A 65,853-nucleotide genomic window follows, 5' to 3' on the forward strand; every position below is an offset into this window, starting at 1 on the left:
TGACTTACATTGTATGAGAAAACAAGTGAGTGTATTCACCTAATAATGATAATAGTAATAATAATAATAATAATAATAATAATAATAATAATAATAATATACTTTTATAAATTTCATACACATCACACGCAACGACATATACACAAATAAATGAGGGTTATTCAATATAAAAACCACACTCCCCCATAGGTTTTTCAAATGTACTGTACTTCATAAAAGAAAAGGAAGTTGGGGGAAGTAGGGAAGTGAAGTTCAATTAAAAAAATGTGCCATTGGATGGCCTCCTTTACAACCAATAAAACGCTTTAAAGTCGGTTGTGAAAGTGGAGGTGCGTGTGAGGATTTGAGTGCTGGAGGGGTGAGATTTAGTCTGGCTGCTGAGGGTTTGCAAGGACACAGCTAGCCCCGCCCTCCCCCAAAGCCCCCACGCCCCTCCCCAACCTCTCCCCCCTCCAGCCAACAGGGAAGGGCCTCAGTCTCTTTACATAAAAGTGCTGGTCATCTTAATAACATCTGGCACTGATAAAACCGTTGTCTCTGTTGTATTTCTGAGAAAAGGGACACTTTCGAAATGTTTTTGAGATGTGATTTTGCACTTTGCTGTGAGTCTAAAGTCTCATCTACACACACGCTTGGTTGCCACGGCACGTAAAACAGCACAGCGAGTTTACCTCACATCTTTTCTCTACATGGTTTTCCAATAGGCTGCATTTGTTATTCAGATGTGCTTTGATTTAGTCATGATTAAGACATAATGTGCATACATGCATTCTGAAACAAGATTAAAAATCTTTACCTATGTTTTTCTTTCGCCTCCCCCTGTTGCTCATTTTTAATTATCCTGGACAATGGTGCACAGCTGTATCTCTCTCCCCTCTCCCAGATACGTTAGCTCTCATGGTACTGGAGAATCATCAGTCTCCTCCATGCCTTGTAAGTGTTTCTGTTGCGTATTAAAATATCCCTCAACCTGAACTTATCAGTGCTTCAGGACAAAGATTCGTGCCTTTAATCAGAATTCTATGAAAAAAGAACATAAGCTTGGCCAGACACATATATCACACACACTCAACAGAATGCATCTGTCTGAATATGTATTTCAATCATAATTCATGGGAACTACTGACATGTCAAACTAGTGCTTGTGACAGCTTGTGAAGTTGAAAGTAAACAGCTCATTTGAGCAAATCTTAGCCACTGGAAACTCTCACTGGAGAGTTAAAATACACTAAACGATCAAAGTCTGAACAGGAAAACCAATTTGATTTTCAAAAAAGGCAGCATTTTGTCTTGAACAGGTAAACTGGCCCAGTAACTTCCCGAACTTTGGACAGCCAAAGTTCATTCACAAAATCAGTGCATCATCACCAGCAATCAGCATCTGTTGTGTTATTGCAGTGTACTCTATTTTATGTTGTCCAAAATCACCTTTTCAAACACTTAAAAAAGGAAAACGTTTGTGAAACCAGACAGGCTGGGAATTGCCTTTTAAAATTTACGATTATGCCATCTGTATTTCCAAATTATACCACCTGTATTTCCAGATTACACCACCTGTGTTTGCAGCTGATAATTTGTATTTTTTTCAAAATTCAAATAAAAAGGCTCATCCTTCTGGATGTTAGCGGCTTATTATAATATCTGCTGGTCTCCACTGCCACAGTAGGGGAACAGCCCACTGAGCAGGGGACGTCCAGCGACGCCCCAAGGAGGAGCAGATTAAGTTGTAATGGGATTGTTGTTCTTGGAAGAGCTTTATTAATCATTATTTATAAAATACAATACATTTAAATACATTTTACGTTCTTGGCTGTCCTGTCAATGTTCAGTGGACATCCGCATTAGGTGGTATATCTCCTGAAATTGACTGAGAGCATAGCTGAACTTTAAAATGTTGTTACATGTCCAACAAAGACTTCTAACTCTACAGTAAATCACAATGAAGAGTGAGCTGTACGAACATACGGAGGTGGCAATTGGGAGCGTGTTTCATTCTGGCTGCTCAAGGCATGTCCCACAGACAACACGACGCGATTCTGCTCAGTGGGAAGAGGTTCGACTGCAGTAGTAAAATGATGGATTTTATATCATATCATAAAAATCCAGCATTTCAGAGCAATTTTATGAATGAAAATATGGCACAGATGTACTGCAAAGCTATGCTGCAAAATGTCTGCACCTGATGTACACCACGTTCACTTCTGGTCTACAGCACCTCATCTACTGCCATTACCTTTGGTATGCTTCACTGATGGATGTAGTGTGTGCAGCATTGCACCTGACAAGAAGTTCAGTTCAGTCCTAATATGAATTTTTGATCAATGGGGAGATTTGTAAATGAATCATGGCTGGTGAAGTCTGCCTGTATTCAGTAGAAAGAGACAGATCATTGGCATAGTACAGCCTGTTGAAAGAGATGGGTCATGTTTGGTATAGTACAGTCTGTTGAAAGAGATGAGTCATGTTTGGTATAGTACAGTCTGTTGAAAGAGATGGGTCATGGTTTGTACAGTACAGCTTGTTGAAAGAGATGGGTCATGGTTGGTAAAGTCCAGTATGTACAAAAGATATATCATGGTTGGTATAATACAATTTGTAAAAGAGATCGATCATGTTTGGTATAGTACAGCCTGTAGAACGAGATGGATCATGGTTGGTATAGTACAGCCAGTAGAACAAAATGAATTACATTTGGTATAGTACAGCCTATAGAATGAGATTAATTATATTTGGTATAGTACAGCCTATAGAATGAGATTAATTATATTTGGTATAGTACAGCCAGTAGAACGAGATTAATTATATTTTGTATAGTACAGTCTCTGGAAAGAGGTGGACCATGGTTGGTAAAGTACAACCTGTAGAACAAGATTAATTATATTTGATATAGTACAGCCTGTAGAACGAGATGGATTATGGTTGGTATCGTGCTGTCTGTAGAAAGCAGAAGCAGGTGCATTAGTAGGTGGATCGGTGACTGATCTTTAGATTTTATTCAGGGTATCATAAATGGGCATTACACCAGCACCAGTGCATCAAAGCAACTTAGTGCATTACACCAGCACCAGTGCATTAAAGAAGCTCAGTGCATTACACCAGCACCAGTGCATTAAAGCAGTTCAGTGCATTACACCAGGACGAGTGCATTAAAGAAGCTCAGTTCATTACACCAGCACAAGTGCATTAAAGAAGCTCAGTGCATTATACCAGCACCAGTGCATTAAAGAAGCTCAGTTCATTACACCAGCACAAGTGCATTGAAGAAGCTCAGTGCATTACACCAGCACCAGTGCATTAAAGCAGTTCAGTGCATTACACCAGCACCAGTGCATTAAAGAAGCTCAGTGCATTATACCAGCACCAGTGCATTAAAGAAGCTCAGTTCATTACACCAGCACAAGTGCATTGAAGAAGCTCAGTGCATTACACCAGCATCAGTGCATTAAAGCAGTTCAGTGCATTACACCAGCACAAGTGCATTGAAGAAGCTCAGTGCATTACACCAGCATCAGTGCATTAAAGCAGTTCAGTGCATTACACCAGCACCAGTGCATTAAAGAAGCTCAGTGCATTACACCAGCACCAGTGCATTAAAGCAGTTCAGTGCATTACACCAGCACCAGTGCATTAAAGAAGCTCAGTGCATTACACCAGCACCAGTGCATTAAAGAAGCTCAGTGCATTACACCAGCACAAGTGCATTGAAGCAGTTCAGTGCATTACACCAGCACCAGTGCATTAAAGAAGCTCAGTGCATTACACCAGCACCAGTGCATTAAAGAAGCTCAGTGCATTACACCAGCACAAGTGCATTGAAGCAGTTCAGTGCATTACACCAGCACCAGTGCATTAAAGAAGCTCAGTGCATTACACCAGCACCAGTGCATTAACGCAGTTCAGTGCATTGCACCAGCACCAGTGCATTAAAGAAGCTCAGTGCATTACACCAGCACCAGTGCATTAAAGAAGCTCAGTGCATTACACCAGCACCAGTGCATTAAAGAAGCTCAGTGCATTACACCAGCACAAGTGCATTGAAGCAGTTCAGTGCATTACACCAGCACCAGTGCATTAAAGAAGCTCAGTGCATTACACCAGCACCAGTGCATTAAAGCAGTTCAGTGCATTACACCAGCACCAGTGCATTAAAGAAGCTCAGTGCATTACACCAGCACCAGTGCATTAAAGAAGCTCAGTGCATTACACCAGCACCAGTGCATTAAAGAAGCTCAGTGCATTACACCAGCACCAGTGCATTAAAGCAGTTCAGTGCATTGCATCAGCACCAGTGCATTAAAGAAGCTCAGTGCATTACACCAGCACCAGTGCATTAAAGAAGCTCAGTGCATTACACCAGCACCAGTGCATTAAAGAAGCTCAGTGCATTACACCAGCACAAGTGCATTGAAGCAGTTCAGTGCATTACACCAGCACCAGTGCATTAAAGAAGCTCAGTGCATTGCACCAGCACCAGTGCATTAAAGCAGTTCAGTGCATTACACCAGCACCAGTGCATTAAAGAAGCTCAGTGCATTACACCAGCACCAGTGCATTAAAGAAGCTCAGTGCATTACACCAGCACCAGTGCATTAAAGAAGCTCAGTGCATTACACCAGCACCAGTGCATTAAAGAAGCTCAGTGCATTACACCAGCACCAGTGCATTAAGAGCTCAGTGCATTACACCAGCACCAGTGCATTAAAGAAGCTCAGTGCATTACACCAGCACAAGTGCATTGAAGCAGTTCAGTGCATTACACCAGCACCAGTGCATTAAGCAGTTCAGTGCATTACACCAGCACCAGTGCATTAAAGAAGCTCAGTGCATTACACCAGCACCAGTGCATTAAAGAAGCTCAGTGCATTACACCAGCACCAGTGCATTAAAGAAGCTCAGTGCATTACACCAGCACAAGTGCATTGAAGCAGTTCAGTGCATTACACCAGCACCAGTGCATTAAAGAAGCTCAGTGCATTACACCAGCACAAGTGCATTGAAGCAGTTCAGTGCATTACACCAGCACCAGTGCATTAAAGAAGCTCAGTGCATTACACCAGCACCAGTGCATTAAAGAAGCTCAGTGCATTACACCAGCACCAGTGCATTAAAGAAGCTCAGTGCATTACACCAGCACCAGTGCATTAAAGAAGCTCAGTGCATTACACCAGCACCAGTGCATTAAAGAAGCTCAGTGCATTACACCAGCACAAGTGCATTGAAGCAGTTCAGTGCATTACACCAGCACCAGTGCATTAAAGCAGTTCAGTGCATTACACCAGCACCAGTGCATTAAAGAAGCTCAGTGCATTACACCAGCACCAGTGCATTAAATAAGCTCAGTGCATTACACTAGCACCAGTGCATTAAAGAAGTTCAGTGCATTACACCAGCACCAATGCATTAAAGAAGCTCAGTGCATTACACCAGCACCAGTGCATTAAATAAGCTCAGTGCATTACACAAGCACCAGTGCATTAAATAAGCTCAGTGCATTACACCAGCACCAGTGCATTAAATAAGCTCAGGGCATTACACCAGCACCAGTGCATTAAAGAAGCTCAGTGCATTACACCAGCACCAGTGCATTAAATGAGCTCAGTGTATTACACCAGCACAAGTGCATTGAAGAAGCTTAGTGCATTACACCAGCACCAGAGCATTAAAGCAGCTCAGGACATTGTTTGAAGGCATTAATGCTTTGGAGAAATGGCTGTCTCTTATTGTGCAACATAGCAAAAGTCTGACTGACCTCATCCAATTGTGTGGAAGGCAGAGTTCACAAAACCAACAATAAATCTCAGCAGCCCATGAATGCATCTCGAACAATGGCACAACAGGGCCACAAAGGAGACACAGCAGCAAAACCGTTAACATATCAAAACATTCAACAAAGCAGTAGAAAAGCACACTTAATATTATTTATATCACAAATCAGCAGATTAAGGAAAACTCCCACATGCCTTTGAATCAATTCTGGAATGCAGCTGACAAAATATTTGCCCGTTTAACCTGGAAAGCCAAATGCTACTTTGCGTCACAATCTCTGAAAAGTTTGCCTTCTTTCTGCCAGGTTGTCACACAATAACCAATCCCTGAAAGAACTGACTGACAGTGATTACATTTAACTCCAAAAAGTCAAAGTCAAACTTTCTCGTGATATTCACACGCCCATGTTTACTTTTTCTTTGAGATCCATTTTTTTTTTCAAGTTTTTATGGTGATTACGGGCAGAATAAAATTTCATCTTATTCCCATTGTGGAATTGGAATTGAAAAATAAAAAATGGCAGATCAGATTTCTACACAGATGTACTATACATCATTGTTTGGTGAATGCAAACTCTGTAAACAGACCTAAAAATTATCAAATTGCAGTCATTTTGTTGGAGGATGTCTTTAACTGATAGAATTGTTTATTCTATGCACCTGCTTTAAAAGCAGTGAGAACAGAGGAGGAGAGAAAACATGAATGGAGAGATGTAGGTCTTATCAGAGGTTTTGTAGTCAACCGTGCTCATTGCTGACAATGTAGAGGGGAGCCCCCGTTTGACAGCTAACAATAATACTATCAGCAAAAATCTATTTACAACATGCTACTGGGCAAGTAGAATCAGAAGGCCAATTGATGCAGCACTGTGTCAGAGTTTAATCTCTCTGCCAAGTTAGGTAAGCTTTTAATTAACTACATTGATTTCATAGCTATGTTGATTACAAAAACAATTCTTACCATAGGGTGCCTATGCACCTATGGTTCTTGGCCCCTAATAATAACCACCATCATCTTGATAGATGTATTTTCAGTCCCATCATTGCTATATGCAGCGTACATTACGATGCATATACACAATGATTAAGTCATATCCCTCAACAGGCCTCCATGATCAAAAAGCTGTGCACAGCAGCGTTGAGATAAGTCCGGCCCAAAGCCAATCAGCCGCCAGCGCAGTCTCTCTCCCGGAGGAGACCCCACCTCTCTTTTAAAGGGGGAGGGAAGATGGGCTGTGGCTCACAAAGAGACTCTGCCTCAGGATGGCGACCACTACCGCAGACTCAGGGAACTAGCCGCACCTCTCCACGCCGCCTGCACACTGAACCGGTCGGCTCTGCCTAACACTGCCTGTGCACTGAACTGCACTGGACTGCAACTGCAACTGCAACTGCACACTGAACTGCACCCAGCACAGAGCCGGCTGAGCCCCCAGTCTGCAAATTCAGGACTTTTCCCAGGTAAGAGTGGCGTGTGCTCATTCTTTTACAGCCCAACCAGCTCCTGTTAAAGAATCTAACCTAGTCTGATAAATTACTGCACTAAAATGTATGAGAAGTGCATCTTCTGAACTTCTCAGATACATCCTCAGATGCACAGGATCTGTTGAACTTTTTCTTTTCTTTATCACACCTCTGATCTGCTGTTAAAGTTTAAAGCAAATAGCAAATCTGGATTCCCGTACAATGTAGTAATGTGTTTCAGAGATGTGCTGTCCTGAATTATGCTCTGGTGCATGTGTCTTAACCCTTTGAAGAGTAGGTCTTTTGGAATGTATTTTCAAAAAATTTGAAGTCAGTGTTCTAGAACTTCATTGCTTTCAGCTGCCAGTAGTGATTGTTACAGCAGCATTAGAATGTTCAGTTAAGAACATCCCAGTCACATGTTTGTGATCTCATGCCTTAAGGTGTTAAATGTATGTTCTCCTGCAGAAGTCAAAGGCACGTTTCCACAGTGGACAGCAGGATGTAATCTGATCTAATCTTATCCCTTGTGCATATGATTAGTTTTTAGTGTGCAACCCGCAATAGTATTTAGACTGACAGTGGCCCTCAACGTGCTGTTTTGAAATTTAACTTCTGTAACTTTTGATTTGCACAAGTTTAAGTTGACAAAAAAAAAATACAATTGAGTGAATGGGAAGGTTTGTTTGCACAAATTTATCAGTTTGGCAAAAAAAAAAAAACTGAAGTGCAGATTGATTTGTGGTGTTAGTGGCAATGACCCTTTTGTGAGACTGTGACTGTGAGTACTGCAGATCTTATTTTGCTTTGTTGCTGGTGCATCTCTCACTCGTAGGGTTGATCGTCCGCGCCGGAGTGTCTGCATAGCTGGGGCAGCGATGTTCCCCCCTGTGATCGGGCTCCTGCTTCTGCTGCGGCTGCAGAGCGTCTACACTCAGGACCTGTACGAGGACAGGACAGCGGGGCGGGGCAAGGGCAAGCTGCTCACCACCAACATTATACAGACTCAGAATGGACAAGGTAAGAGATCCCATTATTTACACACAGAACGGACAAGGTAAGAGATCCCATTATACAGACTCAGAACGGACAAGGTAAGAGATCCCATTATTTACACACAGAACAGACAAGGTAAGAGATCCCATTATAAGCACACAGAACGGACAAGGTAAGAGATCCCATTATTTACACACAGAACAGACAAGGTAAGAGATCCCATTACTTTGTCTGAGAAGAAAACTCTGTCTACTCGCGGTTTTATGTGGATGAGACTTGTGAAGCGCTTGTTTAAATTCTATTAACTATCACTTTTAATCAATGGAAAATATACGGGACTCAAAAGCTTTTCTTTACATGCATGAGTAGTCAATTACATCCACAAAAAACTTTTCCAGCCAGTCAGCCTAGAGACATCTATGTGCATCTGCTTGGTATTGTTGGTGTATTCTTTTAATGTACGGCTTGGCAGATGCTGTTCTCCAGCATGACCTATACAGCTTTCTTTTATAAGTGCCGCTATGTACACATCTGGATATTTCGCAATAGCATTTTGGGCTCAGTGCCTCACTCAAGGATACTATGGCAGGGCCTCATTAATCAAACAACTTAATCAAAAAAGCTTATAAACCCCGAAGTTCATGAAGTTGCTGTCAGTAAGACGATCTGCTAAATGTCTAAATGAAGATATTAAATAAATGTAAATATAGATATAGATGTACATGTAGACATAAAATTAATGTAGATGTAGATTTAAATGAAGATGTAAATTTATATGCAAGTATATGTAAATGTGGACATAGATTTAAATGGTAACGTAAACGTAAAGGTTTGATGTAAAAGTGGATGCCAATGTAAATGTAGACACATTTAGCTGTACATGCAAATGTAAATGTAGATGTAAATGACGATTTAAAAATGCATATAAATGCAAATTTGGATTTACAGTGAGCTCCATAATGTTTGGGACAGACATATTTTTCTTGATTTGTCTCTGTACTCCACAATTTTAGATCGAACAATTAACACGTGGCTGAAATTCAGATTCTCTGCTTTCATTAAAGTGTGTTTCTATGCAATTTGGTTTCACCACGTAGAATTACAGCACTTTTCATACAAGAATTTTCCAGGGTCAACGTCTTGCTGTAGGATGAAGCAACATCCAATGAGTTTGGAGGAATTTTCTTGAACTTTACCAGATTCACTTCAGAATTAATTCCGCTGCTGATATCAGCAGCTACATCATCACTGAACACAAGTGAGCCAGTACCTGTGGCAGCCACACAGTACATGTCCAAACCATAGCACCCCCACCACTGTGTTTCACAGATGGGGGTGGGCTCATTTGGATCTTTGGCAGTTCCTTTTCGCCTCCACACTTTGCTCAAGCCATCACTCTGATGCAAGTGAGTCTTGGTCTCATCTACCCACAGTGCCTTTTTCCAGAACTCTGCAGGCTCATTTAGGTACTTCTTAGCAAACTATAACCCGCCCAGCCTGTTTTTGCATCTAACTAGTAGCTCGCATCTTACAGTGTAGCCTCTGTCTGTGACGTTTTCTGTGAACAGTGGTCACTGACGCATTCTCGCCTGCCTCCTGAAGAGTGTTTCTGATGTCAGACAGGTATTTGGGAGTTTTCTCTTTTTTCCATTGTGGTGAGAATTCTCTCTTACACCTGCACTAAGGAAGCACTTAATTTGCACTTTGCCCACACAAATTGTTTGATTACAAAGCTAAAACTGTGGAGTACAAGGCCAAATCAAGAAAAAAAAAATTATCCCAAACATTAGGGAGCTCACTGTACATGTGAATGCATATGTAAATTTACCTGTAAATAAAAATAGATGTAATTAAAAATGCATATGTAATTAATATAAAATGAACTACAAATAAATATGAATACATATAGATGTAAATATAAATGTCGATTTAAGACACTGTGTCACAGCATTACGACAGCTTACACTATTCTTTAGCTACTTCCTATCAGACCTGGGTCAAATATGTATTTGTTTTGGATTCAAATACTTTTCTGTGCTGATCTTCCCTGGGGCAATTGAGCCTGCCAATAGGACCAGAACAGGACCAGGTGGGTTTGCACTTTTTGAGAACATTTCATAAGTTCCAGCACACCAGACAAGAACAGTAACACATAGAAAAGTATTTGAACCCAAAACAAATGTATTTGACCCAGGTCTGCTTCCTATGTAGCATTTCCATAGACACAAACATAATTTATCATGATCTATATCTCAGTGTGTTCTTTTCTCTCTCAAGGGTAAGAGAGAGTATCTGCCTCTTAGTGAGTATATCTGAGACTGCAGGGAGCATGGGAAGGTTAGGAATTTAGAATGTGGTCTTTATGCCACTGCAGATTTGCAGTTACAATTACCAGCTAACAAACTCAAGAAAAGACAGGTGAATCCTTATCAGAAACAGTTCAGCAGCAGACATTTCCCCTGTGTCCCTGACCTTGTGCCAATCTCAGATGAAGACTGCAGCCTGGAGCTGGCGTTCCTGGTGGACAGCTCGGAGAGCGCCAAGGACAACCACGCGCAGGAGAAGCAGTTCGCCATGGACATGGTGGACCGGCTGCAGGCCATCCAGCTGAAGACGCGGCGAAGGCTGAGCTGGCGGGCAGCGCTGCTGCAGTACAGCAGTCACGTGATCATCGAGCAGACCTTCAAGCAGTGGCGGGGCAGCGAGCATTTCAAGTCCAACCTGGCGCCCATCGCCTACATTGGCCACGGGACCTACACCACCTACGCCATCACCAACCTGACCCAGATCTACCTGGACGAATCCAAAGCGGGCAGCATCAAGGTGGCCGTGCTCATGACCGACGGCCTGTCCCACCCCAGGAACCCTGACATATTTTCGGCCACCGCCGACGCCAAAAATCAGGGGGTGAGGTTCTTCACCGTGGGAATCACCCCCACGGCAAACGAGCCGGCGAACGTGGCCCAGATGCGTCTGTTGGCAAGCTCCCCGGCGACCCGGTACGTCCACAACCTGCAGGACAAGGGCATCGTGGACACCCTCATCAAGGAGATTGTGAGTAAAACCGGATTAAACTGGCACGTTTAAATTTGTCATCGATATAATGGGTAGTACACCTGCTGTATATGTCTCAAAACCAGTAGCAGCTGTATTTTATCGCATGACCTTTGGGGGAACGGTAGTACAGTAGCTACCCATTTCAAAGCTAAAATGTCTCACACAGTAAGATTAACCACATTTCTCAACTTGTTGATCACTGTTTAGATTTGATCTAACAAGACAAATTAGTGGCAACTCATTTATCGTGTACGAGTTTATCAAATAGAAACCACAAATGGCCATTGTTTAATAGGCGTGTTGGTCTGAATACTGGATCAGATAAGTGTGAAAAATTTCATTTTGGCATTTTGAAACGATTTTCTTTTAAAGCTCTTCCAATAGCTGTAAAATGTGAGACATGTTTTAACTGCTACTGTTCTGTACTTTGATTCACTGCACAAAAGCTGGAAGCTGGCTTTGGTTGAGACAATGTTGCAAGTGTTTTACAAATTACTGAATCCTTTTGGATGTAACTTGGCTCCTTTTTGAGAATTTAACGGTCTACACCTCTTGAGGAGTGCCATGTGAATCTGGCTGGCATTCTGTTCTGAATACAGTGCCCTTAGTTACAAGCGAGACTGAATTTTTATTCACTTATAGATCATTCAGGAGCTTAGCCTCTTCAAAGATGAAAATGGTATTTCTTGTGCATCTAATTATTTACCCTGCAAAGCCTCATATCCTGAAGCTCAAACTTTACATTCTATTGGCAAAGTCCTAGTCTGTTCCCCTGTGATGGTATATTTCCCATGGCAGACTAATTTCATTGATTTGTGTATCCTATACAAGATTGAAATCCAAATTAGACCAGTATCTTTCCAGTATCCAGTTGCCTCCTATATACTCCTGGCACAACATTACATTTCTTCTCTTCCAACACGTCTGTTATTTTCAAAAAGACCCATCGCTTGCTGTGCCCTGCATATTTCCCTCAAGTGACGTTTGTTAGTCACTGCAGTGACCACTTCTATTTTCACAGGGAGACACAAACTAACAACGCTGTGCATGAACTGTTAAGTTCCTCCAGATTTAAGCTATACATTTAGTTCATAGGTTTATTGGACTTAGTGACAGTGAAAAGGCCTTGAGTTAATGTTTTGATTAACTTTTTATTTTAGGAAAGTGAAAGTCTGCTTTTATGTGGGCCCCTGTGTGTCACCTTCTAAAATAGGAACACACAACATCTAATAAAGATATTTATATAAATACACATACATCAGTATTTTTGCTCACAAAAATATATTTTATTTTATTTTTAATATCACCAGTTTTTGCATATATATTCCTTCATCTATTTTTCTATTTTCCAATTCTGTGTAGTATTTTTCTATTCTATTTTCTTCCTCCAACATATTTGAGTGTGTAGCACACTTGGAGCACAGTATTATAATGAGCAGGGCGTGGCTAAGGAGGCTAGGTGGGTCGGACTACAGGCTCTGACATGCCGTTGGCTAATCATGCTAGTTGCTGAGGGTTTGACTAGACATGTCTTCCGCCTCCTTCAAACCAGCATAATGGGCTTATGCAGAAGTGGATGTAATTTTCTTTAGTGGATGAAATAGAACTTATTGCTCTTATCGACATTTTGCGCGGGGTCAAACATACTTCAGAAATTCGCCAGGTGTCAGCATCAAACAACACTTACATCGATACAACGGCAACTTGCAAAAATCCTTGGCTCGATCAGGGACGAATACCATCCGCCATGTTCTTTCAGTTACAGGTCTGGTGAGGTAGGGTTTTGAGGTGAAACAGGACATTTGAAAAAAATAGCTCCTACATCTGTGACTTGTCAATCCAGGGGTGCGCAGCATAACTCCGTTTTTAGGTGGTTTTCTGTCGCATTTCGGCTCCCAGTATCACCCCAGAAAACCATTGAAGTGCCATCTGTATGTCATAAATACATCTAAGCGCAGGGGCTTACGAAGCTGCTTGATGTATCCCATGAGATTGTCTTGATCGCTGGAATTCAGCCTCTGCGTTGAGTCAAAGAGCCTTTACCATGACACATGGTTTGCATTTGTACTAGGGGTACTACAATGGAATTTTAAGCAGTCCTTCACTTACAGTTTTCTTTCATGTAGAAATGCTATAGCGTTTTTTTTTTTGAAGAGAAACAGGGCTGTGGCATGAAGCAAGACTTTCGCCATGGCAGAATTATTTGACATGAGATAACAAGACCAGAAGATCTCAGGTCAAATGAAGTCCCGGAGAGTTTACAGAAGGACCTAAACTGGCGGAATGCGTATATACCGTAGCACAGCCCAGCTCAGCTCAGCTCAAACCAACCACAGTAGCTGTCTGTCATTGGTAAAGATAACAGTTGTAACTGTGATGGATTCCCTTTCAGAAATAATCTGAAATCCTCTTGGGAAAAAAAAAAAAAAAACCTAAATATGTTTGCTTTTTGTTTTTGCAGGCAGAAATCGTGGATGAAGGGGTAAGCCCACCACTGCTATCGTTCCACAATTTGATGAAAATCTATTCTACACTGAAATGAAGGCCGACGATGCGAGTGAAGGTGTGGGTCTGTGTTCCAGTGTCCTCTGGCCCAGAGATGTGCGTGCGAGAAGGGGGAGCGAGGACACATAGGCGCAGCTGTAAGTACTTCCACACCTCCCGCATCCACATGACCAACCTGTGGAGTTTCCTTTATAACTGAGCTCTCTAAACTTCACACAGTGGAGCAGGCTTTCTTTAGACTAGAGTTTACCTTGTGAGTGAGCTCTCTAAACTTCACACAGTGGAGGAGGCTTTCTTTAGACTAGAGTTTACCTTGTGAGTGAGCTCTCTAAACTTCACATAGTGGAGCAGGCTTTCTTTAGACTAGAGTTTCCCTTGTAAGTGAGCTCTCTAAACTTCACATAGTGGAGCAGGCTTTCTTTAGACTAGAGTTTCCCTTGTGAGTGAGCTCTCTAAACTTCACATAGAGGAGCAGGCTTTCTTTAGACTAGAGTTTCCCTTGTGAGTGAGCTCTCTAAACTTCACATAATGGAGCAGGCTTTCTTTAGACTAGAGTTTCCCTTGTAAGTAAGCTCTCTAAACTTCACATAGTGGAGCAGGCTTTCTTTAGACTAGAGTTTCCCTTGTAAGTAAGCTCTCTAAACTTCACATAATGGAGCAGGCTTTCTTTAGACTAGAGTTTCCCTTGTGAGTGAGCTCTCTAAACTTCACATAATGGAGCAGGCTTTCTTTAGACTAGAGTTTCCCTTGTGAGTGAGCTCTCTAAACTTCACATAATGGAGCAGGCTTTCTTTAGACTAGAGTTTCCCTTGTAAGTAAGCTCTCTAAACTTCACATAGTGGAGCAGGCTTTCTTTAGACTAGAGTTTCCCTTGTGAGTGAGCTCTCTAAACTTCACTTAGAGGAGCAGGTTTTCTTTAGACTAGAGTTTCCCTTGTAAGTAAGCTCTCTAAACTTCACATAATGGAGCAGGCTTTCTTTAGACTAGAGTTTTTCTTGTGAGTGAGCTCTCTAAACTTCACTTAGAGGAGCAGGTTTTCTTTAGACTAGAGTTTCCCTTGTAAGTAAGCTCTCTAAACTTCACATAATGGAGCAGGCTTTCTTTAGACTAGAGTTTTTCTTGTGAGTGAGCTCTCTAAACTTCACATAGTGGAGCAGGCTTTTTTTAGACTAGAGTTTCCCTTGTGAGTGAGCTCTCTAAACTTCACTTAGAGGAGGAGGTGTTATTCAGACTAGAGTTTCACTTATAAGTGAGCTCTGTATAGCCCAGACAGAGGAGCAGGTTTTCTTCAGACTGGAGTTTATTGCTTGGCTTGAGGCTGTTTTTGTTAATGCGCATTCTGTTGCAGTCCAATGCTCTCCCATAGCCGCATAGCATCGAGAGATTTATTAGATTCTTCTGGGGATCCCCATTGGCAGGCCTAAGCAGATAGAGACATTGCGAACGTTACTTGTTGTTTTTTTTTATTGAATGTTTAAAATAACCCGGCTCCCAGCCCTTTTGTCTGTCTCCGTGAGTTAATGCATAGTTGCGCTCCCCCATGGAGACCGTCGGGGCACAATACTGTCCCGTCTCAGTGGGCAGGACCGCTCTCCTAATAAGATAGTGCTTCATTCCCATCATAAATTACATTAACTATGCCGACTGTTCAGGCATGTTTCGCCAGGCTGGAGAATCACATCAGGGTTAGGGCTCTGTGTGTGTGTGTGCGTGTGTGTGTGTGTGTGCGCGCATGTGTGTGTGCTAATAATAAACTTAATTTGTATAATACATTTCATGCAAAAAGGAAGTTCAAACTGCTTTATATCAGACAGTGATATTTGCAATAAATGATGAAAACTGCACTACTGAATAATGACTATATAGAGAGAAAAAATGGGTAGTTGAATTGACAGAGGAACGAGCAATAAAAAAAGAATCAGTCAAAGGAAAAACAAGAGCATAAAACAGAAGTGGATAGTTAAATGAAACGGTCAATAAAGCAATAAAGGAAAAGTAAAAGTAATTAAAGCCACAAGCGGCATTGGGAGGGGTCCAAGCACTGGCATTATTACGCCCCCTATGGAGCGATTTTTAAATGGTTTTGCCCTCATGATCATATACCTTCACCCAACATATCTACTGAATATCATGATGATTGTATAAAATATTGATGACTTACGGCCAATTGTGTGCTTTGAGACGCTGTCGGATTACTTAGTTGCGTTGCCATGGATGTCTTCTAGCCGCTTGCCGTAAAGGAGTTTACTAGATGTCGTAATACTTTAGATTTGGAGATACAGCTCTTCCGCAACGCAACTAATAAAAAAAGTCCAAATGGCAGGCAAACAATATGGCAGACATAGGTGGTTCAGATGCATAGGTCGATGAAGTTTTGTGTTGATCTGACTTATGGTGTGGGAGTTATGGCCTTTTACGCATGACCCTTATAGCGCCACCATCTGGCCGACATAGGTGATTTGTAGTGCCTGAGTAGTGGGGGGCCATAGGAACCCACCTACGAAATTTGGTTGCTCTACAACTTATGGTTGCTGAGCCTCAGACACTTTTAACGGAGAATAATAATAATAATAATAATAATAATAATAATAATAATCCTAACAGATACAATAGGGTTCCACCAGCTTCACTGCTTGGACCCCTAATAATAATCCTAACAAATACAACAGGGTTCCGCCAGCTTCACTGCTTGGACCCCTAATAATAATCCTAACAAATACAACAGGGTTCCGCCAGCTTCACTGCTTGGACCCCTAATAATAATCCTAACAAATACAATAGGGTTCCACCAGCTTCACTGCTTGGACCCCTAATAATAATCCTAACAAATACAATAGGGTTCCGCCAGCTTCACTGCTTGGACCCCTAATAATAATCCTAACAAATACAACAGGGTTCCGCCAGCTTCGCTGCTTAGACCCCTAATAAGGTAAAAAAAAATGTGTATTATAGTTGCTGTTTAAAACTGCTTGCTGCCTGTACTTCTCTCTGATCCCTGAGTATTCCAGAACTTGAATGAGCAAAGACAGGAAGAGTCTTCTGTGCTTGTTTTGTGTTTTATCTTGGGTAAACTAAGCAAACTTGCACTACAGGATCTGAGTGACAGACATTCAGAGATGTAGGCACTAAACCATTTGGTCTTATAGACTAATAAAAGGGCCTTAAAATTAGTTGTAAAAGAAACAAGAAGCCAGTGTAGTTCAAATAAAACAGGAGTAATGCATTCTTTCTTCTCAGTTTTGGTTAAAATTCTGATTGTAGCATTTTTAAGAAGCATCTCTGCGTGTTCTTCAGCTTAATTATATTTCTTAAAAAGGTTAATTGTTTGTTGGTGGTTTGATTCCAAATGGTTTATTCTTTTTGAAGGAATCTTTGAGGTGTACAAAATTAACTGCATAATCTCTAAACAGTTCATTAATTAGGTTCCTCTCATACTCTATTTGTCTGTGACTGCTAACATGCAGGTTCTCTGAATATGTCTAATTAGAACTACTGCAAACAAGCTAAGAGAACAATTAAAATAATAATAATTAAAAATGTCACTGGCAAGGACTGACTGAACAAATAACAGAGACTGAAAAAATATGCTCACTCAATCCATCTAGACTCTTCCTTATGTCAAACCAACCATGGTTCACTAAACTATTTTAACTTCAAATTTCAATGATCAACTAGAAGTCATTCCCAACCTCTACCTTACCCTTTTTTAAGTAAAAAAAAAAAATTAAGTTAGGAAAGTAATTTCCCATCCACTTGGTTCTGGCAGAGAAGCAGGCAGTACACAAAGAACACTCAGATAGTTTGGCTGAACAGATGAGTACAGTCGCATAGTGGCATCTGCATCACTATGGAGACTGTCACCATGGTAACAAATTGCAACCTATAAAGGGAAAACAAGACTGGGCCACAAATTGATCCTTGCGCAAAATTCCGAAAGATTCAAAGATTCACTCCCTGTTATGTAGGAATGGAAGCAATTTAGTTTAGTACCAGTGAGACGAGGCGAACCCACGTTACTAAACTGCGTATTGGTATGTTGTGGTCTGCTGTTAAAAGCAGAGCTCAGATCTAAGAGCACAAGGACTGACACTTTGTTTGTGTCAGCAATGAGTCTAAGATCATTCACAAGGACTAGGGGCTGTTTCAGTGCTGTGGTTTTGGCTGGAAGCCTGCCTGGAATGTTTCTAGAATGCAGGTTTCATGTACACAATCATACAGCCCTTAAAGACAATATCTTCCCTAATTATTCCAAGGAATGTTAAATTAGATATTATAACCATATGGGTAGGGAATTGCTGAGAAAGGTGCAGTCAGGGTTAGATTTCTTCAGTAGTGGTTTTATGATTGTTGTTTTGAAGGCATTCTAGAACATGCTTGCCTCTAAGAAAGAATTCATTTTCTCAGGTCTGCTACCTGATAAAATATTTAAAACTTATCTAAAAACTCCTGCAGGCATGTGGAAGATTCCACCAGTGATTATGCAGTACCAGCAGGTACAGTGGGTATACCCTCCCTCCCTGGCCTGTCTGTCAAGGCCTGGCTTCCAAACAAACGGAGCTGAATTTTACAGAGAGTTTACCTCCCTGGGGGTGAGTGTGCCTGGTCCACCCACTCACTGGGCCTGCAGGTCACACACACAGCGGATCATGGCACCGCAGTGCTGGTTTAGAGGGGCTGAGATGGCCCTCTGACTGGTTAGCAGACTTCTCCAGGCCCAGCGAGCCTTGGGTCTCATGGCTGTCGATACCTCCCCCAGGTCTCCTCCATCCCAGTCGCATTTCAGAATTGGGTAAATAAGTCAGGCCTCCGTCCAAAACACAACAGCCACCTTTGACTAACGATCAAACTCGATTGCGGGACATCGCTAAACTGGTGGCTAAGTGAAGCCCACTTAATGCCAGGAGTCCATTTTCAACAGGGACGTGGTACCTGATGCCTCCAAAGACCAGGGTTTTGCTTGGAATGCCAGCATGAATCAGCCTCAGCTTACGTGCACATCCCCAACCGTCCTCTCTCAGGGAACCATGGTTACATCAGTAGCCCGTCGTTCCCTTTCATTATGGAATGGACTGCCAACAGCCTCGTCCCGTGAATAAGGCCCAGGTCAGCACTGGGGCAGGCTCGGGCCTACAGAAAAATGCCATAGACACTCATGTTAACCTTATACACCTCACATACAAGGTGTTTATTCATACACACACATATGACTCAAAGATGTGATAAATCAACAAAATGCTCTCATTGTAAAAAAAAAAAAACAGAAAAACAAGTTAATCACATTGACAAAGTACTACACTCTATACATATGCAAAAATATGTATATACGATATACACCAAATTACTGATATCAAAATGAAGGGCAGTTATATCTGAACATTTTACATAGAAACTGAGTCATATCCCAAAGTAGTACAGCTATATGGAGATCAGCACACAACCAATAATTGTTGTCATAGTAATAAAAACCTGAACAAACAGTTATAGCAACTACAGTGCTTCACTTAATAATGCTAATAACAACTAATCTGTAATTATTACAATAATCAATAAAAAACAAAATCAATTTTACAACAGTGATCCAGCAGCTGTGGTACAGCTACAGACGGTAATCCTAGGGTCAAGCAGCAACAGCCAGGCTGATATTACATGTAAACAACCCCAAACAATTACAACAACCGTGCTTGGAGCTGTAATACCCATAAACAGTAAAACAGAATTAATTCAGTTTACATTTTCAATGAACTATTAGCATCTTTTATCTGCTGATAGGAATGAAGCCTCAGAAACACCTGAAAGTTAAACAGTATAAGATCATATATGATCGCTAATTTAACAGCAGTGGAGTTAATGGGACAGTGTGGGTTGTCCCGCACAAAGTTAGCATGAGAAAGTTAATGTCCTCAGGATGTTGCAATGATTGAAGTGGAGAGTTACAAAGGAAAGAGCACAAGAGCACATTAGACATGTGGTAAAAGAGCTCTGGGGGGCAGCTTTTGGACTTTGGACTGGGAGGGGGTGGGGGTGTGGTTTGAGGGGCTTTGGGGGGGGAGGGGTGAGGTTTGGGGATGATACTTTGGGGGGTGAGGTTTGGGGCGTGGGGGTGAGTGGGAGCCACAGGGTTATTCATCACTGTCTCTTTCTTTCAACATTGAAAATAAGTGACCCCAAAAAGAACTGCTTAAAAATTAACTAAATAAAGGACACAGGGAATAGCAGACAGATGGGTAATACAGGAGCAGGGTATGTCCACACAGGATATGTACTGTCTAGACTGATCACACTTTCCCTTTTCCCTTCAGCTTGTTCTAGGGTACATGGTTCTAGAGCAGTCCTTATGATTTAAAGCACCCTTTTCACCTGTGTCTGCAGTCTGATATGGCTGACTGCATGCCTCATCTCCACAGGGGAAAAAGGGTCGCCCGGGTGACGACGGAGCGCCAGGTTCCAAAGGCAACAAGGTCAGCGGCTGCAGTTACCTATAAGCTGGGTCCTGGTGGCTTTCTTCTTCTGCTCTAAAGCATCCGCCTGTCAGGAGGGGCTGGGGCCGTGCTCAAAGTGTATCCTGCTAGAAAGCATATCTGCCAGGGTGGCTCATCCTGCAAGGAACTGTTCTAGGGCGGGTGAACAGGGTTATTTGTGTCTCAAATAGGGAAACAAACCAAAGGAAGTAATTGCAATAATTTGTGTGCAGTGATTCCGTCAAGTATTTCACTTGCTTGTCTAGAAGGAACCTGACTTTTGAGAATTCTTCCGAACAGTTCCCCTATGTTTGTTAACTTTGCTGATTTTAGCAAAGTTGGCTGGATACAAAGCCAAGCGAAGGCAAATAGCTAGTTAGTATATCATATCACGCATGTTAATCATATGGATAATGAAAAGAGATGTTCAAAAGTAGTGAAATGGATAGCCATTTGATAAATAACATGCGTGATATGATATATTGTATTGTTACAATTTTAACTCGGGTTACGTTCGCTATTTGCTAAGTTGGCTAATTACAGGTTTGTGTGATGATAACAACTGGAAGCCAGGTAATGTTAGCCATCAGCTAATTCACAGTTTTGTAGTCTATGTTTAATGAAGAGGCACCTCCTTCAGACTGCAGCGAGAGAATGCCCAAACAAAATCCCAATCCCTTCTAGACATGACCGTATTTCACCCTGTTGTTCTGTTGCACATATAATATGTATTACAAAAAACAAATCTCTTTCAGGGTGATCCTGGACTGAGTGGACTTCCTGGTCGGGATGGGTCAGAGGTCAGTAGAGTGCACTTGGGCACATTTTTGTGAACTTTTTTTTATCACGCAGTATGTCTGTTACAGTCCTACCGGTCAGACTCACAGTCCTTCTCATCATTTTTCAGGGTAAACCTGGCTACAAAGGAGAACAGGTATGGCACCAGAGTCCTGTGGATGCTTCTGTTTTTTGGTTTGACGTGAAGTTAATTACTGAACACCCACTAATGTTCCAAATTCCTTTCACAGGGTGAGAGGGGAGAATGTGGCACTCCAGGAATTAAAGGAGACAGGGTAGGCATCTCATGTATATTTGTATCCAGTCTTGCTATACTGTGCACATCATTTGCAATGAAGAAGTAGTTCGGGCTGCTGAGGAGAGGTTCTTAAAGAGCTCTCTAATGTGTTAATGCATCTTCATTCTCAGGGTCCTGAGGGTCCAGTTGGCATCGCAGGTTCCAGAGGTCCACAGGTGAGAACAAATAACTATGTGTGAAATAAATTAGCAAAAATAATTGTGACTGTCTCAGCATGCTGTGGTTCTGTTCACTAGCTACTGTATCTGCAGCTTTAACTGTTCACTGAGATTCTGTTCACTGGCTTGCTAAATAATGTGCAGCTTAAATAATTGTTATGACATTTGTGTAAACAGTACAGCCACTTTACTGTTCATTAAAGCAAGGCTAGGTTTTGATAGTTCATGTGTTATCAGACATTAACATGGTAGACCCTTCTGTAAATGCCAGCTAAGACCATCTTAAGCTCATCTTAGAAATGTATCTGGTCAAGCTGGTTTTAGCTGATGTACCAGTCTGGCCAAGTTGGGCTGAGATGGTGTACCACCCAGGTCGATCTGGCTTCAGGTGTAGTTGTTGTGAGTGTTCCTGAGATACAATGCACTTGCTGAATGTACTTTGCCTCAACTCCAGCTGTTCCACCTAGCCCTAGCTGGTCACCAGCTGCTAACTACCAAACACCATGTTTCACAAACCTACCCCTAGCTGGTAATACTAGTCACCAGCTGCCAGCATAAGCTGTCTTTCCAGCAGAGGATAGGGGTTCAATGCAGACTGGTCTGCCTGGTCATATCGATGTATTAGTTGCACACACCACTGTAAAAGTCTGTGGGAATACAAATCAGAGTGGATCTGGGTGTTTAGTCGGAGGTGGTTTCTGTTGAGGATGTGTTTGTATAGAAAGTGAGGGCATTTTCTTTGTATTAAAGCCCCTTTATCCTCTGATTTTCATTACCACATAGGGTTTTGGTGTGTGCAAATTTTATATCATGTATATATACAGCATATAGTGCCATAATGATGGGGAGAAAGACATATGATTTTTATGATTTATGATATATATACAGTGTGTGGGACAGACATAGTTTTCCTTGATCTGGCTCTGTACTCCAGAATTTTAGATTTGTCATAAAACAATTCACATGCGGTTAAAGTACATATTCTAAGCTTTAATTATGGACTTTTAGGTTTCACCATGTAGAAATTAAAGCACTTTTTAAACACAGGAATAATCATAATTGGCTTCATGGGTGTCTCTGGTTAGTTAGGTCTGTTCAATTGCTTCCTTAGGGCAGTTATAAGAGAGCTGTCAATAACTAGTCTTGATTCTAGGCTTCTGATTGCCGTTGGAGTCTGTTATTGGCATCTGTTGACAACGGGATCAGTTGTGCCAGTGAAAGTCAAGGAAGCTATTATGCGGCTGAGAAATAAGAAAAAACAGTCAGAGACATATGCCAAATCTTAGGCTTACCAAAATCAACTGTTTAGAATGTCATTAAGAAGAAAGAGCACAGTATGAGTCCTGATCGTTGCATTAGTGACTCCTACTGGTTGGTCGGGGCGCCTGTTCAGCAGGGAGGGGACTGGGGGAGATAGCGTGAACCTCTGCACGCATTACGCTCTCCCAGTGAAACTCCTTGCTGTCAGGTGAAAAGAAGCGGCTGGCGACTCCACACATATTGGAGGATGGCGTGTGGTAGTCTACACCAGGTCAAATCGCCAGGAGGGCCGTGGTATGCAGGTTCATTCAGCCAGATCTTGATTATATAATTAGTAATATTGCTGATTGGATGCAGGTTGTGCCAAGGACCCGCAACTATGTGAACCCCACATTGTTCTAAAAAAAATTTTCTTATATTCTCAATGCAGTTAAACGCATAGGCTGAAGAGTAATGGACTCAATTAAGGCAGCATAGTTGGTTGAGAAAAAACCCATCCACAGGCCCTCCAGGCAACGAGTGCACCCACTGGTGCTCACATCCCAGACCGACAGACGATGGCCATCGACCAGAACTGATCCCACCGCGAGGACTTGTAAATGACTAAATTGGGGAGAAAATGGGAGAAAAAAAGAAGAAAGAGCACAGTAATCGCAAAGGATAAGGGAGCTGCTGATAGCAGCAGCAGAATGGATTATGTAATGTACAGAAGCATCTTACCTGCTCAGGTTCAAGCGCATGCCTCCAAACTCACAGGACACTGCTTCATCCTACAGCAACACAATGATCCCAAACACACTGCTAAAGCAACAAAGGAGTTTTTCAAAGCCAAACCTGGAAAATACTTGACTGGCTAAGTCATTCAGCAATTAATAATCCAACTGAATATGTGTTTCACATGCTGAAGAGAAAACGTAAGGCAACTAGGCCCTGAAACAAGCAAGAGCTATAGAAGGCTTGTGACTACGCAGTGGTTGTGAATAGAAATTGCTGTAATTCCTACATGGTGAAACCAAAAATGTATAAAAATACCCTTGAATAAAAGCTGAGAATTAGCACTTTTTAATTACAAATCTAAAATTGCGGAGAACAGAGTCAAATTAAGAAAAAATATGTCTGCCCCAAATGTTATGGAACACACACTGTGTTTGTGGGCATATGTATATATATATATATCATTAATTATCATAGCAAATGGTGAGTTAAACTGTCTGTGTATAAATGCTGCGGGCCAAATAGCTTCCATTGGCAGCTTTACAGACACAAATCTACTTCACTGTTGCCAAGTTATTTTTTTTATGTCACACCCACTTCACCACCAACACACCCATCACAGTGGTAACAACTTTTCAGCAGGTGTGAAATGACCTTGGTGCTAGCAGGAATTAAAGCCTTAATGTAGTATTAATATAGCTGCAAACTCCAGTAGCTTCTATGTAACAACCCTTACCACTACAACCGGTGTGCAATAGGTTAACAGGTTATTTTATTAAGACGGTGCTACTATCACAAATACCTGCTATTTGCCCGAATTTGAGGCAATGAGCACTGCATTTTGCAGTTCTGTTTGAGCTAAAAAGATGAATATTTTCTGTAATCATCCTTTTACTGTTTTTTTTTTTTACTATGTAACCTAATATGTCTAATGAGTGACACTGTAAAGACGAAACCTAGGGGCTTACTTGCCAAGTGAATCACATGCAATGTTTGGGGGCTGAATGGACCAGTTAAAAGAGTTTAGGCATTGTCACATCTTAAGAATGTGAAGGCTGCTGTTGTATTACAATTCATGAGAAAGTCCTCCAGAACATAAGCTTTTGGGTTTCACGCTAACAAGGCTTCTGAAACAACAAAACAAATGTATCTGTAACCTCATACTGCTATCCTGGCCCACTGGAACCATGGCCTACAGGATAGTGTGGCTGTAGTAAAGTTATTTGTTTTTCCTCAGGGACTGCCTGGACCACAGGGAGACATCGGCCCAGAGGGTCCGTATGGAAAGAAGGTAAGTGTTCCAACGAAGGTCTGAATTCGCTTACACTGCATTCAGTCCTGCCAGTGGCATGCCTGGAGCCCACAGGCCACCAGTTGTTATGTTGCAAGTTATATGCTTCTCTTTCAATCAGTGCTTGTTATCTGGTAGAATTTTGTATGATCTGTCGGGTGTAAAATGGTCCTTTGCTGTCCTGTAGTACTGTGTTGCCTGTAAGGTATAAAACAGCCTCTGTCTCTCCTGCAGTACTGCGTTGCCTGTAAGTTTTAAAACAGTCTCTGGCTCTCCTGTAGTATAGTGTGTGGCCTGTAAGGTGTAAAATAGTTATCCGTTCTACTGTAGTACTGTGTGGCCTGTAGGGTGTAAACCAGTCACTGATTCTCCTCTAGTATAGTATGTAGCCTGTAGGGTGAAAAATAGTCACTTGCTGTCCTGTAGCACTGTGTGGGACCTCTTGGTCACTGGCTCTCTTGTAGTGTTGCGTATTGCCTGTAGGGTTTAAAACAGTCTCTTCTGTAGCACTGGGTGGCCTGCAAAATAATCAATGACACTCCTATAGTATTATGTATGGCCAGTAGGGTGTAAAATAGTCCCTGGCTCTCCTGCAGTACTGTGTGTAGCCTGTACGATGTAAAACGGTCACTGGATCCGCTATATTACTGTGTGGCTTTGTGGGGTGTAAAATATTCACTGGCTGTCTTGTAGTACTGTGTGAGACCTGTAGGGTGTGAAATAATCAAATTATGTCATGTAGTACTGTGTGTGACCTGTAGGGTGTAAAATAGTCGCTGACTCTCAGTTCTTGGTGAGACCTGTAAGGTGTAAAATAGTTGCTTGCTGTCCTGTAGTACTGTGTGTGGCCTATAGGTTGTGAAATAGTCATTTTCAGTCCTGTAGTCCTGTGTGAGACCTGTAGGGTGTGAAATTATCACTTGATATCCTGTAGTACTGTGTGTGGTCTGTAGGTTGTAAAATAGTCACTTGCGTTCCTGTAGTACTGTGTGTGGTCTGTAAGCTTGTCCTGCGGCTGTGTGGAGTGTGGGAAACTGTACAGGAATGTATGCACTGTAGAACAGAGCATGCTCAGAATTACAAATTGTGAAGACAAAAGAAAAAAAGACTGACCTCTTCACTGAAAAAATACTGTTGCAAACTTTAAAGTTTACTCATACTTGTTTGACAAAAGCAACCTTTGATTTCATTATTTCAGCTCTGAGTTTTAATGTTTTTGATGTTTGCCATGGTAATTTTCTTTGTCGGCATTTTTGAGATTGACCTCACAGGTCTCTTAGAACAGAACTAATTGCATTCATGTCTGTCTGAGGAGGGGGACACATGTTCATGCACATGTTCTTTTGGATTTTTTCCTAGCAATAAAGCTTGAGCAGCTCTGTGGTACAGTGTTTGTATCACACACTAGCAAGCTAAGTGTATGAGGTGTGGTTTAGCTCACTCTCAGTCCCTACACTTCAGTCAAAAGAATTAAATAACTTTACCCATATTTGAAGATTTCCTTCACCTTTTCTGAAGTCTGGCTTGGATTTTCCTGATTAAATAAACAAATGAAAAGCAGACGGAAATGTCAAATCTGAGCACTTTACGAAAAGCTGGTTCCTGGTGTAGAAGACCCTGAACAGATGGAAGATAATTACTAGGAGTGCTTTTAGGGAGTGATCCTTCATAGCCCTATATGTTTCAGTATACTGCCTTATTGTTCCGTTCACATTAAAAATCTGTTTCAGTCTATGTCTCATCAAGTTACAATTTACAACTGTGTGTTTCCAATAGATATTTACAGGGATTTTTGCTTAATTGTTTATACATAATGTACATGCTTCTTGTTTGAATGCATTCTAAGTTACTGGGAATCAATGCACAGATGTCTGACTTTCATTTTGTCCTGACTTGTCTCTGAATATTCAAACCAAACATGTGGCCACCCACATCTATTCACAGAATATGATTTACTGCATTTATTAAACAACTATTTGATACGCAGATAACGTTTTTACCGCGTTCAAGTGAGAATGTGTTTGCAAGCATAGTTTTAGTGATGAGGTTTTTTGTGCAATAAGTTCTCAGTCCACATGGTATTCGTGAGTTACAGTTCAGTTGGTTTCATGGCAAATGATGTTGGCATTTTCTAGTTTAACAACGCAGCAGATCATGTGTCTTCTGCAGCAGAGAACTGATGATATAGCAGCAGGAAATGCATCCTCTGCAGCAGAGTACTGGTAATATAGCAGCAGGACATGCATCCTCTGCAGCAGAGTACTGCTGATATGACAGCAGAACATGCATCCTCAGTCTGCAGCAGTGTACTGATGATATAGCAGCAGGACATGCATCCTCAGTCTGCAGCAGTGTACTGATGATATAGCAGCAGGACATGCATCCTCAGTCTGCAGCAGTGTACTGATGATATAGCAGCAGGACATGCATCCACAGTCTGCAGCAGTGTACTGATGATATAGCAGCAGGACATGCATCCTCAGTCTGCAGCAGTGTACTGATGATATAGCAGCAGGACATGCATCCTCAGTCTGCAGCAGTGTACTGATGATATAGCAGCAGGAAATGCATCCTCTGCAGCAGTGTACTGATGATACAGCAGCAGAACATGCATCCTCTGCAGCAGAGTACTGCTGATATAGCAGCAGAACATGCATCCTCTGCAGCAGAGTACTGCTGATATAGCAGTAGTTCCGATTGGCTGTCTGCTCAGGCAGACCTAACTGAGGGGTGAGAGGTGGTTAAACGCATGCGGGTTGTTGCTTTGCATTCAGAAATTTCGCTCGGATGTAAGGTGACTTCATAAAACTGTGATAATGGAGTGATTCTTAAGCCTTTCTCTCAGCTGCTTGTCTATCGCAACACGCCCAATGTGGCTGCTGCATTCATGTCTGTACGCTGCTGCATTAGTTTCTGTACATTGCTGCATTAGTTTCTGTACGTTGCTGCTGCATTAGTTTCTGTACGCTGCTGCTGCATTAGTTTCTGTACGCTGCTGCTGCTTTAGTTTCTGTACGCTGCTGCTGCATTAGTTTCTGTACGCTGCTGCTGCATTAGTTTCTGTATGCTGCTGCATTAGTTTCTGTACGCTGCTGCTGCTGCTTTAGTTTCTGTATGCCGCTGCTGCTTTAGTTTCTGTACGTGCTGCTGCATTAGTTTCTGTACGCTGCTGCTGCATTAGATTCTGTACGCTGCTGCTGCTTTAGATTCTGTACGCTGCTGCATTAGTTTCTGTACGTTGCTGCATTAGTTTCTGTACGCTGCTGCATTAGTTTCTGTACGCTGCTGCTGCATTAGTTTCTGTACACTGCTGCTGCTTAGTTTCTGTACGCTGCTGCTGCTTTAGTTTCTGTAACGCTGCTGCATTAGTTTCTGTACGCTGCTGCTGCATTAGTTTCTGTACGCTGCTGCTGCTTTAGTTTCTGTACGCTGCTGCTGCTTTAGTTTCTGTATGCTGCTGCATTAGTTTCTGTACGCTGCTGCTGCATTAGTTTCTGTACGCTGCTGCTGCATTAGTTTCTGTACGCTGCTGCTGCTTTAGTTTCTGTACGCTGCTGCTGCTTTAGTTTCTGTACGCTGCTGCTGCTTTAGTTTCTGTACGCTGCTGCTGCATTAGTTTCTGTACGCTGCTGCTGCTTTAGTTTCTGTACACTGCTGCTGCTTTAGTTTCTGTACGCTGCTGCTGCATTAGTTTCTGTACGCTGCTGCTGCATTAGTTTCTGTACGCTGCTGCTGCATTAGTTTCTGTACGCTGCTGCTGCATTAGTTTCTGTACGCTGCTGCTGCATTAGTTTCTGTACGCTGCTGCTGCATTAGTTTCTGTACGCTGCTGCTGCATTAGTTTCTGTACTTGCTGCTGCTTAGTTTCTGTACGCTGCTGGCTTTAGTTTCTGTACTGCTGCTGCATTAGTTTCTGTACTGCTGTTGCATTAGTTTCTGTACGCGCTGCTGCATTAGTTTCTGTACGCTGCTGCTGCTTTAGTTTCTGTACGCTGCTGCTGCATTAGTTTCTGTACGTTGCTGCTGCTTTAGTTTCTGTACGCTGCTGCTTTAGTTTCTGTACGCTGCTGCATTAGATTCTGTACGCTGCTGCATTAGTTTCTGTACGCTGCTGCTGCATTAGTTTCTGTACGCTGCTGCTGCATTAGTTTCTGTACACTGCTGCTGCATTAGTTTCTGTACGCTGCTGCTGCATTAGTTTCTGTACGCTGCTGCTGCTTTAGTTTCTGTACGCTGCTGCATTAGTTTCTGTACGCTGCTGCTGCATTAGTTTCTGTACGCTGCTGCTTTAGTTTCTGTACACTGCTGTTGCATTAGTTTCTGTATGCTGCTGCTGCATTAGTTTCTGTACGCTGCTGTTGCATTAGTTTCTGTATGCTGCTGCTGCATTAGTTTCTGTACCTGCTGTGCTTTAGTTTCTGTAGCTGCTGCTGCATTAGTTTCTGTAGCTGCTGCTGCTTAGTTTCTGTACGCTGCTGTGCTTAGTTTCTGTACGCTGCTGCTGCATTAGTTTCTGTACGCTGCTGCTGCTTTAGTTTCTGTAACTGCTGCTGCTTAGTTTCTGTACGCTGCTGCTGCATTAGTTTCTGTAGCGCTGCTGCTTTAGTTTCTGTACCTGCTGCTGCATTAGTTTCTGTACGCTGCTGCTGCTTTAGTTTCTGTACACTTGCTGCATTAGTTTCTGTATGCTGCTGCTGCATTAGTTTCTGTACGCTGCTGTTGCATTAGTTTCTGTATGCTGCTGCTGCATTAGTTTCTGTACGCTGCTGTTGTATTAGTTTCTGTACGCTGCTGCTGCATTCATTTCTGTATGCTGCTGCATTAGTTTCTGTACGCTGCTGCTGCATTCATTTCTGTATGCTGCTGCATTAGTTTCTGTACGCTGCTGCTGCATTCATTTCTGTATGCTGCTGCATTAGTTTCTGTACGCTGCTGCTGCATTAGTTTCTGTACGCTGCTGCTGCATTAGTTTCTGTACGCTGCTGCATTAGTTTCTGTACGCTGCTGCTGCATTAGTTTCTGTACGCTGCTGCTGCATTAGTTTCTGTACGCTGCTGCTGCATTAGTTTCTGTACGCTGCTGCTGCATTAGTTTCTGTACGCTGCTGCTGCATTAGTTTCTGTACGCTGCTGCTGCATTAGTTTCTGTACGCTGCTGCATTAGTTTCTGTACGCTGCTGCATTAGTTTCTGTACGCTGCTGCTGCATTAGTTTCTGTACGCTGCTGCTGCATTAGTTTCTGTATGCTGCTGCTGCATTCGTTTCTGTAACCTGCTGCTGTATTTGTTTCTGCAGGGAGAACGGGGGCCTGCCGGTCCACCTGGAATGATAGGAGAAACAGGCATTGGCCTTGCTGGACCCAAGGTAACGAGGCTGACTATCGCGTCTGTAACATTTACTGTGTGGAGCTTTCAGCATCGTCTGCTTTTCCTCACTGCGTGCATTTTATCCGCAGGGTGATATGGGTTTCCAGGGGCGACCGGGTCCCCCCGGTCCGCCGGGTGTAGGAGAACCAGGCCAGCCCGTAAGTGGACAGCTCTACAGGGACCATAAGTACTGTATTCTGAACACTGAAAGCACAGCATACACATCAATGTATCTTAGCTGTGGCTCTTTCAAACTCGCATGAGTTCAGATACACCAGCTGTCAGTCTCACAGCTCCTGAGCAGGGAATGGAGGCCAAACGTGCTCGGACAAAGCTGCAGCCTCATCATTAGTAGTGAATAGTCCTGGCACGGGAAAGTGGGCGTGACCTGCTGTCAGTGTACTGTACATACTCTGCTGTATTTATGGCTGAAGCCATGGCACTATTGTCGTAATGAGGCTCTTTTTTTCCAGGGGTCTCAAGGGCCACAGGGGGTTCAAGGAGAGAAGGGGCCCCAAGGAGAAGGATTTCCTGGACCAAAAGTAAGAAAATGCACCGTAAAAGCACCCAGAATCAGATCCTTTTTTCTTCTTTTGGATTCTCTTTAAGTCGTCCTATTGCACTGTGATTTGCGTATCCAAAATTACAATATTTACAGATTTAAGCGAAGTTGGCTATTTTTAAAGAGGCCTATGAATAATCATGCATTAATCCTCTGTAAAGACTGCATTTTAGCGGAACGGAATGCCAGGCACCTTAACAACAAACTTAGCCCAACATGTCCATTAGACAAATGATTACTGCCCAAGTTCCTTCTACATGGCAATAGTCCAGACGGATTGCCTGGGAAATGCAAAGGAACTCTTCAGCACTCACATGAGCATGACATGACTGTGCCAAGACTCATTGGGTAGAACAAGGGGGAAAAAAATTAATTCACATGCTCTGCAAGCTTATTTTTACATACACATGAGCAAAGCTTTGGTGGAATCCAAGCCCCATGCTGTGGCAGCAAAACTCTCTGAATCACACCTGAAATGGTACCTTACTGTCACGTGACACAGGATTTCTGGACATCAGTGTTATTAGGATCTGAGGAGTAAAAGTAATGTCAAAATGAACCACATGCCTACTGTGAAATATGGCGACTATTTATTGTTTTGGAGCCGTTTCGCATGTATCGGACCTGGAGCACTTTTTAAGATGGATGGTATCGCGACCACCAGGATGTACCAAGATCTTCTGACAAAAGAACCTTGTTCAGCTCCCGCTGTGGACCCGAAGCCTTCCAGGCATGACAGAGATCCTAAACGTTAAAGCAGATCTGCAGCACAATGGCTGAAGAAATGCAGCGTCTAGGAGCCAAATTGCAGACTTAAAACCCATGGAAATGCTGTGCGACAGCACCTGAAGGGAGCTGTTCATGCGAGGAAGCCCTCAAGTGTCACCAAGCTGAAGCGGGTCTGGGTAGAAGAATGAGCCAAGATTAATCAGAGATGATCTCAGAGATCGACAGACTATAAATTTGATAGTCTTTTGCTGAAGTTTTTGCAACTTAAGGAGGTTTAAAGGTTTGCATAGCTCTGCACATGAGGATATTTAAAGTCGGATCATTTTGTTAAATGAATCGTACAAGTTATTTGTGTCATTTGTGTAATGAGGTTTATCGGCTTCTTTTATTAGGATTTAGATAAAGATCATAGTATTTAAAAATGTGGACCAGCCTAATAGCTTCACAAACTTTTCCTTGGCGCTATACACTCAGAGCAGTTGAGCCCATCAAAGGTTATCGCGATCAACAGCATTGTCCACAGGAAGCTCCGCTGCTAAAGACAGGCTCCCCAGGGAGGGAGATGCCATTGAAGCATTCTCCACATATTTGCCAGAGCAGCTGAACAGGCGATGTGAGAGCACTGGAACGGGCGTCCATTTTGGCTCTGTACATGGGGAGGAAGCCCGTCGGCTGCGCGTTTCCAGGTGTGACCTGGGTGGGCCGCTCCAGGCAGTGGGGCAGTCCATCCGTGACAGGAGAGGCAGCTGTCCTTCTGCATCATTGGTGAAAGCTCTTTAGCATAATGGCTCTTCAGCATTTCCAGCTGTTCAACTGGCTCAACCACATCCCGATATTGGAGGAAGTCATTTCTTAGCCTGCAGCTGTGAGTTATTGGTACCAGACCAAATTCTAACTGGCCTGAAAATATTATTCTGCCGAATGACATGTTGTCCAGTGCAAATGAGGATATGACCTCAGATGACATCTTAAGGGGTGACGGAAAAGGTTTGATACTTCATGTCTACATGCAGGAATACTAGGATACCAATTAAATTTGTTCTTTTGCTGGACATTCAGTACTATTTTTATCTTCATTTTTATAACATGTGAAATTGAAATCTCCTCTCTTTGTTAATATCCCTGTGTCTAGTGTATCCAGGATGTTTTGAATTTCACTTAGAAATGATACATTTCAGTTGAGAGGATTACAGAGAGAAATTAAGGCATTTTTCTCCATTCATGAGAAATGCTGTTTTGAGTTTATTTTCCTTCTTCATAATACTGGAAATGCAAAGAGAACTATTTTTTAAAATCCAGTATCTACTTGTTAACTGTTCGTCCAGAACATGATTGCTTAGGCTTCTCTTACCCACCCTTGTTAAAATGAAGTGCTGGAAGAAGCAAGGTTCTTGTGTGCTCAATACTGTATTGTGACTCCTAGAATTGGTTGCTACAGTAACCAAAGCTGGCATGTGCGAACAATGAATGGAATGACTTTAAAAGCAATTCAGGTGGAACTTTGCAACTGTTACCGCCATCACAGCCGTTCCTGGCTGAGGCCGTATCATCAAGTTTCGGCATGTTTTCTGTAGTTATATCATCGCGTTTTTCCTAGAAAATACACCAAAAGACCAAAACTCCTCCGATAATTAATCAGCTCATCTGAAATTGCACAGTAGACAATTCTGCTTTTCATCCTGCTGACGTTACGTTTCTCATACAAGCACAGATGTGCTCTGCTATGAATTAACACAAAGCTCTCTCCTTTTAGATTCAAGACTGAATTCTCCTAAATACCTGTCTCAGTGAAATGGCGGGGATGAAACACAGTGTAGAAAAAATGCAGCTACGGGCTTAAAGTTCAGAAACAGTGACTTCATCCATCTCAACCTAAATGTACGATAACATGCTTTGCATACCTGTGTTCAGCGCATGCTGAAAGACCATGACAGGGGAGATCATACAGCTGGGGCTTGCGGTGCCCAGGGGAACTTTCTGCATGGTGACCCATGTCTGCACCCCCTTCCCACCTGAATAAAGTGATTTAAAAAATACATCAAGTGGGTAGACCTCCTGCAGTCCTCCTGCAGTCCTCTATGGACTACATTAAGCTTAATCTGAAGTCAGAACACGAGCACAAAGTAAACGATGACGGCTTTGTGCAGCCTGGTAGTTGTAGTCTTTCTCAGTGGCTGCTCCTGCGGCTGGCGGAGGTCCGATGGCGTGCGCGCGGTACTAGACTCTGCTCTCCTCTCTGCAGGGAGACCGCGGGCTGGATGGACCCAGGGGGCCCAGAGGCAGTACCGGATTGGGAACTAAAGGTGAAAAGGTAGGTCGTAAATACGTCCGCTAATCAAAGGCTTCCCCACTTCCATAAACATGTGGCACCCATGCCAGACATGGGGCGCAAAGTACCCAAGCAGTACGGGGGGCGGGGGGGAGTTAATCCTGAATGTGTGCTTTCCTTCAGGGCTGAGTTAAGGAATGTACAAAGACAAAATGGAGACACTTGAAGGTCTAACTGCTGTGGGGTTATTCTGTCACTAACAATGGAGTATTCTGTGCATTTCTGTGACTAGCATAAATTTGTAATCTTGCTTTCTTCTTTTACATGCAAATGGATGTAATACAAAAGCTCTCATGATGAAAGCTAAGAGTAGTGACGCAAATGCAATACAAACATGTAAATACGCGAAAACGGAATGGATGATTCTTTTGCAGGCATGTGAATCTTTGGTCTATCTGCAATTCAATTTGAATCATGATTCAGGCCTCAGCTGTGTGTGTCTGTAGGTTCAGCCTCAGCTGTGTGTCTCGGTCAATTTAGCCTCAGCTGTGTGTGCCTGTAAGTAACGCTTCTGCTGTTGATGACTGCAATATAAAGTTACCCTTAAGCCCTCTGAGTTTCTGAGTTACTAGTGCCACACCCCCGAGCCTAAGAGTTAATTCCAATCACTTATTTTCACTTCTTGCATTAGTTCTTTGCATCCTTTCCTTGCTCCTTAGCTCCACTTAGTGGAGTACTTGAGGAAGACAGGCAAGGATGAGACACAAGGATGGGAAAATTGAGGCAACACATATAATGCAAATGCAATGTCCTTGCTGAGTCAGGCATCAGTTTGAAGCCACGTCAATTACAGACATAGCACATGTGGCACACGAGGCACGAGGACGGATTTTTAAAAAAAGAGACTGGAATGAATTCAAAGAGAAGTTAGAAAGAGTCGCACTGAGGCTGCTCAAATCGTACCTCAAGATCACCGTTTGGCAAAGATGGCACTGGGCTAAGGAGGTTGAACATTCCATATCAATGAACACCAAAAGGGATGCAACACAGACCAGCCGTGCTATGTAATTATTTTTAAAAAAACTTGTCTTGCAGCTTAGAATGGGTCTCTCCACACAGATGTTGCTCTGTTATTGGGAGAAATTTGAATCAGAGGATCCTAATTAATCATAGTAGTCAAATATTTGTACTCTTCACCAACAAATTAAAAATGTTTCTGATGGGAAAATATGTATCACTCAACATTATTAAAAAAACATTTACAGAGATTTTTTTTAATTTTATATATTTATGTTAAATACAGGCAGTTCACAGGCTAATCTTCTGTCCGTGTTAAATACAGGTAGTGCACAGGCTAATCTTTAGTCCATGTTACATACAGGCAGTTCACAGGCTAATCTTCAGTCCATGTTACATACAGGCAGTTCACAGGCTAATCTTCTGTCCGTGTTAAATTAAGGAAGTTCACAGGCTAATCTTCTATTCATGTTAAATAATGCCAGTTCACAGGCTAATCTTCAGTCCATGTTAAATAAAAGCAGTTCACAAACTAATCTTCTGTTCATGTTAAATACAGGCAGTTCAGAGGCTAACCTTCAGTCCATGTTGAATACAGACAGTTCACAGGCTAATCTTCTGTCCGTGTTAAATACAGGTAGTGCACAGGCTAATCTTCAGTCCATGTTACATACAGGCAGTTCACAGGCTAATCTTCAGTCCATGTTACATACAGGCAGTTCACAGGCTAATCTTCTGTCCGTGTTAAATTAAGGAAGTTCACAGGCTAATCTTCTATTCATGTTAAATAATGCCAGTTCACAGGCTAATCTTCAGTCCATGTTAAATAAAAGCAGTTCACAAACTAATCTTCTGTTCATGTTAAATACAGGCAGTTCAGAGGCTAATCTTCAGTCCATGTTGAATACAGGCAGTTCAGAGGCTAATCTTCAGTCCATGTTAAATACAGGCAGTTCAGAGGCTAATCTTCAGTCCATGTTAAATACAGGCAGTTCACGGGCTAACCTTCAGTCCATGTTAAATACAGGCAGTTCACAGGCTAATCAACACAGCTGAGGTGGGTGCAGCAGCACCAGACTCAGCAGCACTAAACCGCCAGCGCAGCTCGGCCATTACACCAGAAACAGTGCTGCTGGTTCTGCAGTACTGTTCGGACCGACTGTGATGTAACACAATGGGAGGAATGTGGAAAGGGCACATGTACATAAGCAAGATATTGTGCTCATAAATTGCTGAACTATTGGAACATAAATCGATTAAATTGCACGCTCGTAATGTATGATGCTACGCCTGTGACGCTCTCTCTGGTATGCAGGGGGAGGTCGGACCCATCGGTTTCCCAGGAACGCTTGGCCTGCCCGGAGCGGGTATTACAGGAGAGAAGGTAGGTGGACTGGCACCTCAGCTATGTTTATCACACAAAGAATAACATGTAGGGGTTCGCATAGATTCCAGCGCACACATTATATACTGATATATGGGGTCTCGGTGCACCCCATACAGACTGATATATGGGGTCTCAGTGCACACCATACAGACTGATATATGGGGTCTTGGTGCACCCCATACAGACTGATATATGGGGTCTCGGTGCACCCCATACAGACTGATATACGGGGTCTCGGTGCACACCATACAGACTGATATACGGGGTCTCGGTGCACCCCATACAGATTGATATATGGGGTCTCGGTGCACACCATACAGCCTGATATATGGGTTCTCAGTGCACACCATACAGACTGATATACGGGGTCTCGGTGCACACCATACAGACTGATATATGGGGTCTCGGTGCACCCCATACAGATTGATATATGGGGTCTCGGTGCACCCCATACAGACTGATACATGGGGTCTCGGTGCACACCATACAGACTGATATACGGGGTCTCGGTGCACACCATACAGAGCAGTGGGGCTCCAGTGTTGGCATTCTGTTCATTTTCATTGCAGGGTGTAGAGGGGCCCCGGGGCCCACCAGGCGGTCGGGGGCCACCAGGAGAGGGCTTCCCAGGACCGAAGGTGAGCACCATTCTCCTCTCTGACATTCACCTAACACCCACGCCGCCAGAAACGATCACCTTTCAAAACAGCGCTGGCACTTCCCGGTTACTGCTAATTCTGTCTGATCATTTTCACATGTACAGGGAGAGCAAGGTCTGCCGGGAGAATCAGGGGCGACAGGGGAGAGAGGGGCCGGTGAACCTGGACCAAAGGTAACCCCTCACCTGCAGAAAGAACATTTCATTTTGCCCAATTATACAGTCCCTCCAATTAAGCAACAAATAGCAGCTTTATTTCATGAACCATGACTGGTGCTGGAATAATAAATTGTCCCAAAGGCAGTGGAAGTATTAGTCATATTTTTATGTTTAATCATGGTATATTAGAATGACCTGTTCCTTTAAATCCTTACACATTTTCCTACCCTCTTTCAGGGCGAGCCAGGGGCTTCCGGCTTGGCTGGTTTGCCTGGGCTTCCTGGTGAAGATGGTGCACCTGGACAAAAGGTAAATCACCTCACTATAGTTCTATGTGCAACTTTAGATACACCATCACAGGTACATAGCCATGGCCATATAATGAATATGTGACCTGAGAAAGGACCTTATGTTTAAGGCATTACTGTAAGCTCTCTAGTAGCAATAATCACCGGTAACAACTCAAGAGGACTGCAAACAATTGTACAATTAGGGACTAGTTGAATTAGAGAGTTTGTTAGTGCAAGGGCGCAAGTCTATAAAGCAGTATGGAGGATGTGTTCCAACCTCTTATTTTTCACCTCCTTGCTTCCTTTCCTTGCCTCCTTTCCTAGTATAGAAGGCCAAATGGGTCATATACATGGAATAGACGTCTGGAATCACACGTTCTCGATGTGGGAGTATTCCAATTGCTTATTTTATTGGTCATTTGTCTCCAAGGTCCCTGACTGACTCGGAAATCGATCAAGGAGCGCCACCTTTTGCATTTAACGGATATTCCAACCCATTAAAAGAAACACAAGTGCATCCTTTGGGGAAGTATTTTTTTGGGACGCGTGATGTATAATGATCGACCTGTGGATCCACCTCTTCCAATTTGCCACGTCTGTATTTGACGTGGTTTCAAACTTACGTGTGAAAGAGGAAAGACATTCCAGTTGCCATATACACATTTCCTTGATTCATCCGTCCCCGTGTCCTTTCCTTGCGTTCTCCGATGGGTGGAGCTAGGAGCAAGGAAAGGAAGCAAGGAGATAAAATGGAATGAGTTGACGTTGACAACGTATGATTACACGTGTTAATTTCACATATTTCTGACCCTTTTGGCTTTCCATACTGGGAAAGGAGGCAAGGAAAGAAGAAAAAAATAAGCGGTTGGAACGCACCCCTAGTCTTGCCTCAAAAGTGCAAACAGGGTCAGGATTTAAAACCCAGATTAGGTAATCAGATAAATCAGTGTCAGTTTGCAAGCTAAATCAGTGTTCTAGTCCTGGGCTAGAACAAAATCCCGCACCAACTCCAGCTTTTCTTAGATAAGACTGGGCACCCATGCGGCAACTGATTGATTCATTGGGATGATTAAGGTACAATAATTTGTCGATTGCTTCACAGAACTCTACTGGCTGCAGAAAACGCTTGCTGTTAGAGGACAGAATTACATTGAAAGCCCTGCTCATGATCTAAAGCTCATAGCCCTGCTCATGATCTAAAGCTCATAGCCCTGCTCATGATCTAAAGCGCATAGCCCTGCTCATGATCTAAAGCTCATAGCCCTGCTCATGATCTAAAGTCATACCCTGCTCATGATCTAAAGCTCATAGCCCTGCACATGATCTAAAACTCATAGCCCTGCTCATGAATAAGCTAAAAGCTCATAGCCCTGCTCATGATCTAAAGCTCATAGCCCTGACAATGGATCTAAAGTTCATAGCCCTGCATGATCTAAACTCATAGCCTGCCATGATCTAAAGTTCATAGCCCTGCTCATGATCTAAAGCTCATAGCCCTGCTCATGATCTAAAGCTCATAGCCCTGCTCATGATCTAAAGTTCATAGCCCTGCTCATGATCTAAAGCTCATAGCCCTGCACATGATCTAAATCTCATAGCCCTGCTCATGATCTAAAGCTCATAGCCCTGCTCATGATCTAAAGCTCATAGCCCTGCACATGATCTAAAGTTCATAGCCCTGCTCATGATCTGAGTTTAGCAGGAGAGACAGGGTGGCAGCTGTAGAGAGGTGAGGGCAACTGAGAGGAGATGGGGGCAGCTGTAGAGAGGTGAGGGCAGCTGAGAGAGGTGGGGGCAGCTGAGAGAGGTGGGGCAGCTGAGAGAGGTGGGGGCAGCTGAGAGGGGTGGGGACAGCTGTGGAGACATGGGGGCAGCTGAGAGGGGTGGGGACAGCTGTGGAGACGTGGGGGCAGCTGAGAGAGGTGGGGGCAGCTGAGAGAGGTGGGGGCAGCTGAGAGAGGTGGGGGCAGCTGAGAGGGGTGGGGACAGCTGTGGAGACATGGGGGCAGCTGAGAGGAGATGGGGGCAGCTGTAGAGAGGTAGGGCAGCTAGCATAGCTGCTAAATGCTCAACTGAAATTGTACTATAGTTGCTTAAAAAAAGAACAATGGCTACCCATTTGTGTTGCGTTCCCAACATTTATAACTCCTTAGTTGGACATTTCTGCAGTTAGCTAGGCTACTATATTTTTCAGAAGGCTTTGCTGAGTACTTGGTGGTTGCAATGAATGGGCTTTGAACACAAGGCTAAAAAAAAACACTTTTGAGCCTGAATTTAAAGATCCAACCTTTTTCTGCTTGCCCCATGTCCTGGGGAAGGTTATTCCAGCCCCTGCTGAGGGGCCCATCAGCTAAAATATGTGCCTCTGCTTTTAAGCGTTGATGCTTTTGGCACTGCATGACAGCCTACTTCCTGAGCTCACAGCGCCGTATTTGGCTGATAGGGAGAAAGAAGATTGCTCAAGTATGCTGGTCTGAACCCGCGTAATGCTTTATGACAAAATTTTGGACCAGATGAATTCTGTAATTTACGTAAGACTTTCAGAAGAGATGCCATTTGGCTGCACTAAGTGAATACTTATGATTTAAACCAGGTGACACAGTTCCTGTTAGACGGCCATCATTTTTCAAGCTAATACAGGAGGATTTGGTGATCAATGTTATTAAAAGCAGCAGACAGTGATATAGAGAAGCACAAGCGCCTATAAAAAGACGCTTGTTTGGGAGAAGAAAAGAAACATATGACAAACAAGAGCAGTTTCTGTGCTGGGTCCTATTGGGAACACTGACAGGTTTGCTTATATAACGTTAAGTTTTATTTTACTTACATTTAAAATTTAATTCAGTTCATTTTAATAAGTGTTACATCAGTTTAGTCAACCAGAAAATTCAAGCCATTCAAAATGAACTCAAAGGCAATTAATATAAGCAAACGCTGGCTCGATTGGTTGTTATGCTTGTATTTAATATCGGGTCAGCATTGATCTGACACGTTTAACACAAGGGCCAATGGCCACTCTTTGTAAAACCAACAGAATTTTCAAACACCCTAAGCAGATATTAATGGGCCAATGTTGACTAATAATATTTTTATCATCTGGGTAGTTGCCACCCAGACCATTTCACAGTTAATTAACTTTAACCCCCAACTTGCTCTGAGTGCAATCACAGGCCTGGGAAGGATCCCCCTTAAAATCTGGTCTGTTGAGGTAACCAAAACCCCTCCATATTCCTTGATCTGTAGTGTTCCATATTAAGGCACCTGGTTCCCATCAAGCATTGTTCACCACTGGAACTTGTGTACATTGGAACTGTAACCAGGTGTCGTAGTCAGTTGAGACCAAAAGTTGACCTTTTTGACCATGCAGATCCACACCATGGGTTTGACAATGGCGAAGGAAGACATTTATGATGAAAATGACATCCTATCTACAGTGAAATGCAACACTGACGTTATGGGGTTGTTTTTCATCAATTGGTCCTCAGATTTGTGTTGAGGTAAATGGAATGGGAGCATATCTATGTTCCCAGGGTCCTAAGTTCTACTGCACCTGACGAAACGTTGTGAACAATTGTTTTATTTATTATTGAGGACCTCTGAGCATAGCTAAACCATTTGTTTGCTTATAGACCGAGCTGACATCGTTTTCTGGAGTAAGACAGAAAATCATTGATTTACTGTCTCTGTCTCTATCTACTGAACACAGATAAGATTTCATGTAGAGCTGGGGAACATAGGACCCTTTGTCATGTTCCAATTATGTGCCATATAAAACTGGGGAACATAGGACCCTGGGAATATAAGAATGACCCCAATGGAATCATGAACTCCAGCAAGGACTAGGGCTGCGTCCGAATTTTCAAAGAAATTACGTCCTATGTCTTTTCCTAACCACTTTTCCTTGACCTCGATGGAAAATGTCATGAGGTTAAGGAAAGATGTGAAGGAGAATTCATAAGGACTGCACTTACACTAGGATACGTAATTATGCGACGGCGGATGTTATTGACGTGGGTCTGCCGTGGTCAAAGTACAATGTTTCAAAGATGGACTACTAAAAGCGCATCTTAGATACTTCTTATCGTGTTGTGTCATGCAGGCTATATAAACGTGGACAACCCGGTGAAAAATATTACTTCATTACCAAGGTTGGAATTGAAATAAAAAAAGGAATATAGGCTACCAGTCACAAAAGTGAAACAAAATGGTTGTCACATTGAGAATAGTTGCTCACGCTCATCCTCCTGTCCACTCATATTTATCGACATGAATCCCAATTAGTATGATTGTATGAAAATAATTGTTAGATTGAATGCAAGATAGACCTACAAATATACTACTGTCATCATCATCATCATTCTCAAAGTTTCAAATATGTTGAATTAAAAACATCATCTGGCTAAAAACGTCTCAGATTAGTACTGTTTATGTCCTAAAGCTCCATTTTCCTGTCCATACTGTTAACACTGAGGATTTTTTTTTATTGACAACCAATGTGGTTCCCACTGAAGTTGCTGGCTATTGCAGTTAGCTATTTACAACTTTAGTCTCATTCATGCACAATCCACTGCTGATTTGGGAGAATGTAGACATCTGCATTTCTCCTCTGAAACAGGTGGCATTGCAAGCCTGCTTCTTTTCAAGCTACAGCCCGCAGCCAAATTTGCATACAGTCAGATGATAACTTTCATATGCGGCTTTGGCATGCCCGACTGACTAACACGGGTTACAAGTGGCTATGCGCTCTGTATGCTGCAGTGCTAACAGGCTGCGCTCTGAGCGCCGCAGGGCTAACAAGCTGTGCTTTGTGTTCTGCAGGGCTAACGGGCTGCGCTCTGTGGTTGCAGTGCTAACGGGCTGCGCTCTGAGCGCCGCAGGGCTAACGAGCTGCGCTCTGTGCTTGCAGTGCTAACAAGCTGCGCTCTGTGCTTGCAGTGCTAACAAGCTGTGCTTTGTGTGCTGCAGTGCTAACGGGCTGCACTCTGTGTGCTGCAGGGCTAACAGGCTGCTCTCTGCGCCGCAGGGATAACAGGCTGCTCTCTGCGCCGCAGGGATAACAGGCTGCTCTCTGCGCTGCACGGCTAACAGGCTGCGCTCTGTGCTTGCAGTGCTAATGGGCTTCTCTCTGCGCCGCAGGGCTAACGGGCTGTGTACTCTGTGTTCTCTGCAGGGTGAACCCGGTGCATCAGGCCTCCGAGGTCAAGAGGGGCCAGCGGGGACAGGTACTCAGGGTGAGAAGGTAAGCAGCCCTTCTGCTCTTTCAGTCTATCTTCACACACTCAGCTCATGAGACTAACTTGTGTTCCAATTCCCTCCCAGGGAGACCAGGGTCAGAGGGGCATCCGTGGGTTACCCGGACCTCCTGGCATTGCTGGGCCATCAGGTGCCAAGGTTAGAACTTTAATTAGAATTTAGTTCAAACTGTGAAGCGTTTTGTGACAAATCCTTTGATATTACTGTAAATAAATTTGATTGATTGACTGATGATGAGTTATATTACCTGTGTGTTCAAGGTTTAAGATGGCGAACCAGTTCATTACTAGCACAATAAAAAGGATTCTTCTGAAAGCACAGACTGTATTCCCTTGCACTATTATGAAATAATTTTGAAACATTTAAGTTTTTTCCAAGAAACTGTTCAATTCATACAACATGTGGTTGCTATTGCTCTCAGAACTTTTCGCAGACCGGGCGGGTGGAGGTGGGTAGCCATCGTAACGCATCAAGCACCAGAGGGTGGTTGAGACAGAAATTCATTACGAATTAACGGAAATTGTTTTCAAACAATTACTCAGACCAGCATCCTTATATTGTCTGGGTAGAACCACAAACTAGGCCAGTACAAATAATTTGAAAACTGGACATTTCGGTCAAAAACAGGGCAATTGGCAACCCTAACACACACTGAGTCTGAGTGAGTGAATCTGAGTGAGTCTGAGTGAGTTTGTAACACTGCCAGTGAGACTCACAGTGAGTGCTCTTCTCTTTCAGGGGGAGCCTGGTTTACCTGGCAGACTAGGTCTACCTGGGCCTGCAGGACGTTCCATCTCCGGACCAAAGGTAAGAGTATCCTCTCCCAAGTTAAGGAGACAGGTTCCTCTCACTGAGATTCAGGTTAATCCTCCCAAGGATTTGACAGCAACATTTCATATCCTATCATATCCTAATCATGAAAAGAGTGGATATGAACTCACTGTATTTTTCTAGGGGGATATTGGTCCACCTGGTCATGCTGGACCTGTAGGAGAGACAGGCTATGGACTGCCCGGTCCCAAGGTAACAGCTGTGAAAAAACACCTCCAAAAGTAGGACTGTCGTCCGCCTGCAGTGTCAATAAATGTTCACTGAATGCTCCTTTCCAGGGAGACCGGGGTGACCCTGGCCCACATGGTCCAGTGGGTCCAAAAGGTGAAGGATACCCAGGCCCTATAGTGAGTATACGCCACAGACCTGGGTCAAATAATGACCTTAAATACTTTAACCCTTTAGACACCATTAACATCCCTGTACATTACTGGGAACTTACTAAACTAAATGTATGCATAAATACATCGTATGGCAGAAAAATTTGGTTGTTAGATGTCATTGAAAATCAGGGATCTTCAGATGTGTTTTTAGATTTTACCTGCATCTGGAGTTTTTGAATGTATTTGACCTTTGACTAGGTCTGATACACCATGTTCAATATAAACTGAAACATGTGTATAGTAAAGATATCATAACTAGCTTTACAGTTATTTAACTTAATATTTGGCTAGAAATCCTCAACAGTTCAACAAGTTCAATCTATTTAGCTAACTAGCTGACAGGCAGTAACTGCCACAAACACCTCACAACTGGTAAACTGCAATGTTACAGTTTCTTATGCTTCACTAGCTCTAGAACTAGTGCTCAATTGTTCCTCGTCCGTCTCTGCTGCATTTCTGAATATTGACCAGAATCACAGCAAATCACCAGTCTCTTCCGTGGCACTCCTCTGTGTTGCTGTCACTGAAAGCCTAATAAGGTAAACAGCTGATTAGCTTTAATTGACCTGTGAGTCACCCCCTGTGACCCTGCCCAGGTTAAGCGGGTATAGATAATGGATGGATGGATGGATGACCTGTGAATAATGTAATCATAATTTTTGTGTGTATATCATCAGCCTATAGTGCAAAGGCATTGCTTGAGTGCTTGAGGCATTTGGAAAGTGATTTGGAGAAAAGACCAGATACTTGAACTGCTTGAACTGACTACTCCTCTTGCCCAAACTGTGTGGTTCTGTTCCTCTGATCTGTGTTTTTTTCTGTTTAAGGGCCCTCCAGGCCTTCCAGGACCTACCGGAGATCCAGGTCCTGAGGGGCAGGGCTTTCCTGGACCAAAGGTATGCAGTCAGTCAGCATAGATAGGGCATCAACGATGAGTGATCCCCGTTTGCTGAGCCATTCTATTCTCCCGGTATTTTTAATATATTGGCTAACGACTTTTAGGCAGGCACAGTTTAACTCATTCTTTAATGAGCAGTGACTGTTAATAGTCCCCATCTAAATTTCAACGCTAATTTACCTAGACTTGTTTGTAAGCCAATTAAGTAAGTTACCTGAAATGAATTTATTCACTGAAGTAGCTAGGTAGCTATTATTGATAATGTTACTTTATTCGGTGGCTAGCTCTAGGAAGAATGAAATGTTTGCTAAAGTTGTCTGTGTGGTTGGTGAAATTAGTTTACCTAGGCTAGCCAGGAAAGTTAACATTACTTGTCGGACAGATCTGTGCAGAGTGCCAGAAATCCTTGCTAGACATTTTACAAATGGACCTTCCTGATAGGACCTTTCTGACAGCAGACAGCATTATAAAACGTCCAGCAGAGTACCAAATTGGGGCTTGGCGTATTGCAGGGCTGCTCAACCCTGTTCCTAGAGATCTACCATTCAGCAGGTTTTCTCTCCCAACCTAACAAAGTACATCTCATTCAACAGCTAGCAATCTCATTCAACTGCAAATGAGTAGAATCAAGTGTTGAAATGAAAACCTACAGGACGGTAGATCTCCAGGAACAGGGTCAGGCACCCTGGCGTATTAGGTAACTGTTAGTCTAGAATAGAGGATAGCTTTGTTCAAGAATTTTCATGTATAAAAATGTTTCACTAGCATAGATAGTTTATTTCGGTCATTAACATTTTCTTTACAAAGATGAGTGTACATAGATATCAGTAAATAATAAGAAGTCATTTTTCCAAAAGGTGTATAAAAAAAGAAACAATATTAAAATGATTAAAAAAAGGTGTAGGAAGAAGCCTTAGCTTATTTGACATACCCTTCTTACAATATATCCTTAACCCTTTAGTAAGTTCAAAAAATGAAAATAAAAAACATATTCAAGAGTTTCAAACACAAATTATTGAGTTTACATATAGAGTTTATACCTGTAATTAGTATTTGTTTACCACCTTATTTTAATTTTTTTTTCAAATTTTCAAAGTGTATTACACATTTTTAATTAATTGTCACAGCTGTTCCACAAGTTGACCTCTTTGACTGCTATACATCTGTCCAAGAGTCCAGGTGAAAAAGATTTCTTCGTTTCATCTGGACACTTGGAGCTGACATTTTTAGTGTGGCGTTAGTTATGCTAGTCTGTAATCTTGTTTGTTGAGGAGTTGCCAGAAATGTTAACGCGCTTTCACGATGAGGTGTGTAGAGAAGCATGGGAGGGTGTGTCTCTTTCTCTGTGGGCAGGGCTACAGGATGTTTTGGTTTTCAAGACGTTTCACAACTTTGTGACTGTTCAGAAAGTTATCAACTGAAGCTTTAACTGTCTAGCTATGATGTTCTCAAGTTTATATAGCTAACAGTTCCCTCCAAAAATAAATTATTTAATGAAAATGATACAGAAACAAAAAATTCCATTGATATAAATCTTAAAATATTACAATTTGGCTCATTTTCAAATTAACTAAAGAGGCATGTCGTAGCACTATTGCTAAATTATATGGCATTCACGCTTGTTCCAAAATGAGCGACGGACAAGAAAAAAAAAGGATTTTAATACCAAAAATGTGTTCTTTCATGTTTTGGAGATTTTATGGTTAAAGACAACTGGCCTCTGAATAAGGTTCTGTGCAGTGCCTAAAGACCATGTGCATGAAACAAGAGAACATGTCCAATCAGTGATTTTTAATATTTTCTTTTACATAATTCTAATATAATCCCCATGTCTCCGGTACCCTCGCTATGTACTGAAAATCAATTTCAAAAATGAATTCATTTTCACGTATCTACCAATATCCAATTCTGTCCACTGCTCTTTTCTTAACGAAGCCTGTTGTCCAGCTACTAATTTTGAAAGATGACTATTCATTTAGTTCCTGTTTCAAAAGTCAGTTATTAGCCGCGTTTCCACCAAAAGTACCCGTAGTCCCAGGAACTACTTTTCAAGGAACTAAAAGGTTCCTTCAGCCCATGGTTGTCTGCGTTTCCACCGCGGTCTAAAGTCCCGCGAAGATTAGGCAAATTAGCCCACTGACGTATGAAAAAGCGACGTTGTCGTCGGTCCATCTGTCCTATGATTTCTTCTGTAACCCCATACTACTACCGAAGTAGCCTACATTATTTTCTAATAACCAGGACAGCCCGGAGGGGTTTATTCCACTTATATACAAAGGGTTACCAGCAATGATTATATATGGTTACTTTTGTATTTTTTTTTTTATCGATTTAATCACCTGGAATTGAAATATTCTTCTGCAGCCGTTTGGGCATATTTTACCGTTGTCAAGCAAAACTGTCGTTGGTAGTTGAACTTGGACCGTTGTTATGCAACAAATAGGATATAACAGGCCAATAATCAGATTGTAACTGTTTTATATATCCTCTCAAACACATTCATTATGTTTTTATGCGAACATTCGCTTTCATGTCTTGACATCCGAAGCGACATAATGCATTCACATTTATATGTATGACTGGCAACAACAGCAGAAAACATGCACACGTTGTAAACAATTTGCTGTTTGATTACTTTCTCATCGTCAATTCCATATAGGCTAATCACAAAATGACAAGAATAGAACGAAAACTCGGACTTGCGTGAAAATTTAAATTAGTAGTGGTACAGCCACCGTTTGCTTTCCTTCAAAATTACTGCTAGCCGAGCAGCGAAGTGTGCCCTCCAGATGCGAACCATGCACCATAAATTAGTCCATAGTCTTCTGGTCTTTTTGTGGAATTGAAGAATGGCAGAGTAAAATTACGGCAGTCTGAAAAAGATAAAGGGACGATTACTAGAATTAACCTGTTATTTTACCCTGACAAAAAGTGCGGAAGGTGATTTCCAGTTTGGTTTTACTGTATCACCAATGTGAATTACGCAGAATTACCGCATGGCCTACCTCACATAACTGTATCAAATGTTTTGAGTCAATTACAACGGGCTAACAAAGACAATCCGGAAGAAAATATTCAGCAACCGAATTAATCCGTTTGAATGTTTTGGTACGTAATATGCTGTCCCAGCACGAGTGCTTTTTATAAAAAAATTTTATAAAACAAATACTAAAGCAAGAAAAGAACAGAAGAGCACACGTTATAATTCCAAGACGTTGGCAGGCTATAACCAAAATTAGGCTACTGCATACAAGTTTGATTTGAAGTTATTATGAAAATAAATTGGTTTGCGGCTGCATATTTTTAAACATGGCAGCTGAAAACAAACACAAAAAAATGCTGCGAGTACTCGACCAATCAGAAATGTTCAGCGCTGCAAGCTCCACCCAAAAGGTTCCTGTACTTTCGGAAAGTACTACCCCCCAAGCAGGAACTTTTTTGAAATTTTAAAATAAAGCCCCCGGAACTAAATTTAGAGTTACTACTAGTTTCTGCGGTCGAAACGCACTGAGTTCCTCAAAAGGTTCCTAGTTCCGGGGTAAAGTTCCTGCGGTGGAAACGCGGCTATTTACAGAAATATTTGATGAACTGCTAGCTTTACAATGGCAGGAATACAGGCAATTTCAGAATTAGAGGGTTTGTGGTAAAGAGGGATTTGGAGGGGATTTGTGGTCTAAAGCAAGATAATACACTTCAAGTAATGTCAAACCAGCTTTTATAATAATGCTACGCCTCCAGAGGATGTGCATGTGCACATTCTCCCATTACTCTTCAGATATGCTTTTAGTTTCTGTTGGAACTATTTTCTGTAGAGCGTGTATCCTGAGATCACTGTGTATTTCAGTGTTACTGAGTTCTGAAAGACCCCCTTTACTGATGCATTTGTGTCTGCTGTAATTGTAACTCATATGAAAAAATGCTATTCTACTTGGGGGCAACAGCACCTTCAGTTTTAATTTGAAATCGTGGGGGGGGTTCTCTGTGGCATTCCCTGTGCTAGTGTGCTTCAGTGAGTATGTTATGAGATGTGTGTGTGTCTGGTTATTTGTTGTTACCCAGGGGGACGTTGGCTACCGAGGCCCACCAGGGCTGCCTGGCCCACCAGGCGAGGGAGTGCAGGGACTTCCGGTAAGCAGTGACTTCAATCCAGATTCAGCTCGCCAGACAGCCTTTCACTGGCTTTGAAAAGTCTTGTAAACTTTGACTCTTTCTGTTGGTTTGCCAACAAGCCTTTAGCAAACCTGGCTCAACTTCTGCCGTACAACAAGAACGATGCTGTATGATTGTAAAATAAAAAATAAAAAATAAAAAAAGCACACTTTGCTGAGGTGTAGGTGGAAGACACCAAACATGTAGTAAAACACCTTCAAATGCAGACTGAAGACTCATCTCTTCAGGCTACACCTCTCCCCACCCCTCCCTAGCTTATAGTTTAGCTCAATGTACCTAGTTAGGATAATACGATTACGTTAGTTTATTTGGCAGGATTGTTGTTGTTGTTGTTTTTGTCTGATTAGGCAAATGTGATTCCAGTGCTAGTTTGTACTTGGTAGGATTGTTGTTTGCTGAACAGGTTACTCTACAGGGTTGGAGTCCTGATCGATGTGGTCACTTCTGGCACTACGATCCTTACTTCACTCTAGTGTGTTTCTTTTGCACCTCTACACCGTGAACCAATGCACTTGTTGTACGTCGCTCTGGATAAGAGCGTCTGCTAAATGCCTGTAATGTAATGTAATGTAAAACAAGAACATCTGAGATGCATTTACCCAGGAAGGATGTTCTCTAACAATTACGCTGACTCCTATAAAAAACCAGATGGAGGAGTTGGTATTCTGCTGCATGAACATGAACACAAACTTCAAATTGCAAGAGGGTCACAGCACAGACAGAACAGAACAATTAAAACATTCTACAGTATGTAGCAGAGAAACTCACTGAACATTACAACCTTGATAAACGGAGAAAATAAGCAGTCAGCCAGCTCATGCTTTATGAAGGCTGTCAGGGTTTGTGACCCTAAGACATTTTGCAGTCTGGATATAGAAAAACTCCTACTTGATTCTGGTCCAGGCTTGGCAAGGACTTTGAACTTTGAAATTACAAACAGCATGTTAAGGAAAGCATCAATTGAAACAATTCCATGACACAGCTGAAAAAATATTTCTCAGTTTACACGGAAGGCAGAACAGTGCTTGTGCCGGTTGTTCCAGATTCTGGAACGCTAAGAGCGGTGTCTCATCGTACCGGCAGGCTCTCAGACACCAATGTCAATCCGTGAAAGAAGAACCCCTAAACCAGATGACAATTCTCTCTATTATCTACAAAATCTATCATTTGACTTCTTTTGCTGAATTGTGCCCCTGTTTCTATTTACATATGCATACCGTGAAGAGCTTGTTGTGAAGCCCCTAAAGTGACCTGGTGAATACATCTGTCCCTCAGATTTTTGTAGAGTAGCTCCTGCTGTGGTTGGATTGGGGCCAGAAGTTTGGCACTCAGGCCAACACACGCATATGCTGTGTATGAAAAACTACAGCATCCTCGGGGGCATAAGGGGATAGTGTGGAGCTGTGTTTGTAACAAATAGCGGGTGTTCGCCTCATTGTGTGTTCTTATATTTTATATGCGTTTAATGGCCTGTTCTTATTCTGTATTCTAATGATCTTGTGTTTGAGATGGGCTGAATGGCCTGTTCTCCTCAATATGTATTATCATATTCTTATGTTCTAAATGGGCTGAATAGCTGGTTCTCCTCAATATGTATTATCATATTCTTATGTTCTAGATGGGCTCAATGGCCTGTACCCCTCATTGTTAGGTATTCTTTTGTTCTAGATGGGCTCAATGGCCTATACTCCTCTTTATGATGTATTATTATGTTCTAGCTGGGCTGAATAGCCTGTTCTCCTCATGATGTGTTATATTCTTGTGCTCTAGATGGGCTAAATGGCTTGTTCTTCAGAATAGCTTGTTCTCATTATGTATTATATTATTATGGTCTAGATGGGCTGAATGGTCTGTTCTCCTCATTATGATGTATACTTAAGTTCCAGATGGGCTGAATGACTTGTTCTTCAGAATGACTTTTTCTCATTATGTATTATGTTCTTATGGTCTGACCGGTTCACCTCATTATGTATTCTTATGCATTTATGCTTTATGTGGGTTGAATGGCCTGTTCTCCTCATTATGTATTCTTATGTTCTTGATGGGCTGAATGGTCTGGCCCTTTCATTATGAATTCTTATATTCTCCTGTATGGCAGTGAACCTGCTGTTTGTCCTGATCATATTTGCCTGGCTACTTATGGTTTCAGGGTAATATTGGACGCCCAGGACCCCCAGGTCCTGCAGGACCCCCTGGAGAGGGTATACAGGGCCCAAAGGTATGTAAGATGATCTCAACATTATCAGAATGCATTCCTGCTTCTGTATTTTCTACTTCATAAGCAGAATACAGGTTTAACCCCCTAGTGGTCAGCATGCCGGCATGCCCAGATTGCCCCTGCAACCAAACTACAAGTGGAAACAACAAAACTCTGTGTTTTAGATTTATTAGTAGACAATACACTACAATGATGCTAAATAGTTTTGCAAGTGGCACCACTGTCGTACAGGTCATTTATTTAACAAGCACCCACTCCCTGTAGTCTCTTCTACAACTACAACCCCCGAGCATGACTCACCGATTGGGAGTTCATAAAATATTCTCTCACCACTAAAAGTTTGTATTCTGTCATAGCAACAAGATAAAGCCAATAATAGCCCAAAGATATACCAATACAGTGATGGAAATGTTGCTCACTGAGTAGCAAAATAAACAAGCCATTCTACTATCAATATCTGCTACTAAACATGGAATAAATATACAATCTTACCTGGTTTTTACATGTAAAGATGTCCCTTTCAAAATTCAGCGGTCATTGATTTTCTTGAACAATTTGTTTCAGAAATAAACTAGCAAATAGAAAGTGGGGTAGACAATAGCCATGCAGGGTAGACAACCCACACATCCTTTCAGTTTGTTCTGATTTGATTGATATCACTATTATCTCTTATCATGTGGAGGAGCTTTGTACAGTACAAGTTTTGAAACGGTATATGGAATGTTTAATTTGAAATTTATTACAAAGAGAGAGAGCCCTGTATTTGTTTTAATGGTTCCTTCAGCACAGCCTTGTGCATGCAACCATAACATTCCACAGTAATATACAAGCACTCATTGAGGCATAATTATTTTCCCCAATGGTTTTTGGAAGATTTTAGAAATTATGCCAACTCATCAGCATGGCTAAAGCAAATGTCTCAGCGAAGTGAAGTGACCCATGGCTCAGAAAGATAGTAATTCCCACTTGAAAATGATGCAAAAGTGAGTTACAAAACAGTCAAAACAGTTGATTTGTAGTGAAATACGTGAATATGTTGTGATTTACAGCAATGCGCAGTTTAGATATTTTGGATAGACTTGGAGACACTAGGGTACACAACTTACTTTTTGCTTCATAAATCTTTTGTAGTTTGCATATCAACCTCAGATTTTGCATACTTGTGGTCAAGGAGTTTATGATCCAGGACATGTATAGTTTTTCCTGAAATATATTTTACCTGATATATAGGTTAGTATTGTTAATGGTACAACTGTCTTGCTTCATTTCAGCCATTTTCCAAGTCTCTGTGATGCTCACACCTGGAGTTGTAAAGTTTTTTAATAGGGCTCCCCCTAATTGGGCAAGGTTTGGCATTTGCGCAAAGGGGTTAACAGCATGTTTTCTTTTGCATTCTAGGGTGAGCAGGGACCTCTGGGTATACCAGGACCAAGGGGACCCCAAGGTGAAGGATACCCAGGTGTTAAGGTCAGGGGCACATGCTGACAGTGCACCCCACAGCCAGGAGAATGGGCACACTGTTTGACTTTAATGGACAGAGTGTTATTCTGAGTCCTAACCGCAGGTAATGTTCACTGCAGGGAGACCGTGGTGCCCAAGGTGAGAGAGGGTGGAAGGGGGTGAAGGGAGACGGAGGAGACCCTGGAGTTCCTGGTCAAGCAGTGAGCCTTTTCCTTCTCCTCAATGCCCTTTTTTCACCATAAAATACAGCAAACTCCCCCACAGCCTGTCTACCGCATTAGCCAACACACTCAGTTAAATGTCAGTTTCTAATGAATTCTGCCAGTTTGGCCGAACAGTAAATTACGGTACTTCCAAGCATCGGCGCTTGGTGCAACATTGGAGCATTTCTGGACCTTTTGTTAAATTAATTCATTTTTGCATGTTCACATTTGGAAACTGTCAGCTGCTATGCTTATTAATTTTTTTTCTGGTTAATTTAAACTGACATAGCCGCCTCCACTGTGGTCCACTGAGGTCGGCCATGCAGGAGCTTACTTTAAATCGCTGCAATGCAGCTATTTCTGTCAGTTTTTTAACAGTGAAGTTGTGTGGAGTCACTTGTGTCTATGTGAAATATTAAAATTCAGAAAGATATCATTCAATGTCAAACCATTTTAAAATGTCTTTTCACAGGGTAGACCAGGAGTCAAAGGTGAGGCAGGTCTAACGGTGAGTTCTCAGTCCTTAGCCACTACCTAGTTTTCGAGATGATAATGTATATTAATATTACTCAAATTTAAAATTAAATTTTGAATCCATGGTTGTTTTCAGAGGGAAGATATCATTAAAATGATCAAGGAGATATGCGGTAAGATGTTTTCTGTGATTACAACGGTATCAGAGATTATGATATTTTGAATCTGATATCTTAACAATTATGAAAATTAAAATGACTTCACTTCACACAAATCTGACACCCTTCTGTCACCAGGGTGCGGCATCAGATGCAAAGAGAGACCGATGGAGCTCGTGTTTGTCATCGACAGCTCGGAAAGCGTTGGACCGGAGAACTTTGAGATAATCAAAGACTTTGTGACGGCCCTGGTGGACCGCGTGACCGTGGGCCGGAATGCCACGCGGATAGGGCTTGTGCTCTACAGTCTGGAGGTCCGCCTGCAGTTCAACCTTGCCCGCTACGTGGCGAAGGAGGACGTCAAGCTAGCCATTCGAAAGATGCCCTACATGGGGGAGGGCACGCACACGGGCACCGCCATCCGCAAAGCCACGCAGGAGGCCTTCTACAGCGCGCGGAGCGGCGTGCGCAAGGTGGCTATCGTCATCACGGACGGGAAGACGGACAAGAGAGAGCCGGTCAAGCTGGACATCGCCGTGAGGGAGGCCCACGCAGCCAACATCGAGATGTACGCCCTGGGGATCGTCAACGCCACCGACGTGACGCAAATGGAGTTCCTGCGCGAGCTCAACCTGATTGCCTCCGACCCGGACAGCGAGCACATGTACCTCATCGATGACTTCAACACTTTGCCAGGTGAAGGCCACAAAAAAAACATTTCTCTTGTGCATCATGTCGGTTCCCGTTTTTAATTCCATTGTTTCTGTCACACTGCTTGGCCACCGGGGTTGGAATCGATCCAGAATTGGCACCAAACATACTGGCCACAGTTTCTCCTGCCGTCTGCAATGCTTTAACCACAACCCCGCCTCATTTTCTCTCTCCCAGCCCTGGAATCCAAACTGGTCAGTCAGTTCTGTGAGGATCAGAATGGAGAGCTGGTGTACAATCACATCACCAATGGCAACGCGGTCCACCCCAATGTGAACAACAACTACTGGAACAGTTTCAGTGGAAATAATGGCTATGGGTACAACGTCAAGGAGGAAGACGCCAACGCGAGACGTGGCACCACCCATACAGTACAGGTATTGCAGCTATGATTATTGAATATGGAAATATACCTGTCAGTCTTTTCTCCATAGCAAGGCTTCTCAGTGGGTTGCATTGCATCCCTATTTGGCTGCTTGATCATAGAATATTAAATGTAGTCTTTGCATTGTCAACTCAATTAATAATAGAAGCAAGAAATACAGATTGTTTATTTGATGTCACAACATTACAGGAATTGGAAATGATACCTGACTAGCTGCCAGATGTGGGGAAAATAGAACTGGATAGATAATGTTGCACTAACATGACAGCCATGTCAAATTGTACTCAGTGGCTAAATGCTCCAGAGTCACTCACTTTTGTTTTATAGGGTGTCTGAATAGGTAGTGGTAGCCAGTTGTGTTTGGTAATATAACTATCTAGATAGCTATGTGGAGATGGGACAAGGAGGCAACCAAGCCACCCCAACAAAAAACAGAAAAGCAGCTGGAGGAAGGAAAAAAATAAGTGTCTGAATTCAGTAAGTGGGAGAGTATGTTGAAGGGATGTTCTCGGTTATTCAAATAACCGGGTCAATATTCATTTACATGTTGAGTAAAAGGTTGTTTGGGACAAAGACATTTGTTTTTATTTGGCTCTGTCCTCCACTATTCACATTTGTAATCAAATAATGTGGTTAAAGTGCAGATTCTTAGCATTTATTAAAGGGTATTTTATATATTTTGGTTTCTCCAGGTAGAAATTACAGCACCCTGAAATGAGGCACCATACTGTTTGGGACAAATGGCTTCACAGGTGTGGAGGCTAAAAGAAAGTGCCCAAGATCCAAGGCACCCCCTCCCCCATTATTTGTGAAACATAGTGGCAGGGATGTTGTGGTTTGGGCATGTATGGCTGCTACAGATGCTGGATGAATTGTCTTCATTGGCGATGTAATTTCTCAAAGCAGCATAATTAATTCTTATGTGTACAAAAGCATCTTATCTGCTCAAGTTCAAGCAGATGCCTCCAAACTCATTGGATGGCGCTTCATCCTACAGCAAGACAATGATCCCAAACATACTGCTAACATTATGGAACGAAAGTCAGCACTGTGCGAAAGTCAGAGACCCTTTCTGTTATTCAGTTTTCAGTCAAATCTGCCATAATTACATTATGTTTTCGGGTTGTCTGTCCATACTTCCGTCCTGATTCTCATGAACGCGATATCTCAGGAACGCTTTGAGGGAATTTATTCAAATTTGGCACAAACGTCCACTTGGACTCAAGGATAAACTGATTCGATTTTGGTGGTCAAAGGTCAAGGTCACTGTGACCTCACCAAACACGTTTTTGGCCATAACTCATACGCTAATTATGATAAAGTTTCACACAAACATCTAATAGGATAAAATGATGAAGTGATGACATTTTATATCCAAACGGTCTACCACCACCCCAGCACATCACCGCGAAAAACAGAGCACTGGCTACTGTTTTATTTTGCGTTTATTTGCGTCCTTTTATTTTACACAGGGAGACCCCATGACCATGCCTTGTCTTGAGCACTTACACTTGTTTATTGGCTGGCTAACATCTTAAGTGTCACATTTAAGCTGGCTAATTTTATTTTAAAATAGTTTTAGGATATTTACAGTTTGTGCCTGAAAAGTTTTTCAGTCTATTAGCGCTTTATGTGGCCACGGACAGTTGGCACAAAAGCATGATTTTTATTAAGTTATTTTTTCCACTCCTCATATTCAGTAAATTGACTCCAAATTGCACTGGTTTTCCATTTCTAAACTAAAATGTAATAAGTATTTATGTTTTATGATTAATAGTGTTAATGCAGGGAAATAAATGCAATGCGTTCTATAACGCAGATATTCAAGGTGTTTTTAAAGATTGCAGTGGGCGATAACCCAGACTTGAACCACAACAAAGTAATTACTTCTGGTTCTTTGAGCCAGTCTTCTTTTGGTGTCTGAAATGATGTGGTTTATTGATCATAATATTTACACAAGCATTGGTAGCACTGAGAAATTAAGAGAACACTTATTTTGAATGAGAATTTGAAAACACACTCCAGCTAGCTTGCTCTTGTTATTGCAATTGGATTGCTCCATTTATTGCACATAATGATATTGGGCCATAACATTACCAGTTCCTGGTAAATCTTTCAGAATGAAATTATGAATGACAGCTGCTTCTATTGGCTAAATGATTGTTATTATTTTGAGGCATATTAGCCTGTGTAGCAAAACGTTGTTTTTAATCAGAATGGCAAAACAACATTTGTAGTTTATTTAATTCGGCTAATCCTGCTATTTGACCCCACTTCTGTCACAAGTGTCAAAATTATGAATAACGTATTTGTTGTGTTATTGTAAGTTGCCATATTTTGTTAAAAATAGTTATTTTTTATCAGACTTTTATGCAACTGAATTAGTGTAAAATGCAGATTTTGAAATGTCCTACATTCCAAAGACACAGCATTCCATGGGCAAGTACGACCGGTGGTCATTTGGTTTACTGGATGCTTGCAGATGCCTGACTATTTTAGGCCAACGTTAAACAATGACCAAGATCTTTTTTCTTCTTCTTGTTTTCGGTTATTAGATTATCCGGGGGGGAAAAAAAAAAATCATGTGGAAATTCAAAGAGGGAAATGACCTCAGATGCCCATCCCTTGTACATTGTTGATGGCTATATAAAAACTGTTTGTGTGTAACAACAAGTGGTTTTCCTCAATATAAAAACAACCCAAAATGTTAAAGAAATACATATATACAGAGCCTTCAAAAAGCATTCACCCTTGAACTCTCACATTTTTATCCTGTTACACCTTTTAAAATATTAATGCATTCAAATGTTTTTCTCCTTCAAAAACACAACTTCAGAATATTTATGATGCAAAAAAATATCTATTTTCAACATTTAAAAATAGTCAATACTGTGTCTATAGGCTGCAAATACAACAGTCTCTTCGGTATGTCCATATGAGGTTTTTACTTTTAGACTTGAACTTTTTGCCCATTCCTCCATGCAAATTTGCTCCAGTTCTGCCAAGAGAGGCAGAGAGCATCAGTGGATAGAAATTTCCTGGTCATACCAAGAATTCTCAGTGGGGATCGGAGTCTGGGAATGCTTACATTTTAGCGATTCCAGAATACTGATCTTCTTGTTTTAAAGCCATTCCTTTGTAGGTTTTGTGTGTGCTTTGGGTCATTGCCCTGTTGGAACATTAATCTTTGCCCTAAATGCAGATCTCTTGTGGACTGAGACAGGTTCTCCTCCAAGATTTGCCTGTATTTGGATCCATCCATTTTGCCCTTGATAGCAACATGCTTCCCAGTCCCTCTTGCTGAAAAGCAACCCCATAGCATGATGCTGCCACCACAATGCTTGATGGTAGGGATGGTGTTACCTGGGAGATGGACTGTGTTTAGTTTGCAGCAAACATAGCGCTTTGGTTTCAGGCCAAAGAACTCAACTTCTGTCTCATTAGACCAAAAAATCTTCTTCCAGAAAGTGTTAGGGTCTGACACATTGGCTTCTGCCAGACTCCAGGTGTGAATTCATGTTGATTATGTTAACTTAATAACTTAATGTTAGTCTTTCTCAGAAGTGACGTCTGTCGAGCCACTCTCCCAAAAAGGGAGAGATCTGTAAAGTGCTAAAGAGATTGCTGATCACTAGACAGTTTCTACCATTTCAGGAACGTTCAAAGCTTTTTTATCACCCAGTCCAATCTTTTGCCTCCTAACGAATTCACCTCAAAGTTCCATTTGTGGAACCTTGGTCTTCATGAGAGCATGAATGATAGGACGAGTCAGTTGAGAGGCCACACAAAGTCAGTGGTATTTATGCTGCAATCATGCAATTGAACACAGGTGATGTTCAGATCAACATAGGTCGATCTCTTCAATATCTCACAGCAAGAAGGTCCCAGGTTTAAACAAATCCTGACCAGGGCCTCCAGTTTCCTCCAATTAATCCGAAGACATGCAGGTTAGGTTACTTGGGGGGCGTTAGCTGGCCATTGCTGTAAAAGAGCATGCATACTTAGTCAACCTATATAAATAAAGGTTAATACATAAATAAATGTATTTAATGTGATCTCTCAGGAAAATGAAGTACACCTGTCCAGATTTTGGTTGTTAATACAAGTGGAGGGAAATATGGTTCAGTTAAATACATACATTTCAGGTTTTTATTTTTATACAATTCTCAAGACATCAGTCTACTTTAATTTTGACATTATACTTGTTACTTGTGTAGGAGAAGAAAATGTTAAATATATAACACAACAACTAGTAATATTCAGTTTGGGGTGAAAACATTCTGAAGGCACTGTACAGACACAAACACACACTGAAATTCCTTATACAGTAGCTGGTAAGAATTCTAAGTACTTTGTGAAGTCTCACCTACAAGACATTGTTGATACCTGACTTGTCATGTAATTTCCTGAAATTAAATTTTGTCTAACTAACTTTGCCTACTGGTGTGGTCACACAGGTTGAAGACCACAGCAGGAAAACCTCGGATCAAGGCATCAGGACTGTGGGACCTTTTCAGCCTGTTGTTCCTTTCATAGAACCCCCAAACTCAAACACATCAACTTCATCAAAATCAACATCATCAACATCTATATCTACGTCCTCTACTTCAGTCCATGTTCAGCCAGCACCCCGGCCTGCTCTGCCTAAAGGTAGTCACTGTATAAAAGCATGCGGACAATGTTCAACACTGTGACTCGTGAGCGATGTGAAGAACTTGGAAAATGCACGATCCATGGTTTTAAATGTGTTGAGATACAGGCGTCCCCAGCAACAGTAGAAAATGAACACCCCTTTAGGCCTGTTATATCATCTTTGTCTGTCATCTGTCTGTCAGGACGTCCGATAATTTACAGCCGACTACGTAACAAAAGTACAGTATTTTTTAGCTATCACCTTCAGATGTTTACATTGAAATCTGACAGTGGTATGCCTGTGTTAAAGGAATGACAGTTCTCTGATTAGAGTAAGATGTGGATTGACTCAGGAAGGTGATGGAAGTTTTCAGATAAGTGCATAGGGTAAATGGTGAGGATACACTGTGCAAATAGACCTAGTTGTTAGGTGTTGATTATTTGAAGAGATTAGCTCTCCCAGTAAACTGGTGTGAGGATGTCATGACCACGTTTTGTTTTCTGTTCTCCTCCCTCAGAGTCGATCCCCCTAAACCCACGGTGTGGCCAGAGCTTGGATCAGGGTTCCTGCCGTGATTACAACATCCGCTGGTACTACGACAAACAGGCCAATGCCTGTGCGCAGTTCTGGTACGGCGGCTGTGAAGGAAACAATAACCGCTTTGACACAGAGGATCAGTGCAAGGAGATATGTGTGCTTTCCAGAGCAGGTATGTGATGAAGTGATCGGTGTTTCAGGTTTTTTTAATTCCTCCTGCAGGGCGGCAGCATTGCACAATGGTTACTTGGCTAGGCTTTGTAACTCCGATGGTACTAGGATTCAATTCCCAGGTAGGGTATGTAACCTGAACTGCTTCAGGAAATATCCAGCTGTATTTTGGGATTTGGATTAATTTAAGCTATATAAGTCAGCTTGGATAAAAGATCTGTTAAATTCTAATATGTAATGTAAATGTAATGAGTCAGAATTGACCTGTCTGTTCTTCCCCAACAGGAGGCTGAACTCCAGTAATGAACCAGCATTTTGTTTTTGTTTTTTTTTTTTCTCTGAGGTTCTCCAAGGAGGAAACTAATATGAAATTTACACCGTTTTTGCTAACAGTGTTCTGTTACCCAAATGTCTAATAATGCAATATGTTATTTAATTGTGAAATTATGCCAACTAAATGACATTTAGTTTTAGTGTTTTTTTATGTCTGAAGGTTTAAGAAAAAAAAAAATTATTTCAACAATTTGGGTTCCATCGGGTCACAACAAATTTAAAAAATGGTTCCCACCACCAGCAGTAAAGGACTGGGTAAAAATATAACAGGCTGTAATGCAATTCAGCTCCAAGACTTCATTTGAAAGTCTTTTACATTGATTTACATTACATTACAGGCATTTGGCAGACAGAGGACGCTCTTATCCAGAGCGACGTACAACCAAGTGTCTTTTACTGTAAAACTCATGAAAATGCTCAGCAATATGACCGTTTGTTCACCAGTTAAAACAATAAAAAATTTGTTGTAAACTGTTGTCTTATAACTCTTCTTTCCACATTCACTTTAACTTCAGAGATAACAGAAAAGGAAGGTTGGAATAGGGCTAGACTCCATAAACTTGGTGTCCTAATAAGGAATGCACCTGAGACATTTTTTTAAACTATGTTAAATTTTAAAGTTAAATTTGAATATACATGCAAAAGCAAGAGAGTGTGAAACTGTTCATTTTTACAACCTGATTAACCAAACTACAGATAGATCATTTGAAACTGTGCAGCAGACCTTTTTATATTGAAGAGTGTTCAAATTGAAGGTTTTAAATAGACTGCATTGTAGATCAGATCAACTACAGAATATCAACATTCTGTGGGACAGCAAATATCGTCAACATCTATTGGCAGATGGAGCCTAAGACGCTCCATTATCTTCAGCTCCATTATCTTCAGCAGTTCACCCAAAAATGAGATTAAGGTATGTTTCCACTCACCGAGAGTGTCTGTCCCATCTGTCCCATCCAGATAGTGTTGAAATTTTGAATTTGAGTTTTCTAGATATCTGCTGGAGCTCACCCCGATACAACGGACCTCAACGGGTCCATCCTTTTGTGGCACTTAATGTGCCGAAAATTTGTAGACACACGGCGAGCTCCATGTTTGGGACAACAACATATTTTTTCTTCACTTGGCTCACAAACCTCAAGCAGTCATTGCATTCAAACGATGTGTGATGCAAGACAAGTACTAAGCATGACAAGCAGGGTCCAAAATTAACACTCGCCGAGCACCAAATTAAAATAAATATTCTTTCTTGCAGGTAATTCCAGCAGGCCAACCGGCCACTCTGGCATGTAAAAAAAACAGAACCCACACTAAGCCTATCCTTTCATAAAAAAATTTTTTTGCGCTAAATCCTAGTGTTGTATTTCTCATTTAAATGGTTATTACAGATGGTTATTTTATTTATTGATTTGACTGAAAATTGCAGAGATAATATAGTGAAATTTCATTATTTCGGCCAGTTAAAGGAGTAACATGGTGGTTGAACGTGACACTTCCCAGTTGTCTTTAGGCAACAACAAAACAAATGTGCATAATTTTTTTATTATTCAGTCATTTCAATGTACTTTAAAAAGTATTTTTCTAAGCCTAAATTTCCCACTATAAAAGTTCACCCGAACCGTCTGGGCGTGGTAATGAGAACAGTCAGTTAGCTATGATTGACAGACCGTGCCCCGTTACCATAGCTTCCCCCATGATACGCGCTCTTTTTGGGAGACTTTTCACAAGCTAGCTAGCTTAGTAGTATATCAAGTATCGATAGATAGCTAAGGTAAGGACGTTGACTTATATCCAATTATAATTTTTGCTATCTAGCTAGCCAAGTTAAGATAAAAGCACAACTATAACGTCCTCATTAAAGCAAACTAGCTAGCTAACGTTATCGATAACATTGCCTTATGAAAGCAAACTACCTAGCTAGCTAACGTTAGCTAGCTAGCTAAATGAATATAACCAGAAATAATCTAATAGTCCTTAAAATGCACTCTAATTTAAGTGAACCTAACGTTAGTCAAATATTTGCATTGTCTTGCCTGTAAACCAGCGGCGCAAACTATGGGTCTCGAGTTATCCATGGGTTTACGGGGCGTGGAAAGGGGAGTGGTTACTGTGTTCGTCACGCACCAAGTTGACAACTTTCTCAACCGGTTGAAAATAGGACGATAAATTTAAAACGCATATTTCTCCAAAAATACCGAACGGACATATTTAATACTTTACTTATTGTGTTTCTTCAATGCCTCTTGTGCAAATAGCACATAAAACCGAGAAAGTGTGAAAATCACCATGGTACTCCTTTAAAAATACATCTGCACAGTAATTTAATCTACCCACCCCCTTGGCAAGCCAAAATGTTAATTTTGGACCCTACACACAAGTAGGAGAGAAGCATGCAGCGATGTGTGCTGGAACTTTCATACATGATTTCTGATATTTAATTCTGAGGTTTTGGACCGAGCTGGAAGCGGGGGTTGATGCCATCAACCTCCCAGGTGGACATTTTCTTAAAATGACGTTAAGTTTTTTTTTGTTTGTTTATTTCTGAATTTATGCTGTTGATGTTTTTTTTTAACAACTGGTGTGTGTCTCCTGTGATAGATTGGGTGGTACCTGTCCAGGTTGTATTCCTGCCTGTCTCCCAATGCATGCTGGGATTGGCTACAGCACCCCCCCGTGACCCTGACCAGGATAAATGGGTATAGATAATGGATAGATGGATGGTTTTAAAATTTTGAATGTGTTTCCTTGGACACTGGTGTCCATGTTTGGACACGTTGCCGTCCCCTGGGTATGCGATAGTGGCGATGAACTCATTCCACACATTCCTACAGACAAACACAGGTGCAGGCAAAGGAGAAACGAAAGTAACTGCCTTCCTCACACACACGCACACACACAGACACACACACAGATATTACTGCTACAAGACTTAAAACTTGCTGGCCAGTCTGCACAGTTTACTTGTGCTCATTGAAACCCCATGGTCCTCTGTGAGCCTATGAAAATTTTCAGTCAAAAGAAGGTCCGCATGTGTGTGCAGTTGCTTACAGAGGGCTGTGCCTATTGGTGGCTAGTCTGAAAAAGTTTTCATCATTGGTAAGACTGTTCTGATTGGCTGGGAGGATTCCCACCCCCGAGACATATGTGTGGAATCTCAGTCCTTGTATTTTGGACCACAGAGAGAGATGGGTAAGTTGTTTTGGCAGTTACTTAACTCCAATCATTTTGCCTCCTGACAAGATACAAGTTGCGATTTCGGTTCACAGATAAAAAAGGATAGAAGCATTCCAGAACATGAATTTTCAAGCCTATTTTGTTTTGCTTAAGGTTTGCTTAAGGTTGATCAGTACATCGACAAGGATCTTTAACATAACACACAGTTTTGTTCAAAAACGTTTTTCCTCCTAAAATGTGTCATGTGCAAGAATTTTCCATGCTGTGGTATGGTGGTTAAAATGAATGTATTTTAAACTTATTTTATGTTCAAGGCTGTCATGGAGCCAAATATTCAATTGATAGCTATATTTAATATTATTTTAGAAATATGTAATTGAATAAATTGATTAACAATAAAATTGTTCAATCAGGCTCATAGAGGACCATGGGGTTTCAGTGAGCATTAAACAGTACAGTTTCAGCTCTGAAATGACTGCACAGACTGGCCAGCAAGTTTTCAGCCTTGTTACAGTAATATCCGGGTGTGTGTATGTGTGTGTGTGTGTGTGTGAGTACACTAACCTGCTAACACTGCCTATTTCTCAAACCTCCAACCATCCCTAAGAACTCGCATAGGAACACTGCTAAAGCCTGTTTCTCAATCCTCTAACCACCCCTAGGAACTCAGAAAGCAGAGACAGGCTCTCAGGGGCTCCAGTGGTTTCTCTCCTGCAGGCCTGATGAGCCACAGGGAATTCCCCAAACTGACACTACACTGGCTGTACAGCAGAGGGCGCCATACCCCAGCTCTTCATTTGTTCTCCCAATTTCCTTTCATCCTATTCTTCCCCGCCGGGAGGGGTCTTCCAGGACGGCAACGCCCCCATCCGCAGAGCACGTGCAGTCACCCAAGCGTTTGATCAACATGAACAATGTTATGCCTGGCCTTGTTTCAGTCACCAGATCTGAACTTGAAAAGACAGGCAGGAATACAACCTGGACAGGTACCACCCAATCTATCACAGGAGACACACACCAGTTGTTAAAAAAAAACATCAACAGCATAAATTCAGAAATAAACAAACAAAAAAAACTTAACGTCATTTTAAGAAAATGTCTACCTGGGAGGTCGTTGGCATCAACCCCCGCTTCCAGCTCGGTCCAAAACCTCAGAATTAAATATCAGAAATCATGTATGAAAGTTCCAGCACACATCGCTGCATGCTTCTCTCCTACTTGTGTGTAGGGTCCAAAAAATGAACTTGGGCTGAGGATCAAAACTTCTACAAACTGCATGTTAAACTACGTGGTTTAAACCAGACCTGCAACCTCTGAAGAATTTTGGGTATTTAAAAACTGTCTGAGCCATTCAAAGGCCAGTTCTAAGTAAAATATATGTTTGAAAATTATGTCAAATTCAAGTCACGAGAAGTTTAAATACCTAAAGCATCCTTTACTGCACACATAAACAGACTGGGCCAATAGAAACCTGAAATAATATACAAAATCCCAGAAAGAATTGTCCCTTTTAGCCTACATACAGAAGGGGGCTCCTCTGTTTTGCAGGAAGCCTACTCCTGGTGACTGAACTGAAATCAATGCATGATGAGCACATCAAAAGAGAGAGAGAGAGTTGGGTGTGGTAGACATCAGTTTCAGAGTCCCTGACTGATAAGAGGAGAACCGCACTACTTCACGTGGAAACAGGACATAAACATAACTCTCTAGCTCCACCTGCTGAGGTAGACAAGACACCATCTGTCTGTGCAACAGCTATCAGAAGTCCAAGTTTTCAAATTGCTAGTGGAATCAAAGGTGAGAACCATCCAACACTGAATACGTGCTCAGGCAGAGTTTGTGCAACAGCAACAGAGAAAGGGATCCCCCCCTTTTTTGGAAAAGTGAAACATTAAATGATTTGGGCTCGTTTACATAATTGGACAAAGTTCTGTTGTTCTGTTGTTACATTCATTACATCAAATGCTTGTTTCCAAAATTGCACTTCTAAAGTATACAGCAAGTATACAGCACAGTCCATAAGTATTTGGACAATGACGCAATTTTTGTTGTTGCGACTCTGTACTCCAGGACATTGGATCTGAATGCAGACTGTCCGCTTCAATTTGAGGGTATTTACATTCATTTTGGATGAACGGAGTATGAATTGCAGCCCTTTTTATAAATATTTCCCATATTATGGGGGGACAAAAAGCATACATTGGCACAAAATGTGGAAGCACCATTTAAAGAAAACGTTCTTTTACTCTTGTAACTTTTATCTGTGTCTTTACTTCTGTTGTTGCAGAGCCATGCCCATCTGTAAAAACGTATCTGAAACAGTTAATTTCTTGACCACGAGTGGTAATGAAATTATCAGTAAAAAAAAAAAAGTTTTCTTTGCATAAACATTAAGTTATGCCAAGATGCTATAATGATGGGAAATATGTTATAATTTTCATATTTTATTGGGTCTGTATTTTAATCTCTCAAAATTATAGCTGACTGTTATTCAGTATTTTCTGTTATTTAAAATATCTAAGGAATGTGAAAGAAATATGCCTGAAATTGAGCTTAATTGACCCAGAAAGGCCAATCCAAAGATCAGTATTTTCACTTCACTGGCTGAGGGGAAGGCCTCTCGCTTTACATGGCCATGGTAATCAAAGAGTTCAGCTTTA

General features: G+C 41.9%; 1 protein-coding gene across 2 annotated transcripts; it reads left to right on the forward strand.

Annotated features, from left to right (window-relative positions):
- The first annotated feature begins 7,001 nt into the window (after positions 1-7,001).
- Positions 7,002-60,490, forward strand: col28a2a (collagen, type XXVIII, alpha 2a). Of its 2 annotated transcripts, none has more exons than XM_064310862.1 (36): positions 7,002-7,226; positions 8,065-8,249; positions 10,714-11,279; positions 13,744-13,764; positions 13,865-13,924; positions 20,192-20,245; positions 21,001-21,045; positions 21,153-21,179; positions 21,274-21,318; positions 21,452-21,496; positions 24,711-24,764; positions 30,059-30,127; positions 30,219-30,287; positions 30,603-30,671; positions 33,663-33,731; positions 36,022-36,090; positions 36,663-36,731; positions 36,857-36,925; positions 37,148-37,219; positions 42,371-42,439; positions 42,520-42,591; positions 43,192-43,260; positions 43,408-43,476; positions 43,563-43,631; positions 44,495-44,563; positions 48,625-48,693; positions 50,885-50,953; positions 52,352-52,420; positions 52,534-52,614; positions 53,090-53,125; positions 53,228-53,264; positions 53,388-53,945; positions 54,138-54,337; positions 58,803-58,995; positions 59,496-59,687; positions 59,972-60,490. In XM_064310862.1, the coding sequence occupies exons 2-36, from the start codon at positions 8,108-8,110 to the stop codon at positions 59,977-59,979; spliced, it is 3,543 nt and encodes a 1,180-aa protein (XP_064166932.1). In that variant the 5' UTR covers positions 7,002-7,226; positions 8,065-8,107; the 3' UTR covers positions 59,980-60,490. The 2 variants fall into 2 exon arrangements, with proteins under 2 accessions (XP_064166932.1, XP_064166933.1); XM_064310863.1 differs by having other exon boundaries at positions 10,720-11,279.
- Positions 60,491-65,853: the final 5,363 nt, after the last annotated feature.

Source organism: Anguilla rostrata, chromosome 15 (genome assembly GCF_018555375.3).
Source record: "Anguilla rostrata isolate EN2019 chromosome 15, ASM1855537v3, whole genome shotgun sequence".
Taxonomy (NCBI): Eukaryota; Metazoa; Chordata; class Actinopteri; order Anguilliformes; family Anguillidae; genus Anguilla; species Anguilla rostrata.

Bases quoted from the DNA above. Each gene is read 5' to 3' on its own strand.
- col28a2a (XM_064310862.1), top strand. From the start codon at position 8,108: ATGTTCCCCCCTGTGATCGGGCTCCTGCTTCTGCTGCGGCTGCAGAGC. The intron at 30,288-30,602 runs GTAAGTGGACAG...CTTTTTTTCCAG, and splicing joins TAGGAGAACCAGGCCAGCCC to GGGTCTCAAGGGCCACAGGG. The intron at 42,440-42,519 runs GTAAGCAGCCCT...ATTCCCTCCCAG, and splicing joins CAGGTACTCAGGGTGAGAAG to GGAGACCAGGGTCAGAGGGG.